This window comes from Bidens hawaiensis, unplaced genomic scaffold, assembly GCF_021521415.1.
Source record: "Bidens hawaiensis isolate Kalapana, Puna unplaced genomic scaffold, B.hawaiensis_p1.1 tig00039000_1, whole genome shotgun sequence".
NCBI lineage: Eukaryota > Viridiplantae > Streptophyta > Magnoliopsida > Asterales > Asteraceae > Bidens > Bidens hawaiensis.
Window position 1 is genome coordinate 88165 of NW_027496847.1, and position 60862 is coordinate 149026.

Consider the following 60862-nt stretch of genomic DNA (forward strand, 5'->3'; position numbering starts at 1 on the left):
CACTAAATCTATCTGGAATTCTATCTCTCGCTCTGGTGGTAACCCCGGAAGATCCTCAGGGAATACTTCTGGATAGTCGCACACGATAGGAACATCTTTCATTTCTTTCGTCTCGGCTGTAGCGTTGACAACATACGCCAGGTAGGCACCACACCCTCGTCTTAATAACCCTTCGGCTTTTATCATCGAAATGACGTTAAGCCCTGAACTTTCTTTATCACCATAAACCGTCACCGCGCTGCCATCCAATGTCTTTAGCTTTATTATCCTACTCTTACATACTATCTGAGCTTCGCATTCAGACAACCAATCCATCCCCAACACTACATCGAACCCTCCTAAGGTCATAACATACAATGTAACAGGGAACTCATGTCCCTCTAATTCTATCTTACAATTCTTAACCATTTTCATTATTTTAACCGAGGCGTCACTAGCGGTTTCCACTATAAAAGTCTCAGGTACTCGGCAACATTTCATTTTAGCTAGTTTACTAAATGTCGTAGCTACAAAACTTCTATTCGCACCCGAATCAAATAATACCGAAGCAGAAATACCATTTACTAAGAACGTACCGGTCACAACATCATGTATCTGTCTAGCTTGTTCCTGGGTCAGCATGTAGGCTCTAGTTCTCGGCCTCACTTGATCAGCATCTTTCTTCTCACTCCCTCCAGCTTCACCACTCGTACAAGCCCTCGCCAAGTGGCCTGTCTGTCCGCACTTATAACACGCGGGCTTCGCGTAGCACTCTTGAGCAAAGTGTCCCATCTTACCACATTTGTACCAGGCATTTGATCCTGATCTACACTCCCCACCATGGGACTTCCCACACTTGCGGCACACCTCAGACCCAGTGCCCCACTTGCACTCTCCAGCGTGCATCTTTCCGCACGTCCTACATGACCTTTTCTCCCACACTCTCGGTTGCTTGTTCTTGGGGTTCCACATCTGAGTACCAGGTCGTTTGGCATTGACCCAGTTCTTATCTTTCTTCTCTTCTTCCACCACAATATCATCCGCAGCCAGGTTTGCATAAACCATCTCTGCGAGCTCGACAGCAGAGTCAAAGGTAGCAGGTTTACTTGTCCTGACTAACATGCGGACTTTCTGTGGCAATCCCCTCACATAGCACTTAATTCTCTTAGCTTCAGTGTTGACCATATCGGGTACCAACCTAGACATTCGGTTGAACTCGGTGGTATACTCACGAAGTGTCATCGTCCCAGCTTTCAAGTTTAGGAACTTCATCTCCGCCCTCTCAATTTCGGCGTCAGCACAGAATTTCTTCATAACCATTTCCGTCAGATCCTCCCACTTCATGGCCTTAACCTCCTCCCGAGTCTTCCTCTTCTCCACACTTTCCCACCAATACATCGCCTCCTCTTCAAACGATTGTGTGGCATAACCGACAGCTTGATCGGGACGACACTCGCTAATCGGTTAATTTTATCCATGGCAGTTATCCATTGAAGGGTAGCGATTGCGTCTCCCAAACCGGTCAGCTTCGGCGGGTCACATCCTTTGAAGGACTTATAGTTGCACCCGCCTCGGCCTCTTTTTCTGTCACCAGCCTTCACAGACCTCACCACGCTCGATGCCTCCCTTTCTCCTTCATCTTCTCTCCTACCATCTTCTTCCGCCCTGTCAGCAGTTCTTTCACGGTCTCCAGCAGACCTCTCCGGATTCATGTTCTTTAAAGCAGTGGCTACTGCTTGGACAATAGCTGCTTGGATTAAGGGATCTAGCCGAACCCCTTCACTGTTGCTTGGGTTTCGTCCAGCTGCGCTTCCTTCACCTCCCGAGTTGGAGGCTGTTTCTACCGAAGGGCGTTGGACACGACAAGGTCTGCCACGACGTCCAGTGCGGTCTCCTTCTCCACAACTGCCCTTGATCCAGCCATCGTATTCTGAAAGGAAAACACAAACGTCATCACTCAAGGAACTGTTTAGTACAAGGATAGTAAGGCTAACAGGTAATAACAGTGGCCAATTGTGATTAGCTGATCACGTTACTTTCCGTGTCCTATACACTTCCCCTTATGAGTCTATTTGTGCTGGTTCTATCCTAAACAGTTAATCAATCAAATAATCCTATCCCTAAGATTCACATATCCTTTCTTTAGCAATCAAGCTAAATTTAACATACATATTTAACCATACACTTTACCGTTACTGCGCTTGCTTGAGTGACACATGGCTATCTTGAACTGGCATCTTCTTTCTTTTCTTACTTAAATCCCATTCTCTGTTCGAGTTAAAGCATGTAGGATGCTTAAATCTCTCGAACTTTGCTCTGATACCAACTTGTAAGGCCCCGTTACCGATGCCTCACATTTGGACGTTGGATTTACTCATAAACGCAGTTCTAAAATCAGAGTTAATTAAAACATTCGCGGAACATTTAACATTCATAAAACATTACATACGAATCCATAACTTTGTCATAATAAAACATATTGTCTTTCAATATAAATACTAAAACGTCTTTAAGTCTTCAGATGCTAGACTCTTATTCTTCTGCCATGTATCCTCATCAAGCTAGCTGCCTCATTCTACTCACCTGCGTGCATACTAAAAGTCAGCTACGCTGAGTGAGTTCTAGTTAATCAGGTAACATACATTCCATCCATATACATACACATGTATCCGAAGACACATACTTTCGTCTTCTCTTACATACTTACTTACATACTTACGTACATACTTTCATTCTTACATATACCTTTAAAGAGCATTCTGCCCTATAGCATTCGCCGATATTAGGGTCGGTTCCCTACATTCGCCGATATTAATAGGATCGGTTTCCTACATTCGCCGATATTATTAGGGTCGGTTCCCTACATTCGTACTACTATAACATACCTTTCCTTTACCTACGTTCCTTGACAATACGTGCAATCTTCGAAAAGCGTTCACGTACCATTAACATATCGTACATTCATTATCCATACTTCCTATGCATTCATACATACATCATTCATACATTATACATATCAATCATACCTTTTTCCACTTGACGGCGCATGCAATATCCGAAGATCGTTCACGCACCGTCAAGCAATCATCATACATAAATCATACAAGGCATACACTTACCACCTAAGGTAAGTGTATTAACTATCACATCGAGTATGCACACAACCCCGAAAACATAACAAGGAAGTGGGGCTAGAAACTCACCTGAAGTCGGTTCCTTTCTCCGTTTATCGTGATTCCTCTCTTTAACTGTGCTCTGCTAACTGTATATAGGTTACACGTATCAATACTCGTCTAATCTAATCTAACGGTCTAGTATTAGTTTCCTTTTACTTGGTCGTTAAGCGAACTTAAACAGTTAAGCGAACTTAAGCATTTAAGCGAACTTAACTTAAGCGAACATATTAAGCGAAGTTCACAGCTGGGCGAACTTATAACTAGCGAAGTTCACAGCTGGGCGAACTTATACTAGCGAAGTTCATAGCTTGGCGAACTTACACTAGCGAAGTTCATAGTTTGGCGAGCTTACATGCGTGCGAACTTATCCTCGGGCGAACATATAGATAGGCGAAGTTATCAACAGTGGCGGCGGGTTTTGATTTTAACTTCATTAACACCCATGTTCAACCCGTAACCCTTAATGATGATGTTAATCAGTCTCGCGAACATCCCCATGGCCGTTTTTGAACAAGATTCGGCCCGAAAACGCGTAAAGGTTGGACCTTTAAGTTAAAACGTTCAATACTAGTTTAAGGTTCTCTTTTAATCGAGCCGCACATGATTATGGTTCATTAGTTTCGTTTTGGTATCAAGTTTACAGCTTTACGTTCTATTTACACCCGATCTAATCTTGTTCTAAGTTTCAAGATTAAACGTTACTAAAAACATAAACTTTAAGGTAAAAGGCGTACCTTAAATGCTTGTTTGGATCTCTTTTAACTTGGTTATGAACTCTCAATCTTGTATATAGCTCGTGTAATAACGATCTAATCCCGACTAGCGTTCGTTGGACTCGGATCTCGCTCCCTCTCTCGGCGGCCGTATGTGTGTGTGTTTGGAGTGTGTAGAGATTAGGATGGAAGAAATGAGGATTTAGGGTTTAAGGGTGATTTAAGGAGGTATTTATACTCCTTAAGGCCCATGGACCTAAGGATCATTACCCTTAATCCATCTTAATTAAATCCAAGTCCATGATCATTTCTTGTTTAATATAAGCTAACATTATTAAATGCCCGACCATTCAACGAAATCTTTCTTTATTCAATATTATAAATTAGGATGTTACAAATCCTCTATTTGAGATAGAGGATTTCAAATGATGAATACAATTCATTCACGAGCGTAACAAGCATATATTCTTTGTGTGACAATCCTCTAATTGAGATAGAAGGTTGTGACACGTGTCCAGAGGTAAAAAAATGAAATTCCATATGGCAAGTCCACGGTGAACGATGGTAAAATGAGTGTACGTAATCCTCCATCTCAGATAGAGGATTCCACGTGTATTACCCTTAACATGGCATCCGACTTGGAGACACGGGTGGAAAACTTGCTTGCGTGTACCTGTAATCCGCAATTTCAGATGGAGGATTACCTAAAAGCAATTAAATTCAAATTCAATACCTAAAAACACTTTTTTTTTCTCCAAGCCACCTAAATCAGCAAAAAAATCTAGTAAGGAGTGAGCAGTTTACGTAAGTCGTTCTGGTTAAAGAGTGTTATGGTTAAAGCTGTGAAGACATTAGGTTTCTTAATGACATTGAACAGAATACATGAATCTGGAAAAAAAATTGTTAATATGATTAGAATCAAAACAGGTTCTGATCAAAATAGTTTTGGGTGATTCTGCATACACATAAAATGGTAAAATATTTTATAATTAACCTTTCATTAGCCATGATTAATTAGCAATTAAAATGAGATTTATAAGGCACCGAAATGACAACTTTATATCTATTGCGTGGGAAAGGTAAAATCTTAGAGTTGACGATGATGTTAATCATGAATCTGCATCCAAAAAATCACTATTTGTTGTTATAAAATCATAATGGTACAGGATTTATTGTAGGAAATAGATACCTAAAGGCACGCGTTTATTGTATGATTTGGTAAGAATTGTAGAAAATACAAGTGTAGTTATGTATTTTGAAACAGTCAAAACAGGGGATAATTGTGGTCTGATATGTTGGTTAAATTGGTAATATTGTCTGCTGGTAATGGTAAGATTTAGAATTGGTAATATAGCTTTGTTTGGTTCAAGGAGCTTGAAGCTTTTAGGTCAGGAGAAAAAGCTTAAAGCTTAAAGCTTCTACTAGTAGCATTTAGAAAGAGCTACAAGCTTTTAGTATGATAATTTACTTAAATAACCTTCCAAAATAAATACATTTACTATTATTGATTTTAGTTATGCCCATTTTAGTAATTTTATACGTTTTATTAAAAGCTCCAGCTACTCTGCCAAACATCTAAATATATCTAAAGAGCTACAGCTTCCAGCTACAGCTTCCAGCCACCAGCTTCCAGCTACAGCTTCCAGCCACCAGCTTCCAGCTAACAGCCAACAGCTTCCAGCTACAGCTACCAGCTAGTTTTGCCAAACATACCCTATATATAAACTCTCAAATGCATTCTGCTCACTTTGTCCAGCTGTTGACTTTGAGTACCAAACAGAATTGACTATCATATATTCATATTCCAAATCATTTGACTTTTGAGAATAGTTTTCAATTTCAGCATCCAATCTGTGATCCTTCTAATTTCAGCAACCTTCAATATATATAGCAATTCAGACCTGATATTTGAACCAGTTGTTGGTAGTGAGCTGTTAACTTTTTGCATCAAGATTTGCTGTCCATTTGTTGACTTAGACTTGCATTTGATTCATGCTATCATTTGACAGTTGACCTACCATTCTCTGCTCCCATTTACTTTTTTCAAAAATAAACAAGAATCTTTTTAGCTTATCATTTAGTTTAAAACTCCAACATTCAGCAGCATCTTTTGTTTTATTATTACGCTTAAGCATGGCAAAACGGGCGGGTACACTGGGTTTCGGTTAGACCGGGTTGGGTTGAAAAAAAGTTCGGGTCAGTCAGTACGGACCCCACTTTAAGAAATACTACTAGAAGGGTAATTTGGTAATTTGAAAATTTCTATTAATAAGTGTAGTACTTGCTACATGAGAAAATTTGATCATTTATAAGAGATACTAGCTTTTGAACCCGTGTATTTCACGGGATTTATCAAATGATAAAAATAAATAATGTTGTTATTTCAATTGTAATTCTTAAAATACTCATGAATTAATTTAATGTACAAAGTAAAACTTATGAAAATTTTTTTTTTCAGTTCATGACTTATGAAATGTATCTTTTTCATATTTCACCCTGTGTACTACACATGATGGAAAATATGAACTTAATGTAATGGGTAAAGTGCCATTTTCGTCCTCGTGGTTTGTCAAACAATGCGAATTTAGTCCAAAAAGTTTATTTTTTGCATATGGACCCTCTACGTTTCCCAGTTCTTGCCAATTACGTCCAAATCACTAACCCCGATAAATTTAATCGTTAAGTCAGGGTAGACATGTCTTTTCACCCTTTCTTTATTATAATAATTATTTTAGTGAACTGCGGTTTTCATCCTTATAGTTTGTCCAAATCTGCGGTTTTAGTCAAATAGTTTTAAGTTTGCAATTTTCAAACTTGTAGTTTCATTTGATCACTTGCAATTAAACCTGAGTTTATTAACCTCGTTAATTTTGGTCGTTAACCCATTTGCGTGCCCCTCACGTGGTGACCAGTTTTGTCGTTTCTCTCACTAAATAAACTTCAGTCTTAATTTGCAAGCCCCCTCACGTGAGGGGCTAGGGTGTATTTGGGGGAAAATGAAAAAAAAAAAGAAACAAAACTGCCCCTCACGTGAAGGGCACACTGATGGGTTTAACGACCAGACTTAACGATATTAGGGAATACGGGTTTAATTGCAAGTGAATTGAAACATAGAGAAGAAAATTGCAAATTTGAAACTACTGGACTAAAACCGCAGATTTTGACAAACTAGAGGGACGAAAACCGCAGTTCACTAAAATAAGTATTATAATAAAGAAAGGGTGAAAAGACATGTCTACCCTTAACTTAACGATTTAATTTAACGGGGTTAGTGATTTGGATGTAATTGGCAAGAACTAGGAAACGTGGAGGGTCCATATGCAAAAAATAAACTTTTTGGACTAAATTCGCATTATTTGCCAAACCACAAGGACGAAAATGTCACTTTACTCTAATGTAATTTATCGTGTAACAATATTTAAAATATAATAGTTAATGTGTATAGACAATACTCTAGATCATAATGTCAATAAACAATATAAATGCATACCTATATATATATTTTCTACAAAGCTGAAAAACAACCACCAACCCAATAATTGATTTTATTTAGCATCAACTATTTTTTAAAGATGATTATAAAGGTGACATTTATAAACCTTTAAATAATGAATAGTTAAGTGCCATTGTTCATTTATTTTTTTGTTTAAAAATATGGATTGGGTAGTTTATTTTTGCTAAAAAAGTGGTTCAGTTCTTTTTTTTTTGTTAAAAAAAGAGGTTCGGTTTGTTTGTTTTTCTTAAGTAGTTCGGTTCATTTATTTTTTTTATAAAAAGTAGTTCAGTACGTTTATTTTTTGTAAAAAAAGGTGGTTCGGTTAATTTTTTTGTTAAAAAAATAGTGGTTTGGTTTTTTTTTTCAAAGTAGTTTGACTCATTATTTTTGACCAAAATAGTGGTCAAAAATAAAAAAATAGTGGTTCGGTTGTTAAAAAAATAGTGGTTCGGTAAATGAGAGAAAAAAAATTATTTTATCCGTAATGGAAAAAAACAAAAAAGTTTATGAAAAATACTAAAATAGTATAATTTTGGAAACGTTAGGTGTTAATTTGCATGAAATTTAAAAAAGTTACTAAAGTTGCATAGTTTTTGAAACCACGGGTATGAAAAGGTACTTAACTCAATAATGAATAAAATCTACACTATGTTATAACCCAATTGACAAAATGATTTGGACTCATGACCAATGGATGTCTAGAATGAATGAGATGAGAGATTAGGTTTTAGAAGAAATATAGGCTTGACAACTAAGCTTCAACTTTTTCTTTTATTAGTATTGTAAGATACTGAGATTTGTGGAATGTATTGCCTTTGATGTCAATAATACGTTACAGGCACTTTGGATTAAAGAAAAAACTTCACAGTTAAGCATGTTTGACCGGAATCAATCCATTATGGTAATCTCTTGAAAAGGTCCCAATCTGACAATCAAAAAAGATGTTGATTTTGGTGGACAACGGATAATATTGATTCTGTTAGAGATCGGATATTACATATTGTGTTATTAACTTTGTAAAGTCATTTACTATTTGAAAAAAATAAGTTATTCGGTGAGTTATTATACATAGACATATAATATTGTATTGAAATTTCATTTAGGGAGACTAGAATAAAAAATCAATTAATAATACGAGAAGGAAATCACTAGGTTATGTGAGTCAAGCATAAAATGAAAGAAGTTACTTTTGGGTTGATATTTTAGGTTGTCACTGTTAGTATGTGAGTACCATTTTGTATAGATAGAGACATTGGTGACATAATAGTAATTGGTTCACATCTATATGCATTCTCTTAAAATTCCTTTAAACAAGTAAAAGAAATCAAACTCGACTACTCGAGCTTCAATCCTCTTATTTCTTTATAAGTTTGCTTTCGCTATCTTTGAAGGTCACAATAAGCCAATCAAAGCTAAAGAAATATATTGCTATTGGACCAGAAGGTCAAACTCGAGCTCCAATCCTCAAATAGAATCAATATTATCCAATAAGAATGTCCAAACCAACCTGCTTTAAAGTCTAAATGTCAAAGCCATATATCTTCTTTTCTTCTCATTTTTCCTTGGTTATTGTTGATCTTGTTATTCAAACACACAAAAGTTTACATGTGATATCATCAATTTTTTAGACATTGCAATCTATGAGAAATATACATGCCAAAACGATTGGATTGTCATGCCGGATTTGGATCAGAACAGAACAAAAATTTGAGAAAAAAAAGGGTTCAATTTGGTTAGAACCAAAATGAGTTATGATCAAAATAGTTTTTGGTAGGTTTTATAAAATAATGTTATGCGTACCAATAAAATAGTCTAATATTTTATAACTAACATCTACATTAGTCATGATTGATTAGCAATTGACAGTGAGAATCCTGTGGCATCGAAACGATAAGTTTTCATAATCTTTTGGATGGGAAAGGTAAAATCTTAAGAGTTGTCGATGGTGTTAAGGTCTTCCTAATATCTGTAATAAGGAATCTGCATCCAAAAAATCACTATTTGTTGTTATAAAATTATAATGGTATAGGGTTTATTGTAGAAAATAGATACCTAAAGGCAATGTTGTAAAAATAGGTTTTCAAGGCCGAGTACTCGCTAAAAGGTATGTCGCCGAGACAAGTTTTTTTAATCTCGCCTAGTTACTAAGAATTGATTAAAGGAGGTCAACATCAGTCATAATTGCATCTAATGGGTAAACTTGGGACGATTTGGCTTAGAAAAATAAAACATAACTAGTATTTAATTAATATTAAAGAATAAATATCATTTTTTTTTTCTTAATGGCTCACAATTTATAAAATATTTTATTTTTTAAAAATGTATTTCTCTTATTTATATCGATCTTTATCTATTTTTGTTATAAATATTAGTATATTTGTGATATTGGACATATATATAATATCTAAAAATTAATTTTATTTATATTTATCATGTCTGAGTACTCTCCGAGTACTCTGAGTACGCCTAACTCCCCAGTCGGCCGTCTAGGCTCCGCCTAGCCAGAGGTGGATTTAGAGCTTTACTACGGTGGGACGGTGCCCACCGTCCGTCGGCCGGAGTGCCGTGTTTGTAGGTACAAATTAGTATATGACGAGTCAATAATTGGTCAGTGCCCGCCGTCGGTATTATGCTTCTTTGGGCATCTAATTTTTAAAAAGAAGAAGAAACACATAAAATTTATGAGTTTTCCGGTCATCGGAGGCGACTCTCAGCCGTGAACTTCAAACTTCAAAGAACAGATTAAAAGAAGAAGAGAAGTAACTTTATTGGGATACGTGTTATTATGTTACATTCTAATAAATTGATTTAGAAATAAAATAAAATAGGCTAGTGGCTACAAATAGATTATCTATTACTTTTCTTAAATATATATTTCTTTAAGTAATTTTTATGTTTACTCCATGTTGAGTTAAAGTAAATATAAATTTTCTTTACAGGTTATCATCGAAACATTCAACAATTTAAACTTACAATCACTAAATTTGTTTTTATAATTTATTATTTTAAAAAATAATTTTTCAAACATATATATTACTTATTATTTTCATGTCTTGAAATAAAATACTAATACTAATAGAAACAGGGCTCTCCAAATATGAGAGTATTCTGACCTAACTTATAATAAAGTTATCGTTTTAAAATAAAAATAGAAAGTATAAAGAAGCTGTTTAATTCTTGAAAAGGAAATATTGATAATATGAACTAATTACTTAAATCAATTAATACACTATGTGATTAATATTTAATACTCAGCATGTAAGAAAACAATAATTAACTAACGGGTCTATTTACTTACGTCATATAATTGATGCATATTAACGAGAAAAACATTTGATTTTAAAAAGTAGTGCGTAAAAATATCAATTTACCATCTAATATGCCCCGGAAGTTTATTCCGTTTTGGACCTCCAAAATGGTTGGTCGGCACTGCTCTCTATGGCCCGAACCAATTTTTACCCTACCTATGTTGTGCCCACCCTAGAAAAAATTCCTGGATCCGCCACTGTGCCTAGCGACTTTTGCAACCTTGCCTAAAGGTACTTGTTTGTCGTATAAAATGTAGTTTTTGTAGACATTACAAGTGTAGTTGTGTATTTTAATACAGTGGTTGAATATGTTGGTTAAATTGGTAATACTGTCTGCTGGTAAGATTTTGAATTGAGTTTTGCATATTGTGTCCAACTATAAACTCAAAGTCTTAAGTGCATTACGTTTACTTATCCAGGTGTTGACTTTGACAACCCAACAGAATTGACCATCATATTCCAAATCATTTGACTTTTAAGAATAGTTTTCAATGTCAGCTACAATATTGGTCAGCATCCAATATGTGACTTTCCAAATTCAACTAGCAATTCAGACCTGAATACATGATATCGTTATACTGATAATGTTTCATAATTTTTTTTTAAAAAAAGAGTTTACACCGAATAAAGGAGATTAATGATTAATCAATCTCAGAGTATGGGTAATCATCCAACAACTATCTAGAGGGATTATAAACAAATTATATAAAATCCAAACCAACCTATCAACATGAAGAAAAATACAAGTAAACTCAAACAGCCATTATTCCTAGAAACACCAAGTAAAAATACTCAAATATACTCAAAAAATCGGCTTCGACTTTGGGTTTCGATTTACACTTTACCGGACATACCTTCCTGACCCAACAAATTAAGCCAACCCACTTCTTTATTTGGCTCATAAAGATATAGTCCAACCACAAAATAATCTCATTGACCTCTAGCTTGACCAGCTCCTGCGTGTAACTCTTCACGTTAGCCCACCAAAAGTTAGCCCAAATTTATGTTCCTTGCGTTTCAATCTGTTCAGCATGTGACAGGAACCGATTTGTACCTGGTAATACTCGAAAACCCGAACTGGTTCCATACCCATAACTGAGTTTTTCCAATACCTGAAACCGGCTATTTAAAATACCTGATGTATACCCTAATAAAACTTTAAAAATACCCGAAAAATGTCCCTAAAAAGTGCAAACTTTTAAAAAATCCAATCTGTACCGGAAAAAACCCGAAAACAGCGTATTCAAATATCCGGTTTTGGAATACCTGGTTCTATACCCGGCCCGAACCCGATGCATAGTGTATGGTTTTTAGAGACAATACATGGACCCGAACCCGACCCGGTTATTACCAGTACCGGATTTTTCAATACCCAGTCATACCCGAACCCGGATATTAAAAAAACCCGATTTATGCACCTCTAAGCAATTGTGCTATGAATCCATGCTAGTAGGATTGGCCCAACACCGGCCCATACTTATAAATTACGTAAAGTAAGTAACCATAGAAACCACCCATATATTTGATCGATCGTATTTTGTTTTTTACGTAAACCCTAGAAAGAACTCCATCATCGTCTATCATAATCAAAATCGAACATGTCATACATGAAATCCACCGGGAAATCATGAAGCGGCTTCCCGTCAAATCTTTGATTCGATTCCGATCGGTCTCCAAAACATGGAATTCTCACGTCAACAGCTCTGATTTTATTACTAAGCACTCCCGCACACAGTCGCATCATCATCATCTACTTGTAAGGTATCGAGAAAATGCACTTGAGCATCATTGTCATGTAATTCGTGACGACAAATATGTTTCAATTGTTGATGATGATACTTTTCCAAAACAGAAAATTTTATGGAGTGTTCCTATATTGGTTAATGAAGAAACGTGGATCGGCTCACTGGTAGACGATCAACTTTCCTCGGGTGTGATTATGCTATTTCACCGATGGTTCTCTGGAATCTGGATTCTTCCACCTACAAAATGAACAACACCGTAAACTTACCCCTCAGAAAGGGACAGAGGGGTCCTCTTTGGGGTAACCCTCCGGTGTGAGAATAAGAGTTTGTAGGAGAAAATAATAATCTGAGAGTAAGGAATTGGAGTGTATTGCTTAATATAGCGTAATACTGTGTAATAGGGCATACCTCTCCTTGTGGAGTTGATGTGGTATTTATAGTGCTAGGGTTTCCAATGATTGGGCTCAGACCCAATTAGGGCCTTTTTGGCCTCCTCCAATTGCTTTGCACCACGTGTCCTTGGGACACCTGGTGCTTTTTCATTGATTATTCTCTGACCCATGTGCAATCACGTGGTAGCACATGGGTTTTGCTGAGTTGTCCACCTTTCATTGGCAGCTGTCAACATCAGCATATTCTTATTCCTTAAAAAGATACCTTCTGGAAGGTTGTCTGACGTGCACAATCAAGGTTGTCCTTATCCTGATTTGGATAAGGACGAGGTTGATTATGTGCATGTGTGATATGCGCCTATACTGAGGATGCGCGAGGTCTTCTCTTTATTCTCACGCGCAGATGTTTCATGCGCAGATGTGATATGCACAAGCATGTGATATGCGCCACGCGCGGATGCGCCACGCGCAGATGTGATATGCGTGAGCATGTGATATGCGTCACGCGCGGATGCGTCACGCGCAGATGTGATATGCGTGAGCATATATGGTGCGTGAGCATGTGATACGCGTGAGCATATGTGATGCGTGAGCATATGTGATGCCTGAGCATATGTGATGCATGAGCATATGTGATGCCTGAGCATGTGATGCATGAGCATATGTGATATGCGTGAGCATATGTGATATGCGCCATGCGCATAGGTTTTGGCTTTGTGCCTTCATAATATCTTGATTTCAAGCCTCTTGTCTATATCTTGTGGGTTGACCCGCCTCGCTCGGTGTTGAGGCGGGTACATACCTCTTCAAGCCCCCCCAGTCTAATGTGTGTCTTGTCTCGCGCGAGCGAGGTAAGATAGATATTAGACTTAATAGTTTGTTCTTTTAGTAGGGTTTGTCTTTTTCTTCTTATTACTCATCGTTGCGCGAAATTCTATCCTTTTGGTTGAAACTAATCGTCCATGTACGTGGTTGGTTGTTGCTGACATGCGTCAGTGATAGAGACGTGTTAGACTTTTCGTGTGCTCGAGGTGCTACAGTTGCCTTTCATGTCCCCTCACAAAGTGTCAGGAACACGTGTCGCGCTCGCGTTGGTCCGTACCTGCGAGTGGTGGCGCGTGAACTCTGGCAGCACCTGTATCGTTTCTTTTCGTGTCCCCTCACACAGTGTCAGGGACACGTGTCGCGCTCGCGTTGGCTTACACCTGCGAGTGGGGGCGCGTGAAGTCCGATCAGTACCAATTTTTCTCTCTCCTGGGCCTATAAAAGCAAGTCCTTTGAGTTTTTTATCCTTCATCTTCTTTGTTGTTTATTCAGAGCTTTCCTTTCTTTCTATTCCGATTAAGTGCCTATCTTCCAGATTTCCGTTCTTCAGAAGCAACTTGTGCCTGACTCTGTTGTATGTCTGATAGCCCAGACAACACAATCTCCCCCAGCAATCGCCGCGTGAAATCTTTAGTAATGTCTATGTTGAAGAAGACCGGTAAGGGGAAGAGGGCTGCTGAGGCCTCATCGGAGGAGGTAGGGAAGACCAAGGCAGTGAAGAAGTGGGATGAGATCCCCTGTAAACTGAGGCAGTCCGATTTTGACAGCCTTATCGCCTCTCAGGGTTTTCTCCCTGAGTATGGCTGCATGCTGCCGGCGGCCGGGCAAACAGCGGCGGACCCGCCCACCGGCTATATATCCCTTTATTGCCATTTTTTCACCCACTGCAACCTTCGTCTCCCGATGACAAGGTTTGTGGGTGCGCTGCTTAGGTTTTATGGGATTCATATATCCCAAGTCCATCCGTTTGGACTCGTGCGCATGACTCACTTTGAGTTCATGTGCAAATCTCAGCGCGAGGAGCCCACCCCTCGGCGCTTTCAGTTTTTTTATAAGCCCAAGATCCAAGATTCTTGGTTCTCACTTATTCCTCGCAGTCAGAAGGTCAAGTGCTGCACTGTTTCATTCAAGAGCCTTCATGACTGGTCTGAGAGATTTTTTTACATTAAGGCTGGTGTGATCCCCATCCGCATGACCATGCACGCGATCTCTTCTGCGCCTGCGGATGTGGGTGTCTTCAAGAACCCAACTGACGCCTGGGTAAAAAAGTTGACTGCCGAACCATCCCCCGCCAAGAACATTTGCGAGGAGGCGCTGGTGGGGGTTGGTATGAGCAGGAGGTGGGCCGACAGCGCGACTGAGCCCGTTATCCAAGTTGACGGCTTGTGTAAGTTAACTCATTGCATTACTTCTGCGCGAATATAATTCGTTTTGCTGATATCATTTGACTTGTTTTGTGCAGTCAGCAAGGAGTATGTCCACGCCGCCTATGATGAGCATATGGAGGGTGGCTCCGTCTCGCTGGGCGCTGGGGAGGTTGGCTTCCCCGATCGCTTCGATGACATGTTCATCCCTGTTGATCTGGGATTTCGCTTTGACAGCGACGCGCTTGGTAAGCCTTTGTACTTATGCTTATGCCTTTATAATACCAGATTTGGCTAACCTTTCTGTTGTGTGTATTGTAGACGCGCTTGAGAACTACGAGCTGGAGCTCGCGGAAGAGGAGGAGGAGGAGGAGGCTGAGGTGCCCCAACTAAAGCGTAAGGCTAAAGGGAAAACTGGCGCAGGGGCCAGTAAGAAACAGAAGAAAGATGATGCCCCTGTTGTTCAGGATCCTCCTACTCAGGCGAAGGGACTTGAGAAAACCCAGGAGTTTACCTCCAAGTTTTCCTTGTCTTCCCTGCCTCAAAATGTGGGCAGACCTCCTGTCCACACGAGGTATGGTGCCGCTACCTCCTCCCTTCGCGCGGCGGAAAAGGGAAGCGGCGTTGCGCCTGCCGTTTCCTCTTCGACAGGTATACTTTATACTTTATGGTTTTATGAGCGCGATTCTGATAGAATTATTAATGAATCTTTGCTCACTCAAATGTTTGTAGAGCCGGCGACCTTGGTGGATCAACCTCAGGCGCAACAAGGTGCCGAGGCTGCGCCGGAGGTCGCTTCGAAGTCCCCTGTTTTACCCTAAAAAAAGGGGAGAATGGACTTCATGGCGATGTTTAACTCGCGAACGGCGTTGCGCCAAGGTATGTATTGCGCTTTTATTTTCTGACTTTTTTCTTTTAGATCAAGTCATGAACCATTTCTTTTTGTTGATTTTTTCATAGGAGTCATAGCTGGCGTACAAGCTGCTGGCGGCACTGCTGGCGCCGGTGCCAGCGCCGTTGGTTCTGCTCCTGCTCCTGCAAGCGCTGAATCTCCCCTCATCGGGATTACTAAGGAGCAGGAGGCTGTTTTACGCGCCGATCTGGCGGCGTCGAGACCTCCCTCACCTCCTCCTGCGCGCAGCCCTCCTCGCGAGACTGGTTTTGGTTCTTCCAGGTCGCAGGAGAAAAGGCCTGTTTCAGAGGAAGATGAGAAGGTTCAACTTGAAGACTCCGACGGCGGCCGCGCCAGCCCTGCAGCGCCACGAGATTTCGCGGCGCAGTCTTCTCGTGGGGCTGGCGCTGACTTTTCTGCTTGCTCCCCGCAGGTATAAGTTCGTTTTACTCCGCTGCGCGGACTTCCATATTAGTGTTTTGATGACTTAGATCATTACTTTGTGTTTGCAGGAAGCCGATCACATTTACCGCCCGAGATGGAATATTACTGAGGACAGCTCATTTCAGTCCATGGGTGTGTGTGAGGACTTCTGGGCTCATTCTGTGCCTCCAGCTGAAAGGAGGTTTCAGGAGGACCGCGCTCGCGTGGACTTGCTCAATGACCATCTGTTCGCTGGGTCGGCTTTCTTTGCTGCCTCCCAAGAGCTTCGCTATGATTACGTAAAGGTACGTGATGCTCTTGCGGAAGCCAAGCAAGAGGCTAAAGTATATGCTTGGAATCTTTCTGATGCTCGAGAGAGAGCTGAGAGACTCCAAGCAGAGCTCAGCGAAAACCGAGAAAGTGCCAACGCTGCCTTTGTGAAGCGCGGGCATGAGCTACAGGCTGCGCGGGAAAAGCTACAGGCGGCCGAGGCGGACGCGGCCAAGTACGCGCGGCGAGCGCGCGACTTGGAGCTGGACGCGAAGGCGCGTGACCAAGCTCTTGTGCAGTCTATAACTGACAAATCATCATTGGAGAGTGAGGTTGCGCGCCTGAAGAAGGAGCTTGCGGCCACGCGGGCAGAGAAAGATGAAGCCTTGGCGACGGCAGCGTCTAGCCAGGAAGCACTCGATGCTGCGCGAGCGGAAAGGGAAGAGGCCTTGGCGGCAGCAGCGTCCGACAAAGAGGAGCTGAAACAGACAAAGGAAACTGTTGAGTTGTTAAACTCTCAGATTCCTGCTCTTGAGACGTCTGTTTCTTCCCTTGCGCAGGATCACCAATGGCTAGTCTCACAGGGTATGACTCGTTGCGCTTATGCGATGAAATACTCAGACGAGTTTCAGGCCCTTGTGATGGATTGCAACGCTGCCTCGCGCTTGGTGGGTCGAGCTGAAGGGTTTAAAGATGGCTGTGAATATAGCATGCTGAAGAAGAACCCATCCGACTACCCTTATCAGCTCGACGTTGTCTGCGCGGACATGGCCGAGATGGGGGAGAAGTATTTGAATACTCCCATTCCCATCCTTGCGCAGGTATTTTAACCTTAATGAGTTTACCTTGACTTATTTTCCTAGTCTTTTGGTACTCATATTTTTCCTTATGATTTGCAGATATCCGCGCTCGCAGACCAGCCCGATCTCGGCGCGCTAAAGAAATTACTTGACGAGTGCGAAGGGGCTGGTGGCGGCGATGATGGCGCGGGGAATGCTGCCCCTACTAGCGGCTCTGGCGTGGCCAAAGAACCCGCTCCTGACACTATTGTGATAGAAGGCGACTCCATTCAGGACGAACATCTTGACTATGGTCAGTTTGGAGATGACGAGGAGCGGGCTGCGCCAGATGCTGAGGACGGTGATGAGGACGATGAAGAGGCTGACATCGACGTGGAGACTTGAGAAGCCCTTCATGTTTTTTTTTTTTTTTATTTGTAGTTTGTATCTCATCATCTTGTAAACTTGTAAATTTCAATGCTTTGGAATGAAATTTTGTTTTTCCCTTATTCGCATCTCTTTATGTTGCATGTTTGCTTGTTGAATATAAGATATGCTTGCACGTTGAAATAAGAACAAGGTTGTAAGGAAATTATTATACTTAATCCTTGTCATATTGTAAGTGATTTTGCAATATCCTGACTATGTTGACACGTGCTTTGGCGTTTCATTATTCCTCTTATGCGCGACGTTATCGCGCATTTATTATAGGGAATTATGAGTTTTTTAGCCTTTACGTGTCAGTATGTGTTACTCTGATATCCATTACAATTTCATGCGCGACCTCGACCTGAGACCTTAACAACTATGTTTTGGCATGTGCTTTGCCTTAGTTGTGCTTAGGTATTTTTATGGTCAGGCTGCGCAGCATGTAGGATGGATGTTATGAGTGATTTGAGCTAAGGCTCACATTATTGGGCTAAGGCCCTGAGCTAAGGCTCATATTATTGGGCTAAGGCCCTTACGTTTTAGAGTTAAGACTCGTTAACGCGTTTGAGCTTGAAGCTCGCGCATGTATGTTTTACTTCGTTTTATTTTTTGTTTTGATGTCAATACAATGTTGTCATATTGCTCAAAATTAATAAAGGGAAGTGTGAAACATGTATGCAAAAGGTAATAGAATCCACATTAAGAGAAGATAGCGCGTATCATTATTCATAATGGCTTAAAAAGCCTTGATTACAAACTTGACAATTTTTACATGAAACATTTTCTAAGCTGTGCCGCGTTCCATGCGCGCGGGATCTTCTTTCCATTCAAATCTTTTAAAGCGTATGCGCCTTTTCCCAATTCTTCCGAGACTTGATAAGGTCCCTCCCAATTGGGGGACATCTTTCCCGGGGGTATCGCGCGGCTAGCTTCATTGTTTCGAAAGACAAAATCATTCTTTTTGAAGTGGCATTCTTTCACGCGCTGATTGTAATATTTTTCCAGTTTTTTCTTGTATTTGGCTTCACTGATGATAGCCGCCTCTCTGCGCCCTTCAAGTAAGTTGAGATCCAACCTCCTTTCGCGCTCGTTATCAATCTTGCTCATCATGAGCACTCTATGGGATGGGCATCCAATTTCTGCTGGAATCATAGCCTCCGTTCCATAGGTTAGGCTGAACGGGGATTCGCCATTGCTGGTTTTGCTTAATGTCCTGTGCGCCCACAGGACATTAGGTAGCTCGTCGACCCAAGAATGGGATTCTCCCTCCAACCTTTTCTTCAGCCCATTTAGCAAGCTTTGGTTCGCGCGCTCCACTTGGCCATTCCCCTGAGGGTGGTATACTGAAGTGAAGATTTGGTTGATGCGCAATTCCTTAAGCCAGCTGGATATCTTCCTGTCAGTGAATTGTTTGCCATTATCGCTCACAATTTCCATGGGCAAGCCAAAACGGCATATGATGTGGCTCCAGATAAACTGCTTCATCGCTTCGGCTGTGATTTTTGCTAGTGGCTTGGCTTCAACCCATTTTGTGAAATAGTCTACTGCCACTACCAAAAATTTTACTCGCCCTTGCGCTTGCGGTAGGGGGCCCACAATATCTATGGCCCATTTGTGGAAAGTCCATGCGGAGGTCACCGGAATCAAGTTGTTCTTTGGCCGCATGGTGTTTGGCGCATAGCTCTGACACGCTTTGCATTTTTAGATCTCTTTTAAAGCGTCCAAGTACATGCCTGGCCAATAGTAACCTGCGCTCATTGACTTGGCAACCACCATGCGCGGGCCAGCATGTATTCCACAGATTCCTTCGTGTATCTCTCTGATCACATAGCTTGCTTCCTCAGCATCTAGGCATTTCATGAGCGGTCCAAGATAAGAGCGTCGATATAATGTACCATCAAGCAGTTCATAGTTCTGCGACTTGTGTCTTATCTTCCTCGCCTGTGCGCGATTGTCCGGTACCTTTCCTTCCTTCAAGAATTCCATTATTGGAGTTATCCATGATGAAGGGGTTGTATGAGTTACTAGGACAGACTTCGCTACCACCGACGGGTTGCTCAATACTTCTACCCTGACATCTTTGCCAAAGTGATCGAAGCTGGTTGATGCCATCTTACTCAGCGCGTCAGCAGACTTGTTTTCACTGCGCGGAATATGTATGATTCTGAAGCAGTCAAATTGCTCGATGAGCTTTTTCGCCTGCTCTAGATACAGAGGCATGGTGTTCTCCTTGGCATCATAAAGGCCATTGACCTGTGCTGCTACCAAGTATGAATCAACATGGGCCTCTAGCTTTTTGACTCCGAATTTGTGCGCGATGCGCAGGCCAGCCAGCAGGGCTTCATACTCAGCTTCATTGTTGGTGCTCTTGAAGTCCAACCTGATGGCGTAAGTATATACCTGATTCTCTGGATCCACCAGTTTGAGGCCTGCGCCGGATCCTTCGTTGTTTGAAGCTCCGTCAGTGAATAATCTCCAAACATTTTCTTCATCATTGGCTCGCGGAGGGTCTACCTCGCGCTGAGCCTCTTCAATTTTTCCCTCGGGGATTTCTGCGATGAAATCAGCTAAGACTTGTCCCTTTATTGCTGGACGGGGCTTATAGGCGATCGTGTGCTCTCCTAATTCCAGCGCCCATTTTGTCAGCCTTCCCGAGAGCGCGGGACGCCGCAAGACTTGCTGGATGTTGTAACCAGTTAGAACTTCAATAGGATGACCATTGAAATATCTATGAAGCTTGCGCGACGCGTGTGTTAGTGACAAAACTAACATTTCCATGATGGAGTAGCGCGTCTCAGGATCTGTCAGCACCCGACTCACATAGTATATTGGCGTTTGGATTCCCTTGCGATCCACCAACAATACTGCGCCGATGGCGCGCTCTCCTGCTGATAGGTACAATGTCAAGATTTCACCAGGAAGTGGAGCTGTGAGCGCGGGCAGATTTATCAAATATTCTTTTATCTCACTGAAAGCTTGCTCGGCCTCAGGAGTCCATTTGAATTGGCTTTTCTTTAAGCAATTTCTCAATGTGTTGACAAATGGGGTAGATTTGCTTGCATGGTTCGCTAGGAACCTGTTGATTGATACCAATCTCCCATTCAACTTTTGGACTTCTTTCATGGTGGATGGCGAGGACATGTCAAGGATGGCCTCCACCTTCTCTGGGTTCACCTTGAAACCATCCTTGGTGACCATTACACCTAGGAATTTTCCTTCTTGTACGCCGAAAGTGCATTTGCTCGGATTGAGCTTCATGTTAACTTCCTTTAGGCGCCCAAGGGTTTCTTCGATGTCTTTGAGCATTTGTTTTTCCTCCCTGCTTTTGATCACCAAATCATCCACGTAGACTTCTAGGTTTCTTCCAATTTGCTCGTTGAAAACAACATCCATAAGTCTATGGTAGGTGGCTCCCGCATTCTTCAAACCAAAGGGCATTTTTGTGTAACAAAAAACACCCTTGTCGGTTCTGAAGGCGGTCTTGTCCTCGTCTTGTGGTGCCATTTGAATCTGGTGATAGCCCTTGTAGGCATCCAGGAAACATTTGAGCTTGAATGGCGCCACGGAGTCCACCTTTGCGTCGATGTTTGGGAGGGGGTAACAATCTTTTGGGCATGCTTTGTTGAGGTCCTTGAAGTCAATGCACATCCTCCACGACCCATTACTTTTCTTTACCATCACAGGATTGGCTACCCATGTCTGGTATCGTATCGGGCGGATGATGTTTGCGCGCAGTAGATCCTCAACCTGCTCATTCATGGCCTTCGCCTTCTCATCCCCCATGACTCTCTTTTTTGAGCAATTGGCTCTACAGACTTGAACGTGTTGAGAGAATGTTGCGCCAGGTCTCGCGGAACCCCAGTCATATCAGAGAGTTGCCACGCGAAGACCGACATATATGCTGTGAGCAATCTTTTCATTCTCAACCTCGTGTCGTCTGATATCGTAGCGCCAATTGTGATTGTCTGCTCCGGGAATTTTGGGTTGAGAATCCATTCCTCTGGCGCGTTGTCTGCCATTGGAAGTTTCATTCTCCCTTCCCGCGGAGTACTTGTCACTGCACACAAATGATCTCGGTATACAAATGTTACACCTGTTGGTGTTGGGAACCCCAACGCGCCGTGCGCTGGCGACGGTATGGCGTTGAATTGGGCAATCGTTCCTCTACCCAAGATCATATTGTGGCATGAAGTGGTGGGCAAGACCAAGAAGTTGACAACTTCGGCTCGCTTGTGTTTCTCATCCCCCATAGTTAGTTCAAATTGTATTTGACCTAGGGGATGAATGATTTCATTTGAAACACCAGAGATTGGTGCATTCACAATTTCAAGCCTTGCTTGGTCTGCTGGATCCAGCTTCCTGAAACATTGCTCAAACATGATGTCTGATTCGCTGCCAGTGTCCACCAGGACTTTTGACACTTCATAATGAGCAATGTGTGTAGTGATGACAAGAGGACTGCTGATAGAAGGGCCTCCCCTGATTCTTGGGAAGATTACTTGTTGCTCGCGCCAATCTCCTTGGATTTGCGCGCTTCTCTTTCTTGATCTTTGCCCTTGCCTTCCTCCCTCGGCTACACAGATTCTTTTGAACTTTTTACTGGCAGAGGCTCCTTCTGGTTGTTCATTTTCTGGTCTTGAGTTTTTCACCAGGTGAGCCAGCTTGCCTGATTTCACATCTTTTTCAATTGCATCCTTCAAGTGGTGGCATGCATCAGTGTTGTGTCCTGTGGACTTGTGAAACTCACAATACTTGCCACTGTTTGATGGTCCCTTGTGGTGTAGTGGCTTGGGGCTTTTGAACTGGACATTCTCAGTGCTTAACACTTGTGAAGGCGTTTTAGTGAGGGGAGTCCATATTCTTGGCAGAGGTCTGTTAGGATCTCTGCCGCCTTCCCTCTTGTCACCCTCCCCGCGATTACGAACGTCTTTTTGGGGCTGGGGTGAGCTTGGTTGCGCCTGCTTTTCTGCGGAAGAAAAACTGGTTGGTTGAAACCTGGACCATACAGAGTTCTGTTTGCCCCTTCTTTCGTTGTTGCGCGGTGCCTCTGCTTGATGCCCTCTTTCTCTCGCTCTATCTTGGGCAATTTGTTTTTCATTTCTCGCGAAGACTCGCGATGCTTCCATTAGCTTGGCCCAAGTGGTTGGCATGCCATCTCTGCTCACGAGAGCTCGGCGGAGTTGATCACTGCGCGCGCCTTGTATAAAGGCCACGCGCAATAGTTGCTCAGTGATACCTCCGATTGCCAGAGACTCCTGATTGAAACGAGTTATGTAGTCTTCAATCGTTTCATCATTCCTGCGCACGCAGTGCATGATGTCATCAGGGTCGCGCGTGTGTCTGCGCTGCTGTACGAAGTGAGCTTGGAACTTTTCCAATAGTTCCTCGAACCCATCGATTTGCCCAGTCGGCAAGCTTTCGAACCAGACACGCGCCGCGCCCGTGAGGCAGCGAGCAAACATGTGACACCATGTTGGCATCGTCCAGCTTTCTAGGTTTCCAGTGTTGTAAAAACCTTGTAAGAAATCGTCTGGATCTGTTGTGCCGTCATATTTGCCCAAACCACTTGGCATCTTGGTTTTGTGCTGAATGGGGGCCTTCGCGATGCGCTCAGTGAATTTTGAATGTTTCACCAAGATGGCTGGCCTGTACGGTGTGGTTACGTCCACTTGCCCTCTCACTGGTGGGCTGTACGGTGTGTACAGATCCAGATCGGCTTTGGCTCCAGGCGCCATGTTCATGTGCGCGCGGAGCTGTGAGCCTCCTGCATGAGTATCTCGCGTCTTCCTCATGCTGTGCACTTCTTCATCACTAAACTCAGCGTGTTCAGTGTGAACAGAGTGACCATCTTCCGGCGCGCGCGCCCTTTTTGTTCTATGAACGGTTTGCTTATCAAACGCTTGCCTTTGTGTTAAGTCGGCTAACTTTTTGTGTTTGACCAGCTCATTGTACTTGTCCATTAGACGTCGTTGCTCGTTTATGAGCCATTCTTTAGGGTCATTGGTTTCATCTTCTGGACCCATTGGTCCTTTTTGTTTCGCGCCGGTAAGATTTTGGAACGTGAGATCGTCTGGAGGAGTTTCAGTCTGGCCATGAGGAGTTGTGATGAAGGGATGGTTACTGGTGGTGCGCGTAGAATCACACGGCACCCTCAGAAACTGATGTCCCTCATTAACATCCTCACGCTCAATATCCTCCAGAACTTGATCGCTGTTACGAACACCAGAAACCATGGTGAAATTTTTTTTAGAGAACTGATGAGATTTTGTTGCCGTTGTAACAGGTGATGGCGCCAATGAAGAAACGTGGATCGGCTCACTGGTAGACGATCAACTTTCCTCGGGTGTGATTATGCTATTTCACCGATGGTTCTCTGGAATCTGGATTCTTCCACCTACAAAATGAACAGCACCGTAAACTTACCCCTCAGAAAGGGACAGAGGGGTCCTCTTTGGGGTAACCCTCCGGTGTGAGAATAAGAGTTTGTAGGAGAAAATAATAATCTGAGAGTAAGGAATTGGAGTGTATTGCTTAATATAGCGTAATACTGTGTAATAGGGCATACCTCTCCTTGTGGAGTTGATGTGGTATTTATAGTGCTAGGGTTTCCAATGATTGGGCTCAGACCCAATTAGGGCCTTTTTGGCCTCCTCCAATTGCTTTGCGCCACGTGTCCTTGGGACACCTGGTGCTTTTTCATTGATTATTCTCTGACCCATGTGCAATCACGTGGTAGCACATGGGTTTTGCTGAGTTGTCCACCTTTCATTGGCAGCTGTCAACATCAGCATATTCTTATTCCTTAAAAAGATACCTTCTGGAAGGTTGTCTGACGTGCACAATCAAGGTTGTCCTTATCCTGATTTGGATAAGGACGAGGTTGATTATGTGCATGTGTGATATGCGCCTATCCTGAGGATGCTCGAGGTCTTTTCTTTATTCTCACGCGCAGATGTTTCATGCGCAGATGTGATATGCACAAGCATGTGATATGCGCCACGCGCGGATGCGCCACGCGCAGATGTGATATGCGTGAGCATGTGATATGCGTCACGCACGGATGCGTCACGCGCAGATGTGATATGCGTGAGCATATATGGTGCGTGAGCATGTGATACGCGTGAGCATATGTGATGCGTGAGCATATGTGATGCCTGAGCATATGTGATGCATGAGCATATGTGATGCCTGAGCATGTGATGCATGAGCATATGTGATATGCGTGAGCATATGTGATATGCGCCATGCGCATAGGTTTTGGCTTTGTGCCTTCATAATATCTTGATTTCAAGCCTCTTGTCTATATCTTGTGGGTTGACCCGCCTCGCTCGGTGTTGAGGCGGGTACATACCTCTTCAGTTAACATGCTTCAACACCCTACAGTAATCGGCACTTCCCACGGTTTAATGCGTTTGCATGACAATAAGAGGGACGTGGTTTTTCTTTGGAATCTTTCAATTAGAAAAGCCGTTGCTGTTGTTTTGCCGCCTAATAAAAATAAAGACATATATGGAAATGTTTTTGGTTTTGGGGCTTGTTGTGAGACTCATGAAACTAAGATTGTCAAGCTTACATTTGATAATGATGATGATGATGATGATGACATGCAGGAGGCTATTGATCCATATCAAATTGACATCATCCCTTCTAAGGTTGAGGTTTTCACATTAAGCACGGGGGCTTGGAGAAGTTCATATGGCAAACTCCCACGTGAATCAATTCAATTTTGTATTTATGGTGCTGGGGTAGTTATAGATGGAGTTTATTATTGGCTTGCTAGCGATAGGATTTCCATGGATGATAACAGCAGGATTATTATTTCATTTGATATGACAAGTGAAGAGTTTAGAGAAGTAACCCTTCCACTTGGTTTAAGCCCCGTGTCCATGTCTAAGCTAGGGGAGTCTCTTGTTGTAGTTGGTCCAAATAAACACGCTATTGATTCATGTTACGATGTATGGATGATGGGGGATAGAGTTCAACAATCATTTACAAGGCTATTCACTTTTACACCAAAAGAGGGCGCTTTAGTAAGAGGATTTCGGAAGAGCGGTGAGCCTATAATTAATGTTCCAGAAGGATATGAAGATGAACTTGTTGTTTACGATCCCTACTCAAAACACGTCAATGATCTTGGGATTGAGAGATCACATTGTTCATTTGGAGTGTATGACTACATGGAGACACTATTTCTGATTGATCAGCCAAATTTTATGGTTTATAATGACATTTGAAAGTGGGGAGTTAAGAACAAAAGGCTTTTAAAGCATACAGTCAAGGTATAGAGATTTGAGGTACAATTCAAGTTTCAAGATTATTTAGTTTCATAACGTACATCATTTTATATTTGGTATGCCCTTCATAAACCCATGTTTTTGGAACTGAATTTAAGTTATTTTGGATTAGTATTACATTTCATTTGAACCTCACTCTTTTGTTTATCATCCTTAGAACTTCGTGAATCTGATTTTAAATCTGTTTACTACTTTTACTATTTGGAAGTTTGATTAATCGTATATTATATCTAAGAAGTGGAGGCAAATATTAAATAGCCACTAAAGGTTTTGTAGGGTGTGTATTCTTTTAAATAGCTAAGATTAGAAGTTGCTAAATGGCTATTTGGCTCGAGTCATAATGGCAATCAAGTAAGATCATTATACGCATTATTTATTCAAAATAACATGAAAAGCACGGTATCTAGAATTATTAACAGAAGGACATAACTGAAGTTTAGAAATGTAGTTGCTATGTTCTTTGCTTAAGAAAATGTTTTTGATTTCACAGCTCAACTGATTGAACTGTATATCATACCTGTTTTTCGATTTCCCAATGAAGTATAATCGAAAGAAATGTATAAATGCTGTTTTTGCACAGAAGAAGTATTTTAACAGAAAAACTAATTAAACAGACAATAGAATATATAAATTGTCTGTTGCTTAGCTATTAGTTTTAATTAAAAGTCTACAAATTGTAATAACTGTTATAATGAATCTGCATCCAAAAAATCAGTATTTGTTATAATAAAATCATAATGGTATAGGATTTATTGTAGAAAATAGATTCCTAAAGGTATGCGTTTATTGTATGATTTGGTAGAGTTGTAGAAATACAAGTTGTAGTTCTGTATTTTAAAACAGTCAAAACCGGGGAATATTTTGATTAGAATTGGTCATGTAGCAATTCAGACCTGATATCTTTATATTTGATCCAGTTGTTGATAGTGAACTGTTGACTTTTTGCATCTGTTGACTTAGACCTGCATTTGATTCATGCTATCATTTGGTGTTGCTGGGCTGTTTTTGTCCTATTTTGGGTTTGGTAATTTTTCTTTTTTAATTTTGGGTTCCCACTATTTATTGAATTACTGGGAGAACCGAGTTTTGTGATATTTCAGCGTTTCTGGTCAAGATTTAACATTCAATCCCCAATTATGTTCAATATATAAATATCGACTAGGAGCCGATGGTTATTCCAATTATACAATGCATAATCAACCGATAAGTTATTACTTAAAAAGAAAAAAAACAATAGGCAATTATGACATACTCTACGGTTCAAACCAAATAACTTTCCTTAATCTTCTTCCATCTGTAGTCTTTTTATAGTATCGAGTGAGCCCGGATAACCTTAACAAGTGGTGTCCCACACAACGGGCATTTCCCTCCTGCACGAACCAATTTATTTGCTCATAATGAGCACGTGCATATGCGTCCACATCTGTATTATAAAAGGGTATTTTGGACATGTATCTGATTATAAAAATACTTATTAAATCTTCTTTACATGAAAGTAAAAACAAAGAAATACATGTACAACAAAGAATCAATATGGCTATCTCAACATATACCCGATTTGATCCATCTTTTGAAGTTATATAAAACCACCTGAAACTATATTGATCAGAACTTTTGATTCTAACCAAATTGAACTTTTTTTTTTCATTTTTTTTTTCTATTCTTACCCAAATCCGGCATGACAACCACTTTTTGGCATGTATACTTCCCATTGAAGAGGTATGTACCCGCCTCAACATCGAGCGGGGCGGGTCAACCCACAAAATATATACAAGACATTAGAAATCAAAGATATTATCAAGGCACAAAGCCAAAACTTATGCTCAAGCATCACATGCTTGCACATATCACATATGCTCAAGCATCACATATGCTCACGCATCACATGTGCTCATGCATCACATATGCTCGCGCGTATCACATGCTCACGCATCATATATGCTTAGGCATATCACATCGTGCGTGGCGCATCCGCGCGCGGCGCATATCACATGCTCGCGCATCATACATGCCCACCCATATCACAGTTGCGCATGGCGCAGCTGCGCGTGGGGCATCCGCGCGTGACGCGTATTACATGCTTGTGCGTATCGCATCTGCGCATGAAATATCTGCGCGTGAGAATAAAGAGAAGACCTCGCGCATCCTCAGGATGGGCGCATATCACACATGCACATAGTCAACCTCGTCCTTATCCAAATCAGGATTAGGGCAACCTTGATTGTGCACGTCAGTCAACCTTCCAGAAGGCATCTTTTTATGGAATAAGGATATGCTGATGTTGACAGCTGCTAAATGAAAGGTGGACAGCTCAGCATGACTCATGGGTTACCACGTGATCATAACCAATGAAAAAGCACCAGGTGTCTCCAGGGACACGTGGCGCAAATCGATTGGAGGAGGCCAACAAAACCCTAATTTGGTCTCAGCTCAATCAGTGGAAACCCTAGCACTATAAATACATCATAACGTACACAGTTACAGACACATTGATTCACATTGAAGCATATTCAATCACACAATCATACAGAGTAACATACAGTATTCAGCATTTTAAGCAATACTTTCCAAATTCCCTTACTCTCACATTATCATCTTCTCCTACATATACTTATTCTCACGCCGGAGGGTTACCCCAAAGAGGACCCCTCTGTCCCTTTCTGAGGGGTAAGTAACGGCGCTGTTCGTTTTGTAGGTGGAAGAACACAGATCCAGAAGAACCATCGGTGAAATAGTATAATCACACCCGAGGAAAGTAGATCTGCTACCAGTGAGTAGATCCACGTTTCTTCATTGGCGCCATCCGTGGGACGGATGGACATGAAAACGTTACGGACCTGCCACGGAGCAGAGACGCGCCCCCACTCGCAGGTGCTAACCAATGCGAGCGCGACACGTGTTCAAGACAGCTGTGCGAGGGGACATGAAAGGCAACCGTAGCACCTCGAGCACACGAAACGTCTGACACGTTTACGGCGCACGTCACCACCAACTAACCACGTGTTTGGACCCTTCGTTTCAACCAAATGGATAGAACTTCGCGCAACGATGGAAACAACCAAGAAAACGACAAAACCCCTTTAAAAGACCAAATCAGTAAGTCTAATATCTATCTTACCGCGCTCGCGCGAGATAAGACACACATTAGACTGGGGGGGCATGAAGAGGTATGTACCCGCCTCAACATCGAGCGGGGCGGGTCAACCCACAAAATATATACAAGACATTAGAAATCAAAGATATTATCAAGGCACAAAGCCAAAACTTATGCTCAAGCATCACATGCTTGCACATATCACATATGCTCAAGCATCACATATGCTCACGCATCACATGTGCTCATGCATCACATATGCTCGCGCGTATCACATGCTCACGCATCATATATGCTTAGGCATATCACATCGTGCGTGGCGCATCCGCGCGCGGCGCATATCACATGCTCGCGCATCATACATGCCCACCCATATCACAGTTGCGCATGGCGCAGCTGCGCGTGGGGCATCCGCGCGTGACGCGTATTACATGCTTGTGCGTATCGCATCTGCGCATGAAATATCTGCGCGTGAGAATAAAGAGAAGACCTCGCGCATCCTCAGGATGGGCGCATATCACACATGCACATAGTCAACCTCGTCCTTATCCAAATCAGGATTAGGGCAACCTTGATTGTGCACGTCAGTCAACCTTCCAGAAGGCATCTTTTTAAGGAATAAGGATATGCTGATGTTGACAGCTGCTAAATGAAAGGTGGACAGCTCAGCATGACTCATGGGTTACCACGTGATCATAACCAATGAAAAAGCACCAGGTGTCTCCAGGGACACGTGGCGCAAATCGATTGGAGGAGGCCAACAAAACCCTAATTTGGTCTCAGCTCAATCAGTGGAAACCCTAGCACTATAAATACATCATAACGTACACAGTTACAGACACATTGATTCACATTGAAGCATATTCAATCACACAATCATACAGAGTAACATACAGTATTCAGCATTTTAAGCAATACTTTCCAAATTCCCTTACTCTCACATTATCATCTTCTCCTACATATACTTATTCTCACGCCGGAGGGTTACCCCAAAGAGGACCCCTCTGTCCCTTTCTGAGGGGTAAGTAACGGCGCTGTTCGTTTTGTAGGTGGAAGAACACAGATCCAGAAGAACCATCGGTGAAATAGTATAATCACACCCGAGGAAAGTAGATCTGCTACCAGTGAGTAGATCCACGTTTCTTCATTGGCGCCATCCGTGGGACGGATGGACATGAAAACGTAACGGACCTGCCACGGAGCAGAGACGCGCCCCCACTCGCAGGTGCTAACCAATGCGAGCGCGACACGTGTTCAAGACAGCTGTGCGAGGGGACATGAAAGGCAACCGTAGCACCTCGAGCACACGAAACGTCTGACACGTTTACGGCGCACGTCACCACCAACTAACCACGTGTTTGGACCCTTCGTTTCAACCAAATGGATAGAACTTCGCGCAACGATGGAAACAACCAAGAAAACGACAAAACCCCTTTAAAAGACCAAATCAGTAAGTCTAATATCTATCTTACCGCGCTCGCGCGAGATAAGACACACATTAGACTGGGGGGGCTTGAAGAGGTATGTACCCGCCTCAACATCGAGCGGGGCGGGTCAACCCACAAAATATATACAAGACATTAGAAATCAAAGATATTATCAAGGCACAAAGCCAAAACTTATGCTCAAGCATCACATGCTTGCACATATCACATATGCTCAAGCATCACATATGCTCACGCATCACATGTGCTCATGCATCACATATGCTCGCGCGTATCACATGCTCACGCATCATATATGCTTAGGCATATCACATCGTGCGTGGCGCATCCGCGCGCGGCGCATATCACATGCTCGCGCATCATACATGCCCACCCATATCACAGTTGCGCATGGCGCAGCTGCGCGTGGGGCATCCGCGCGTGACGCGTATTACATGCTTGTGCGTATCGCATCTGCGCATGAAATATCTGCGCGTGAGAATAAAGAGAAGACCTCGCGCATCCTCAGGATGGGCGCATATCACACATGCACATAGTCAACCTCGTCCTTATCCAAATCAGGATTAGGGCAACCTTGATTGTGCACGTCAGTCAACCTTCCAGAAGGCATCTTTTTAAGGAATAAGGATATGCTGATGTTGACAGCTGCTAAATGAAAGGTGGACAGCTCAGCATGACTCATGGGTTACCACGTGATCATAACCAATGAAAAAGCACCAGGTGTCTCCAGGGACACGTGGCGCAAATCGATTGGAGGAGGCCAACAAAACCCTAATTTGGTCTCAGCTCAATCAGTGGAAACCCTAGCACTATAAATACATCATAACGTACACAGTTACAGACACATTGATTCACATTGAAGCATATTCAATCACACAATCATACAGAGTAACATACAGTATTCAGCATTTTAAGCAATACTTTCCAAATTCCCTTACTCTCACATTATCATCTTCTCCTACATATACTTATTCTCACGCCGGAGGGTTACCCCAAAGAGGACCCCTCTGTCCCTTTCTGAGGGGTAAGTAACGGCGCTGTTCGTTTTGTAGGTGGAAGAACACAGATCCAGAAGAACCATCGGTGAAATAGTATAATCACACCCGAGGAAAGTAGATCTGCTACCAGTGAGTAGATCCACGTTTCTTCATTGGCGCCATCCGTGGGACGGATGGACATGAAAACGTAACGGACCTGCCACGGAGCAGAGACGCGCCCCCACTCGCAGGTGCTAACCAATGCGAGCGCGACACGTGTTCAAGACAGCTGTGCGAGGGGACATGAAAGGCAACCGTAGCACCTCGAGCACACGAAACGTCTGACACGTTTACGGCGCACGTCACCACCAACTAACCACGTGTTTGGACCCTTCGTTTCAACCAAATGGATAGAACTTCGCGCAACGATGGAAACAACCAAGAAAACGACAAAACCCCTTTAAAAGACCAAATCAGTAAGTCTAATATCTATCTTACCGCGCTCGCGCGAGATAAGACACACATTAGACTGGGGGGGCTTGAAGAGGTATGTACCCGCCTCAACATCGAGCGGGGCGGGTCAACCCACAAAATATATACAAGACATTAGAAATCAAAGATATTATCAAGGCACAAAGCCAAAACTTATGCTCAAGCATCACATGCTTGCACATATCACATATGCTCAAGCATCACATATGCTCACGCATCACATGTGCTCATGCATCACATATGCTCGCGCGTATCACATGCTCACGCATCATATATGCTTAGGCATATCACATCGTGCGTGGCGCATCCGCGCGCGGCGCATATCACATGCTCGCGCATCATACATGCCCACCCATATCACAGTTGCGCATGGCGCAGCTGCGCGTGGGGCATCCGCGCGTGACGCGTATTACATGCTTGTGCGTATCGCATCTGCGCATGAAATATCTGCGCGTGAGAATAAAGAGAAGACCTCGCGCATCCTCAGGATGGGCGCATATCACACATGCACATAGTCAACCTCGTCCTTATCCAAATCAGGATTAGGGCAACCTTGATTGTGCACGTCAGTCAACCTTCCAGAAGGCATCTTTTTAAGGAATAAGGATATGCTGATGTTGACAGCTGCTAAATGAAAGGTGGACAGCTCAGCATGACTCATGGGTTACCACGTGATCATAACCAATGAAAAAGCACCAGGTGTCTCCAGGGACACGTGGCGCAAATCGATTGGAGGAGGCCAACAAAACCCTAATTTGGTCTCAGCTCAATCAGTGGAAACCCTAGCACTATAAATACATCATAACGTACACAGTTACAGACACATTGATTCACATTGAAGCATATTCAATCACACAATCATACAGAGTAACATACAGTATTCAGCATTTTAAGCAATACTTTCCAAATTCCCTTACTCTCACATTATCATCTTCTCCTACATATACTTATTCTCACGCCGGAGGGTTACCCCAAAGAGGACCCCTCTGTCCCTTTCTGAGGGGTAAGTAACGGCGCTGTTCGTTTTGTAGGTGGAAGAACACAGATCCAGAAGAACCATCGGTGAAATAGTATAATCACACCCGAGGAAAGTAGATCTGCTACCAGTGAGTAGATCCACGTTTCTTCACCCATAGATTGCAATGTCTTAATAGTTGATGAGGGTTGAGTTATAACAAGAAGATTAGTTTTTCTAAGAAGGATAGGAAATAATCTTGTCCATTCATTTTAAAATTGAATAATTGAGATTAGATTAGAGAGATCATCAAGTGTAAAACAAGGATAATGGCATAATAGGGATAACACATTTGTTGACTTTCATTCTCCACATGCAAGGCACATGTCAAATACCCCATCATTATAAAACGCCCATAACTTTTTTATACGACATTTTTTTTTCAAAACAATTTCACCATAATAACGAGTGTGTTTTTATCTTTTATATGAGTACCATATTGCTATATAAAAATAAAAAAAAATCGTGGGTTTTTTTCAAAGTGTGTTTTACCAAAATTGTGTTTTACAAAATTGTGTTATACAATTGTGTTTTATTGTTTCATTAGTGTTTTTTGCATTGTGGTTTTTACATTGTGCTATTTAATTGTGTTTTACATTGTGTTTTTGTCATTGTGTTTTTATTTTCATAGTGTTTTTCCATTTTGTTTTTTACATTGTCTTTTTCATAATGTTTTATTTTCCGGCGAAATTTTCGAAGACTTTTCCGGCAAGGTGGTGGCGGTGGGTGGTGGTTGTAGGAGATGAGTGAAAATTTAAGTGGATTTTAATTAAGTGGGTTTTAATTAAGTGGGTTTTTGAAATTAAATTAAGTGGGTTTCAATATTAAGGTAGTAGACTAAAATACTCTCCTTCCTAGCCTTCTTAGGAGAATCAAACTTCTTATTTGTTCTTTTCTCTAATTGATGATATCACATATTCACATATACTTGAATAATTTTATGTGTTTGAAACTTAAAAAAAAGGTTCAACAGAAACCAGGGAAAATGAGAAGAAAAGATGGTATTTGGTTTTTTACATTAATTAGGCTTCAAAACAGGTTGGTTTGGACATTCTTAAAGGCATAACCTGCTCATTGGTATGTTAACTAGTATCATGTGGATAACACTATAAGTTAAGGTTTTTACAATTTATAGACTTGTAATAGTCAGATAATTCTAGACGTTGTTCTTGGTTCACATTGGAAAACTCCATATATTTTCCATACTATTTTGAATAAGTAATGCGTATGATGATCTTATTTGAATTTCATTCTCATCTGATCTAGACAAAAAATTACTTTAGGGAAAAAAACCACTATGTCTATTCTTATGATATTGTAGCCATAAGCTCAATATAAAAGTAATTTTAGAGGGCGTATAAGTTAGCCGTTCTCAAAAAGATATAAAACACAACTAGTAGGATAAATTTGTTAAAATTATGTATGTTATCCTCCACATATTATTATAAATATAGATACGTACGAGGACTAGTAATTTATACCATGTTTAAAACTTATAATATAGTTTCTGTTTCAAATTTGAATAACCCAACAATTGTGTTATAAATCCATCCTAGTAGAATTTGCCCAACACCGGCCCATACTTAATACTTTTTGATATATACATAAATTACGTAATAAAGTAACCCTAGAAATCCATACTCATTTTTTTATATATATCACGTACGTAAACCCTAGAAAGAATTCCATAATTTAAATCAAAATGTCAGACATCATCGATGAAATCCACCTGGAAATCATGAAGCGGCTTCCTGTCAAATCGTTGATTCGATTTCGATCGGTCTCCAAAGCATGGAAGTCTCACATCAACAGCTCTGATTTTATTGTTAAGCACTCACGCACACAGTCGCAACATCATCTACTTGTAAAGTATCGAGATACTGTAGTTAAATATTATCATGAAATTCGTGACGACGCATATGTTTCAATTGTTGATGATGATACTTTTCCAAAACAGAAAGTTTTTTGGTGGGTTCCTCTATAAGTTAAGATGCTTGAATGTCCTAAGGTAATCGGCACTTCCCACGGTTTAATGTGTTTGTGTGACCGCGAAAGGGACTTGGTTTTCCTTTGGAATATTTCAATTTGAAAAGTTGTTGGTGTTGTTGTGCCGCCTAATAAAAATAAATACATATATGAAACCGTTTTAGGTTTTGGGGTTTGTCGTGAGACCAATGACCCTAAGATTGTCAAGATTACATTTCATGATGATAATTATGATGATGATGATGATGATCCCGACCAAATGAGAAAGGATAAGAAAAGTGTATATCACTTCCCTCCTAAGGTTGAGGTTTTCACATTAAGCACGGGGCTTGGAGAAGTTCGTATGGCAATCTCCCACGTGAATCAATTCGATTTTGTACTTATGGTGACGGGGTAGCTATAGATGGAGTTTATTATTGGCTTGCTACTGATAGGATTTCCGTGGATGATAACTGGATTATTATTTCATTTGATATGGCAAGTGAAGAGTTTAGAGAAGTAACCCTTCCAGATGGATTAAGACGCGTTTCCATGTCTAAGCTAGGGGAGTCTCTTGTTGTAGTTGGTCGAAATAAACACGCTATTAATTTATGTTACGATGTATGGATGATGGGGGATAGAGTTCAACAATCGTTTACAAGGCTATTCACTTTTACACCAAAAGAGGACGCTTTAGTAATAGGATTTCGGAAGAGCGGTGAGCCTATAATTAATGTTCCAGAAAGATTTAAAAATGAACTTGTTGTTTACGATCCCTACTCAAAATGCGTCAATGATCTTGGGATTGAGAGATCACCTTGTTCATTTGGAGTGTATGACTACATGGAGACACTATTTCTGCTTGATAAGCCACGTTTTTATGGTTTTTAGTGACATCTGAAAGTTGAGAGTTAAGAACAAAAGGCTTTTAAAGCATACATGCAAGGTATAGAGATTTGACGCGCAGCTCAAGTTTCAAGATGATTTGGTTTCATAACGAACATCATTTTATATTTGGTATGCCATTCAATTCGTCACCCCATGTTTCTGGAACTGAGTTTCAAATTTCATTTTAACCTCACTCTGTTGCTTATCATCCTTAGAACTCCGTAAATCTGATTTTCAATCTGTTTACTACTTTTACTATTTGGAAATTTGATTAATCTTATATTGTATTCAAGAATTAAATAGCCACTAAAGCTAGCTTTTGTAGATTGTGTATTCTGTAATGGCTCATATTAGAAGTTGCTAAATGGCTATTTGGCTCAGGTCATAATGAAAATCAAGCAAGATCATCATACGCGTTATTTATTCAAAATAATATTTAGAAGTATGGAGTTTCCCTATCTAGAATTATTCACAAACATTCCCTAAGAACATGGTTTTAACTTTTAATTATACAGCGCAACCGATTTCGGGTTCCACATGAAATATTAACCTGTGCTCTTTTTCATATTTTTTAGCAATACACCCATCTCCTTTTTTTTATGTTGTAATATTAATGGTTATTTGATTGAACAGCGTAACTTGTTTGTGGATTTCCCAATGAACCATAATCGAAAGAAATGTACGAATGCTGTTTTTGCAAAAAGAAAAGTATTTTTCAAATAACTATTATTTTGGTAATGCATAGTAAGGAGTGAGCGGTTTACATAAGTCGTTCTGGTTAAAGAGCGTTATGATTAAAGTTGTGAAGACATTAGGTTTCTTAATGACACAGAACAGAATACATAAATCTCAAATAAAAATGATTTAATATGATTAGAATCAAAACAGGTTCTGATCAAAATAGTTTTGGGTGATTATATATAAAATGGTCTGCATACACATAAAAATGGTAAAATATTTTTTATAATTAACCTTTCATTAGTCAATAGTCATGATTAATTACCAATTAAAAATGAGAATCCCGAGGCACCGAAGTGACAACTTTATTATCTTTTGCGTGGGAAAGGTAAAATCTTAGAGTTGTCGATGATGTTAATCATGAATCTGCATCCAAATCATAATGGTACAGGATTAATTGTAAAAAATAGGTACCTAAAGGCACGCATTTATTGAATGAATTGGTAAGAGTTGTAGAAAATATGTTTTTTGAAACAGTCAAAACAGGGGATCATTGTGGTTAAACTGGTAATATTTTCTGCTGGTAAGATTTAGAATTGAGTTTTGCATATTGTGTCCAACTATATATAAACTCTCAAACGCATTCTGCTCACTTTATCCAGCTGTTGACTTTGACTACCAAACAGAATTGACTCTCATATATTCATATTCCAAATCATTTGACTTTTGAGAATACTTTTCAATTTCAGCATCCAATTTGTGATCCTTAAAATGTCATCTAACCTTCAATATATATAGCAATTCAGACCTGATATTTGAACCAATTGTTGGTAGTGAGCTGTTGACTTTTTGCATCAAGATTTGCTGCCCATCTGTTGACTTAGACTTGCATTTGATTCATGCTATCATTTGACAGTTGACCTTCCATTCTCTGCTCCCATTTACTTTTTTCAAAAACAAACAAGAATCTTCTTAGCTTATCATTTAGTTTAAAACTCCAACATTCAGCAGCATATTTTGTTTTAATATTACGCTTAAGCATGGCAAAACGGGCGGGCACACTGGGTTTCGGTTAGACCGGGTTGGGTTGTAAAAAAGGTCGGGTCAGTCAGTACGGACCCCACTTTAAGAAATACTACTACATGGGTAATTTGGTAATTTGAAATTTTCAATTAATAAGTGTAGTTCTTGCGACAAGAGAAAAATTTTGTCATTTACTGGGATTTGTGGAATGTATTGCCTTAGATGTCAATAACATGTTATAGGCGTTTTGGATTAGAGAAAAAACTTCACAGTTAAGCATGTTTGACTGGAAGCAATCCATGATGGTAATCTCTTGAAAAGGTCCCAATCAGACAATTCGAAAAAAGATGTTGATTTCGGTGGACAACGGATAATATTGATTCTATTAGAGATCGGATATTACATATTGTGTTATTAACTTTGTAAAAAGTCATTTACTGTTTGAAAAAAATAAGCTATTCCAGTGAGTTATGATACATAGACATAATATTGCATTGAAATTACATTTAGGGAGACTAGAACATAAAATCAAAAAATACGAGAAGGAAATCACTAGGTTATTTGAGTCAAAACATAAAATGAAAGAGGTTACTTTTGGGTTGATATTTTAGGTTGTCACTGTTAGTATGTGATTTATGTGAAAGTTCCATTTTGTATAGATAGAGATATTAGTGACATAAATTAACAAAGTAATCGGTTCACATCTATATACATTCTATTAAAATTTCTTTAAACAAGTAAAAGAAATCAAACTCGAGCTTCAATCCTCTTATTTCTTTTTAAGTTTGCTTTCGTCATCCTTAAGGTCACAATAAGCCATCAGAGCAAAAGAAATACATTGCCATAGGACTAGAAGGTCAAACTCGAGCTTCAATCCTCTTATTAACAATATAAAAGTTTGAAATTTTGTTTGAATCTTTATTTAAAGCCCTAAATTAATTATTATGATATATGTTTTGATATACTGAATTTTCAATACATTCTCAATGGTTTATTTTACTTAGGATTGGATACAAAACGCCAATAACCCATCCATTCAATTTCGCCTTTTGGTTAAAAGGTGCACAAATCAGGTATTTACAGACCATAACCCAGACTAGAACCGGAACCGGGTAAAAACCGGCTCCTGCTTTAGTTGGATATTTGACCGGGTTTTCTGAGTTTCAGGTCAGGTCAGGTCGGGTTTTGACCGGGTATTTCCGATTTTGGTTCCGGTGGGTGGGGGACGGTTTCAGTTCCGGGTATGGCTCTGGGGAGAATTCCTATATCATGTCATACCCACAGGTCGAGTACGAGTAGAACTTGGTCCTCGTTTGCGTCCGGAATCGGGTATTTTGTGCACCTCTACAGTCGGTATACACATTTTGTAAATTTAGCTTCAAATATTACAAAATATTATTACAATGATTTGTAATAATCTTTCCAAAAACCCTCACATCAACAAATTAGAGCAGCATCAGCAGGTGCATTCAAAGAAGGAAATAAGTCTGAAGGAGGTCCAAAACAATAGTTGACCAAATGGCAAATTAGTTATAATTTGCATGACGACATAACATGTCATGCCTCACAGGTTTCTATTCAACTACTTGTTTGAAAAATAAAATATAAAATAAATTACTGCCGGTTAGTAAACAAATTATATAAGAAAAACAAGCCTGTCTCAAAAAAAAGTTATTGTTTCTCTCTTGTTTAGACTTGATGTTGCTTGTCCAAATCAATGTCTCCCATTCCTGTATCTTCTTCCTCTTCACTGTCGTTGTCTCCTTCGACTTCTTCGTTTGCTTGACTTAGCTTCGCCATTCGTTCAGCCAACAATATATCCTCACGTTCACTCACCTGAATCAACGAATAATGTCAATTATAATTATTTTTTTTATACATCACTTGTTTTAGAAACGTGTTTTAAATCAGATTTCATAAGGGCTTTTAAATTCTTTTTAGTTTTTGTTTTCTAGGTAAAATGTTTTGTAACGAGGGTTCATAAAACCTCAAACGGACTGACATCCACCCAATGGACACTTTAAAATACAGATTTTGAATAGTAATGCACAAAATTAGGCCTGTAAACGAACTGCACATTTAGTGAACTGTCTGTGACCCTTTAGGCAGAAAGTTCGTTTATTTGATAAATGAACGAACATGAACACATGTGTCATTCATTTATTCAAGCTTGTGAACATTCGTTCATTTATGTTCGTCAGTTTATGTTTGTTTTTAAGTTAAATTTTTTAGGTCTGTAACAACATACTCTAGTTTTATGACTGTCCATTACAATTTAGTCTAGTTTAATAAAATGTTAGGCTCAACGGATTTATGTAAAATTTACTTTTAGTTGATGTTCGCTCAGTTACATAAATGAACACAAACATGAACAAGAAAACCCCAATCATTTAATTGTCTGTGTTCCAACGTTTGTTCGATTGAAGATAAACAAACAAACACAAACATGCTATATACTTGATAATTCAGTTCCTTTACAGACCTACACAAAAAGTGATATCTGACCAACACTTTTTTCATATACCATTTTTTCCAACAATGACAGCATAACTTACTTAGTTGTTCTTGTGATTGGTAAGAAAACGAAAGTACATTACCAATAAAAGCAATGAATACATAAAAAAATACACCTAAAAGCACAAGTTACTTTGAAAACCACCCGAAAAAGAATGCATGCACAGTTTTTTATCGTATTGTAGTTGTGATTGGTGAAAAAATAATATATAATGCTATCATTGGTGATGCAAGTGTGAAAAAAGTGACGTGTGATCGCCCCGTGAAAAAATAATATTAGCAATGAAAAGTTAAAGCTGAGACTGACCGCTCTTGGTGGCTCCTTTACTGTAAGTTTACCCTTGTGAAGCTCTATTTCTTCTGTACAAGCAGCAATTGCTTTTGTAAGAACCGAAATCCCTTGCTCCTAAAAACAATACAATACCATCATTTAAGGCATATATAAATAATAGCCAGTTAGCTACACAACAAAGAATAAAATATAAAAAATAGAAACACTTTGGTTACCTTATCAAGAGTTTGAGTGATAAGAACATAAGATGGAGGAGCAACCAACTTAATCTTAACAGGACAATCTTGATTCCCAGCAGCTTCCGCCTTCCGCATTGCTGACTATAATAATAAATATATATACAATATCATTTGCTGACTGTGTGTAAATCATACAACCATAACTAACTGAAAGAAAAATGCTTAAATAAAACACCTGAATGTGAAGAACTCCATCAAACTGAAAGCATTTCATCTCAATATCCGCCCGAATCTTTAAAGGCTGTGGAGTCATCCTTCTTCTAATGTTCTTTACTAATGCATCTTTGACTTCCTCGGTCAAAGCAGGAACCACTTTTGTAACCTAATAATAATGAGAAGAACAAATGTGTTGATTATTGGTCCGTATAAATGATCAAAAGAATGATTTAGATCTCTAAAGAGCATGCAAAGCTACCTCAACTCCATCAGGGCCAGTTTCTTTAACTTCACGGGTAAGTGAACTAAGAATGGAATCAGGATCGTTCACAACCAACTTAAATGCCTGAAACCAATTAGCAGAAAAATGAGATGTATAGTGATTATTAAAAAGTACAAATAATTACTGCAGCAGTGTCGTTTCAACACACCTCAAATGCATGACCATACTTCCGGTACAAGGGCCAACCAACATGAATATATAGATCCTGTCAGTGTAAAGATCACAAAACAAAATCAAATTACATGAGTTAACATATATCAAAACATTTCAGTAAAATAATACACTCTTTAAAGGAAGATCCTGTACTTAATATACATGTGTGTAATCATGCATATAATTAAAGTGTTGACCCCTGCTTCTACATAACAAAAGAATAAAAAAGATGGTGCATTGACTCTATAGAGTGGTTTATCGATAAGCAGATTATGCAAGTAAAACAAAAATTCAATGTCACCCGAAATAAAAAGAATATTTCCCCTAATGGTTTCATCAACAAGGGTTTGATATAGTAATGGCAAATATTTCATACCATCTGCCCAACACCTAAATAAAACCTACAAGTTACTCGCGTCTTATTGTTTTAACAGGTTAGAGGCGACGCGATTAAGACAAGTATCAAGCATGAAAACGAACCGTTGAACACTTGGCATAAGTGGTTTGAGCGTGGCAGTTATATGTTTTACGTATCAAGAAGGAGAAATAATGAACCTTAGCCTCTTTAACTTTAATTATTTTAAAAAAAAGTATAAAATTGCATAGTGTACCTTTTTACTAAACGAATCTTATCGTGTCTAAACAAGTACCCAATTTGCCAGCCCTAAGTGCCCCTCAACTCAAAGTTTACACATATTCGGTCTCCATAAACAACAATCAACATCAAAATGTTTCTAACGAAGCAACGTATACGGTATATCATTACACATTAAAATATTTAGGTACTTACATTCAAAACTAAATACAAAATTTCACAAATTCAATAACATTTAATAATCGGTACATTCAATTTTAATGATTAAGCTTTGGTTATTACGGTTGTCTTGGTTTTTTTGTAACTTCGGTTCGAGATTTACTAAAGTTCAAAACTTTCTAACAAAGCAACATATATCAGTACACATTAAAACATTTAGGTACCTACATTCAAAATTAAATATAGAATTCACAAATTCAATAACATTTAGTCATCAGTATAATCAGTAGACTCAGTTTTAATGATTAAGCTTCGGTAATTAGGCCATGGGTAGTAGCGGTGCTACATTAGGAGGCGATTTTTGACACGTGGCACCACGTCAACATGGGGCGCTTTTCATTTAAGGGTATAGTGGTTTGTAGCCCAAAATCACCCAATAATAATATAATATTATTATCTTTTCAAATTGAACGGCGACAAATACATGCCCCCCCCAACACCAAAATCGCCCAAGGGGCGGTGTGGAGGACGACACTGGGCGATTTTCACCCTAAATTGCCCCACTACACATGAGCTTACGGTTTTCTTGGTTTTTGTCATATCGGTTCGGTTTTTCCGATTTTTCCTAAAGTTCAAAACCGAACCATCGGTTTCTAATTCGGTTTTGTTTTTCGGTTTCATACACACCCCTATGAAAACGCAACCCGATACACATTTAGTAACATTACCTCAAGATCAATGTGCATAGTCTCTGCGACATGTCGCATAATGGAGTGCACAAGCTTACTCTTATTAAACCTATCTTCACAAATCTGGATATCCTCTTCAGACACCCTCCTCTTACTAAGATTCACATACCCTTTCTCTTCATCCACATGCAGCACCATCACAGGCTCCGTACGCCCCACCTTAATCAAGCTGTTGATACTCCTGATACGACGTCGTGAGAGCTCAGACAGCAGAATCATACCCTCGATGTTGTTGTACTCCAGTAACGACACGTAGGCGCACATCTCGCCGATGCTTTTGACTTGAATCATGACGGCCATGTCCACGTCAGGAAACCGGGCTTCGTACATACGGCAGTCGAGATTTGGGGGGTTTGAAGCCATGGCTGAGATGGGTTTGGTTGGAAAACGTTAACTGGAGATGGGTTTGGTCGGAAACTGTGAATCGGAGATGGGTTTGATTGGAATTGAATTGAAAGGATTGATTGATTGTGTGAAGATAATTAGGGTTTTGTAAAGGGTTTGTTTGTTTGTTTGGGTTCGGGTGTTGGGCCGTCTGCTACGGATATAGGTTTGTTTGGATGGTATCGGATTCGGGTTAAGACTTAAAAATTTGAAGATTAGAGTAGTTTAAATTAATTTTTTTTTAGTGTTTTTGTATGTGAAAATCTCGATCGTCTCTTTTAAAATTAGTGTTAAGTCCCGAAGTCGCCCCACATAACAATAATTTCGGGGTTCGCCACTGAGCATAAATAGTTTTTTTGATCACGTTTTACACCTTTCAGTTATATGGATGTATAGTTTATAATATATGAACTTATAGCATATGTATACAAGTACATAGGGTATTTTGAAACGATAGAGTGTGGAATGATAGAAAGGAAAGGGGTGTGATTAGTGTCGAAGCCTTAATCAAAGACAGAGTTTTCTTACTTTTTCTACTTTGATTTTCAAGCGAGATTTTTCAAACAAAAAAAAAGGTAACTACCATCCTAAGGGTTATTGGTTTATGTTTACATATCAATGATTCTTGTACATGTTACAATTCAAGTACGTTCATTTACTTTTGGAAACGTATGAAAATTAGGAAAAGGAACAACTGAAAGTGAAACTAATGTTGACTTGAAGAGCCAAGAAGAAATTGTGTGTTTGATTTTAAATTGTTCTAGCATGGTCCTTGTGTGATTTAAATTGGCTTTTTACAAGTACACATGAGGCATTAAGAGGTAATGAGTTAAGACATGGGCTAAACAAGTGGATGTCCAAAAATGTTCAGGTCCTAACGTGCCTTACAAGTGTAGGCTACGCTAATTCGTCATGGCCTACGTCGGGTTTGTTTTTCCTAAAGTTTTGCTTAGTGTTTGAACTTCAAATTAACTTTGAATACTTGCATAGTTAATACTAAATAATGTGTTGTGTGAGTGCCTATGTATAGGTAAAAAAAAACCTATGTACATGTGTTTGTGAAGCTGAACAAAGATTCAAACCGTTACATGTGTTTGTAAAACTTGGTTTGTAAGAAACTTAATGTATGCGATGTGAATGATGGGTTAAATGTGGTGTTTTAATTAGAAATTATATACATAAGTGTTTTGACAATATTTTAATCTAAAATAACAGAAAGGACAAAGTGTTTGGGCCCAATTGCCGTTTTTTTAACTCAAAATGTGTTACAGAAATCAATATGCTACACTTCTCCTTCCAAAGTCGTCTTTTTTAGGCATTGTACATTTATACCCCACACCATAACTTTGGATATAGCAATGGTTTAAGATCCCATCTCGACGTTGTAGTATAACCAACATATTTAATATTTGGCACCACAAATATCCCGTTAACCATTTTATTCTAGTCTTCTCACTACTCCATCTCACCAGTATACACATCCGCGGGGATAAGTATACTCTTCATTAGGTTTCTTGATCAACGAATTAAATAACGCATCCTCAAAAACTCCTTCATAGATAAACTCACTTTAACATCATGTATAGTTCCCTTTAAAGTGGTGGTATGTGGTGGACTAGCGCCAAGGCTCTCACCAATGTTGTCATCCAATCAAAAATTTATGCCTTGCAGACTTCTTGACTTCTATGATACTTATATGCAAGGGCCGCTTCCTAACCCGAACTTTTAAAACATCCATAAAACCAAAATGTTGAAATTTTCAATCATCGCTATTTTTCACACGCAAGATGATATTTTATAAGTACATCTTTTTCATGTATAGTTTCTTTTCTTCTATATTTCACACACAATAAGATACTTTACTAGTACATCTTTTTAATGTGAAGTTTATTTTGTTCTAGGCTTTATAGAGTGCAGAGGGCTACATTCCTTAAAATGGTAATTGACATACTCTACATAAAACATAAGTTGCAATTAATCCTTAATAGGCAAACAAGTGACGATCTAAAACTTCATTTGACATGATGCATTAATACCCATCATTCCCACATGTAACATGTGTTAAAAAAAGAAGTAAAGAAAAAGAAAGAAAGAAAGAAAGAAAGAAATTGTTGCATGTAGCTAAGGTTATAGGGATGCCACAACGTCGCATGTGGGTCACTCATATGCCACATACCATGTTGGTGAGCTCTTCAACCCTGTGTTGGGGGGCAGTCTCAGCCATAATAAACAAGTGACTGTTACGTTTAACACAAGCGGATCAAAATCAAAGAACACCAACACATCGACACACGGTTTGCTCAACGAGCGTTTTCTGTTTATTATTTCAACTAACGAATGAAAGAAAACAAGAACTCAATACTTGAAAAATAAAAAACTAAAGGGTTTATATAACACCCCCTACAATCAGACTCCTAATCAAATACGTACTGAGAATTCAAAATTCAAACTAAACAAACTAATTAAAAAAACTAATAAGATAACTTAACTAAACTTATTCTCCAAGTTAACACAATTATCCCTTGGACTTTATGATCTCCTCCAAACCGCCCCTTCGAGATCAACCGAACCACCCTTTGATGTTGTAAACTTTATCAGTGACAACCCTAGAGAGTATATATCACCCATACACGAATGCCCACTATGGACGAGGCGCAATATGAGCATTTTGATTGTGCCATTTGCACTTTGGTAACCAGTCGTATTACATGATGGAGTGTGGCTGCTGCTAGAGGTGTTCAAAAAAACCGGTTACGGAACCGGTTTGGCCGGTTCAACCGGAAACCGGTTTTTTTAAAACCGGTTTTTTTAAAAACCGGTTTGACCGGTTTACGTAACCGGTTTACGTATCGGTTATACGTTTTGGAGCCAAAACCGGTTTTATAACCGGTTTTTTTTATAACCGGTTTTTTTTAATAACCGGTTATTAAAAAACCGGTTAACCGGTTTTTAAAATAACCGGTTTATTACCGTTATAAAAAAAAACCGGTTAACCGGTTTTTTAATAACCGGTTAACCGGTTAAACCGGTTTTCGAACGTTACCAAACGGCTTTATAGCCGTTTTTTTTTTTTTTTTGACCGTTTTTTAGCCGTTTTTTTTTTGTTTTTTTACCATTTTACCCCCACAAACATCTATATATAGTTTAGGTTGGGTATTGGTTAGATCACACTTGATTATACAACTCCAAACGCTCTAAACGTTTATTTCATACGCGATTATACAACTCCAAACGCTCTTCTTTCGTAGTCGTTTATTTCATACTCGAGTATACCACTCTTAATTCGTAGTCGATTATCATGGCCTCCCAAAGTGCTGCTTCATCGGTCAACATGGGTGCCTCGAACACGGGAGAAACCGTCGTTCGGGTCATCCCCACGAAACGAAACCAAGATATTTGGCAACATTTCGACCTATGCGAAATGTCTAACGGAACCCAAAAAGCTAGATGCAAACATTGTTTGAAGTTTTATAACAAAGAAGCAAACTCCAGTTTAAGAGCTCATGTAGAAAAGCCCTCTTGCAAGGTCTTGAAGGACGAATCCGGAAGTAGTTCGCAGCCGGAGATGACGAATCAAGGAACGGTGTTTACGTACGACCTTGAAGCGGTACGTCAACAGTTTGGCAACTTTGTGATTCAACAATCACTTCCTTTCAACCACTTCGACAACCCTCAATTCACGGAGATGATGCAAAAGTATGTTCAACCACGCTACCAACACGTAAGTCGTTCGACCCTTAGAAGAGATTGTCTTAAAGCATGGAAAAACGCTAAATCCGAACTAATTTCATACTTTTCAAACTTACAAACTGGTGTGAACTTAACAACGGATGTGTGGTCGGTACCTAATGGTTCGCCCGACTCATACATTTGTGTGACGGCTCATTGGGTTGACCCCCGGTCGTGGCAAATGATGAAACGAACCGTTGCGTTTCAATTGTTTGATTACCCGCACACGGGTAGAAATATTTTTAAACTCTTGGATAAAGTCATTCGACAATACAAGATTGAAGATAAAATCTTTTCAATATCGTTTGATAACGCGTCCAACAATACGGCCGCGGTTGGCCATTTAAAATTAAAGTATAAACCTATCTGTGATGGAGCGTTTTTTCATAGCCGATGCATTGCACATATTATCAACTTGGCCGTGCAAGATGGGTTAAACGTGATCGAAACGCAAAGAAACAATTTTAAAAGAATGTTACGAGATGTTTTTAGCAACAATTCAACATTTTCAAGATACAAAAAATTTTGTGAAGAAGCTAACTGTCAATGGTTGGGGCCTAATTGGGATTGTCCAACAAGATGGAACTCGACTTGTGAAATGTTTGAGAAAGCCATCCAACAAAAACAATCGTTAATTGCGTTTCATCAAATTTTGTCAAATAGGGGTAAATGTGCACCGTACGATCCTAGAAACTGGTTATTGATTGAGATCGTTACGGAGGTTCTTCAAATTTTTAAATCTTGCACAACTAGTTTATCCGGGGTTTACTATCCAACAAGCCCCATTGCTTTACCAAAAATTGCTGTCATGTGCACAAAGTTGACTGAAATTCATTGTAGGGGTGCACCTTATTTTGATATGGGTGCAAAAATGAAAGAAAAATTTAGAAAATATTTTCAACAACTACCCGCTGTTTTGACCTGTGCGGCTGCGTTAAACCCTTGCATCAATGTTGGTGGTGTTGAAGCTTTAATAGAAAAAATTTGTGATGAGCTAGAGTTAAACGACGATCAAAACCCCCATTATAACCAAACTTTAAAGAATGCTTTCAACACCACCTTGGCAAACATGTATGATGTTTACCTTACAAAACACGGGTCGTCTTCCCAAATTCATGACTCGTTAAGAGCTGTTGCCCAATCCCAATCCCAAACCGACCTTGAAATGGGGATGTACTACATGATTTGGGAAGACGCCGGTAAACGTCAAAGGGTAAACACCCCAAGCAGTGAACTTGGAAGGTATGGTGGTACCAACTTTGTGAAACACATGACTCCGGATGAATTTAGAAGTCTTGATATGCTGGCTTGGTGGAGAGGTAAGGAGGATGAGTTTCCGATCCTCGCCGCCATGGCCAAAGATTTACTAACGGTCCAAGCTTCCACGGTAGCTTCGGAGTCTGCTTTTTCTGTTTCTGGCAGGGTTATATCGATTAGGAGGACTCGACTCACTCCACCAGCTGTAGAGATGTCGATTTGCTACAAGGATTACTTGGACTCTTTAGATAGGGCACAATATCAACGCTCACTCGAGGGGGAAATGGAGTATGAGGCGGCCTTGTATGAAGACGAGGTCAATCAAGGACACACTCAACCAATGACCGATGAAGAAGCCGCGTACGACGATTACCTAAGGAATAGCTCGGGATCGGGTAGCGAAGAAAATGAGTAACAAACATCAACTTGTTAATGTAATCGTGTCTAAGCATTCTTTAATGTTTGTATTTTTGAGTTACGAATATGCGATAACGATTTAATGTTTGTATTTTTAATGTAAAAGCTATAAATGAAAGTTATGTGTTTTTAATCTTCCAAGCAAAGAATGCTAACAACGAAACCCTAAACCCTAAACCCTAAAGCAAAAAAAAAAAAAAAAAAAAAAAAAAAAAAAAAAAAAAAACCGGTTAACCGGTTAGACCGGTTATTAAAAACCGGTTGTAAAAAAACCGGTTTAATAACCGGTTCTAACCGGTTTCTAAACCGGTCCAAACCGGTTTGGCCGGTTTGAGTTTTCATTGACAAAAACCGGTTAATAACCGGTCCGGTTATTAACCGAACCGGTTTTTTTCTGGATAAAAAAAACCGGTCCGGTTAATAACCGAACCGGTTTTTTCAAAAAAACCGATTTGTGCACCTCTAGCTGCTGCTAGTCACTTGTTTCACTTGATCGTTGTTGTTGCTCGTGTGTTGTCGCCAGGGTCGTCTCAGACTAGGGGTGGCAAAACAAACCCAATGGATTGTTTTGGGTTAATATGGATAAAATTCAAAACTGAAATGAGCAGGATGGATCAAAAGAAATTTTGCAAGAAGATCAAGATGAGTTGGGAAAATTCTAGTGACTTTTGATCATAGGTTAAAATTAGTTTATTTATGGGGTTAAAATGGACCAAAAAAAGCTCCATCCAATTTTATTTCAAACAAAACCCACGAAACAAATAGAAACCGAGAAATCGAAACAAAAAACATTTAAACAGAACATATATCGAAGTCGGGAAAAAAAAAAGCAAAACCAAACCGGAAAAAACACTAACATGAACCAAGACAAAACCAGGTTGTTTTATTAATGAACGAGGACGACGTAGGAAACATTTTAGTTATTTTACTTTTTTGCGTTTTTTTTATATTTTGATTTATCATTATTTTATTCATTTTTTGAAGGGTTTTTAAACCCCTTTGTATTTTAATCTTTATTTGGGTCTAAGATGAGTTAACTTTGTTCATCTTGACTCATACCCATCATAACCCTCTAGTTTAAAAACGCATCCTAACCCAAACTCATTTTGACCCATCACCCAATTCGACCCATTCATATTGCCACCTCTATCGCAGACCCTATACTAGCTCGGTCGCCGTCTAGAGCACGATCTCAAGGACGACATGGAATTAATAAAAAGTTATATATATCTACTTGTTCTAATAAAAAAATGAGACACGTGTCACTTGAAGATTCATTCGTAGCCTAAATTTCTCGCTCAAACTATTATTGTAATTTTAATGAAATAAGTGAACTTGACTGATAAGAAACCAATAAAAGCCCCAAAAATCTAAACAAGTTCATTATACATTATACAATCTAATATATGTTTTATTGGGCCATTTTGAGATGAAATTTTTTTATATGAAAGCATTTAGTACTTGTCTTGTGCATTCAAAATTTCAGAGACGGTTGGTTAATGCTGCTCATTTAATGTCAAGTAGTACAAACTAATATCAAAATATGAGAGTTTAGATCGAAAACATGAATCTACGTACATAAAATTAACTTTGTTTATTACAAATTTAGATCTAGATACGGATTTCGGTTCTTTTAACCAAATAACCTAAAATTTGCATATGACAAATGTTTTAACAATAAAATCTAACTTTAAAAAGAATGAAACCAATAAGCAATTACCTTGAAACTTGGACCCCAAGTATATAATATCAATTTTGCTTTGTATGTAGCCGAAATTATTTTCTCACAAAACGCGTCATATATATCTCAAACACAACCATTCACATATCCATATCTTCCCATTCCTTAAATAAAACCACCCACCATAATAAAACAAATAATCTCTCATCACAAACACAAACACAAACACAAACACAAACACAAACACAAACACAAACACAAAACAAACCACAACAACAATGTTAAACGAAACAAGAGCAGATGCGCCCCACGGGATACTATTCGAAATAGTGGTGGCATTGTTATTCGCAATCCCAATGCTCCTAGGCGACAGCGGCAGCGGCAGCGAAGCATTAACCGAGTTCATATCCGAGCTTTTGAGTCCCATAGGCCTGTTACTCCTTCCCATTGTTCTCCTACTAGTCATCCAATTCCTCTCATCCAGTAATTTCGTCTCGGGCATGTTCTCCACCGAACCGAACTCGATTCATCGTGCAAGTGGATCTCCTGTTGGTGTTGCACTTGTTCTTGTTCTTGTTTTGGTTCTTTTGTATACTAAGGTTTCAATGTTCGGTGGTGGTGAAGATTCAGAGGAGTAGTTTGTGGACCCTACCGGTGGCTTAGTTCGTTATAGTGATGTTTCTTTTTTTGTGATTATTAGTTTTTGAATTTTTTTGAAATAATCGCTGTATGTCGGTGCATTATTAGGAGGTATTATATTTCACTTTTAACACCCTATTTCAACGTGTTAGGTTGATACTTGAATATGTGTATAGTTTTAATGATATAAATGAAGGTTTTTATGATTACCAATTACCAGAGAATCATAGGACTATACCATGTAATGAAAAAAAATGCAAAAATTACAAAATTAACGGTAACTTTTTTTTTTTCAAACTCTTTTCATATCTTATAGATAATTATAAATTTGATACGATTTGGTTGTTGATATTCTCTTATCTTAAGATGCGTCAAAAAGCAGAAAAGTAAAAGTAAACATAATAAGTTTACAAGGTTTTTGCACACTTTTGTTAATTCGTTGATAACAATCACCTTCCCTAATTTAGACACGAGTTATTTACGCGTTAATAAAAGTTTATTTGCTAATCTCCAAGGCCATGTATATTTAGATATATCTTGTGATCCTCTTGGTTTAGGTTCTAGGAGATTTCTATATATTTTGCTACTTTATGATCTGTAAACACATCAATCAATTTATGCTAGATAATTGCATAATGTTTGTAATGCAAAATCTTAGTTACACACATAAAATAAAACATAATGAAATAATTACCTATAGATTAAGACTAGAGGATACAGGTGCCGAATTGATATAACTCATCAAAACATAAAACACACAATTTTTGGAATGAACTCTCCAATGTTATTGATCCAGATGAATAACTCAAAAACTAAATCAAGCTCTCATAATCCTACCATAAATTCTTTCAATTACAACTAGAAACGAAACAAATTTATTAATAAAATTCTTTCTCTATCTAGTAAATAAAATAGATAAACATCTCTAAATCTCTAATTGCAATAATTAGGTAATTAATTAAATAGATCCAATAGCTCGATCACGCCCCACCTTCCCGACCCATAGCTCGGATTCGAGAATTAACTCCAACAAAGGATCGATGGCTTCACGGGGTTGTATTTTATAAATCTTAGGTAGTGTTTGGAATGAAGTAATGAGAGGTGGAATGAAATGACTCATTTCAAAGGAATGAAAGAAAACATGTTTGGTTACCATTCATTAATGGAATGAATCATTCCTAAGGAATGCAAACCCTTCCATATATACCATTTTTCATTCCTTAGCAAAAGGTGGTTTTTTCTTTCATTCCTTCTAGGAATGAAATGAAAAATGATCAATAATAATAATAATAATTAATAATAAAAATAATTATTATTTTTGTTATTATTATTACTCCTACTATTATTATTGCTATTTATCATCATCATTATTATTTTATTATAGTATAAATTTTATTAAATTATAGTTGTTATTATACTTTTATTACTATATCGCATTATCTTATAACCGTTTTATTAATTGATAAAAAATATTATGATTGAATAGTAGACTATTTAATTTAAAAAAATTAATAAAGTGATGATTCATTTCATTTCTATGTGGTAACCAAACAAGACAATAGAATAGTAATAATTCATTTCATTCCTTTGTTCATTCCATTCCTTTGTCCATTTCATTCCCTCGTTCATTCCATTACCTCATACCAAACAGACCCTTATAATTTTTATTTTATCAAACTCGGGCATACCATATATTATAAGTAATAAAAATACAAAGAATTGCAGAACCCACCATGGTGGCGTGACATTTTCCACGGTGACGAGGGTTTTGACTTTTGTGTTGGTCAAACATTGGCTATGCACCACTAAAGTCAACTAGTCGCACATGTCCATTTATTAATAGTAGAATCTCATGTTCAATTTTGTAGCGATTGAACACGTAGTTTAAAATTTAAATAGGAATTACTTTTCGCTAAGTTATTGTTTATAAACGGTATTAATAAGTTCACTTTTATTCTAGTTTAGATAATCAAAAAGCTGTTTTCAACAATCTACAAGTTTTTTAGTTTGTCAAGTAATTCAACTTTACTTGCTATCTACTTGAAAATGACCTCCCTATACAAGAAATCTTAAGCTTTACAAATGTTTATTTATTTGGTATGAAAAACAGATACTAGAACAAAACCATGGGCAACATTAAAAGAAGTCAGGCAGATTTTTTTTTTAATAACCAACTTTTGATTTTGTCAAATTGGGCATGCAAATGATGGAAGTCATTAGATGATATTAAACCAACAAGGTACAAAACCGAATGCAAAGCAAGCGCACTATGACAAGAAAAACATCACGGGAAATAAAAGAGTAATAATATATTTAGCCAAAACTTGAAAGACAAAAGATTAAGAATAACATGAAGATAAAAGAAATACATCTTTCACTGATCTCCTGGCAGGCTCTTGATGATATCAGAATCACCTACAACAGACAAAAACCAAAACAAATTAATAATTAAATGATAAAACATAATCTTTTAAGAAAAACACAACCTTAGATACAATACCTGCATCAATGATACTTAGGCATGACACACGGAAATATTTTCCACAAGCGGTTCCAAGATCAACATTATCTAATCATAAATTTAAGAAAACAGAATTAGCCCAAACAATAAAAGAAAAAAACAGATGAAAGAATAACACGTGTTTTGGGCTTTAATGACAATTTAGTATACCTATAATGAACCGAACAAACTAAACGAGAAAAGTTTTCTTGTTTTGTGTTCTTTTATTAAGGAAAATGAGCGTTGTCATGTTCGTTTGTCAACAATATTAATGAACGGGTCATAAACATAAAAGAATAGACATAACTAAACATAGATGAACAGACACTTCTGAGCTAAAACCAATAAAAAGCAAATGTGAACACTAATGTTTTGTGCCTAAAAAGTTACAAAGAGCTACACTGTGTGAGTCAAAAAAATTTAAATGAGTTTTATTCACAAATGCAAATCACCAAACCTTAACAAACGGAAAAATGAACAAAGTGATAAAGAACGTGTTCGTCCCTCCAAACAGTTCATTGAAGGTTCTAAAACAACTTGTCTTAAAGAAGCATAAACAAACTTCGCACAAAACGGTTCACAAACATTCCACATAAGCGCTTATAAGGGTTCAAAGCTTATACTGGGTTTTAGTTGCATCGCTAAACACCGACTATTCTATTAAGTTTTTTTATTATATTGGTGTTAGGTGAGACAACATAATAAAGTTTACGTGCCTGTATTATATTTTTTCTTATTTTCCCTAAAGTTACAGTCTTTGTGCCTATAGTCAAATATCAAAAGAAAAAAATGTAAAAACTAATAATTAAGAACTTACTTCCATTGTAATGGTGAACGCCGACCTTGGCAAGCATAGCATAGTACTCAATCTCAGATTTCCTTAAAGGCGGGCAGTTGTTGGAAATGATAATCAATTTACCTAAAATACCATAATTGATACAACAAATAAGTCAAATAATGCTACACAGCAATCTCAATGCGGCAACAATTCATTAGACTCAAAACTATTAATTTCAAAAAAAAATAATTAAGTAAATCTTAAATCTACCTTTGGAACTCCTTAGTGACTCGAGCACAGTCTTGTAACCAAGAGTGTACTTTCCACTCTTCATTACAAGAGCCAATCTGTTGTTGATACTCTCATGAGTCTTCTTCTGCAAGAGTTTAAATAATAAACACGATTTAACAAATCAATTATCAAAAACACAAAACAATGGAGTATAAAAGCACACATACCGTCTTCTTTCCGGCAACCATTGTAGCTCCTTAATAAGTCAACTACAAATTCAGCATAAATACAAAATTACAACAACAATAAGACCATTAGAAAACTATCATCAGTGCAATAATAACAATTTGCAAACATTCAAGGTATGTGTGTAAATAGTTTTCAGTAAGCAAGGGTATGAGCTAGCAATAACAGAAAATGTAGCAAACTAACTGTCAATGTAACAAACTATGTGTATAACAGTACTACAACTCATCCAAATAGAAAATTGCAAATTTCAACAAGAATTAAATAACAAACTAAATCAATATGTAATTAGGTCACGTTGGAAAACAGATGCAACTATTTAGAGAATAAGCAACACAATTGAGCTAAATCTAATGATAAGATGCTCGAATACACAGAAAATGGAGACAGATTAGATAAACCCTAGAGAATGAAAACATACCTACCTGCAACAGTTGGTCCGGCGCGATTCAGTCGAGGTGGCGGAGGAAGTAAAACCCTAATTCTGATTCATCAGTTTTATACTTGATAATACACAGGCTTGGGCAGACAAAAGAGGGCTGGGCTTATGCTCGATGAGTCTAATGGGCTTTCACTAAAAGTTTATAAAGCTACTTTTTTTTATATGGCAACCCGTAATGGGGCGATTAAACGGGCAAGAAGAAGGGGAACACCGCCCGCCCCCCCTCGTGATATGTGGGCGAAAAGGGGCAGGGGTGGGGTTTTCTTGTCGCCGTTCTTCCTTTTCTTTTTATTATTGTATTGTTTGTGTTTTATATATGTGTGTGTGTGTGTATTTGGCCACCACACCATTACACCCCCAAAAACAAATTCCTACCCTTTGTTGACTGGGCGCCACGTGTCGCAATTTGCCCCAATTTGTAGCCCCTTCACTACGCATAGCCTAACATAAAACACAGTCTAGTCGTAGGTGCACAAATCAGGTATTTTCATGAACAGGATAGAAACGACTGTCGGGTATGATCAACAAATGTTAAGAACCGGGTCAGGTAGGAACCGGTTCCGGGTATAGTCGATTTTTTATCATGTTTTGACAGGTCGGTCCGGGTAGAGATGGATCCAGTTATGGCAGGTCTAGGTCCAAGTATGATTTTTCTAAAGAATTGAAACCTTGTTCGAACCCCCGGTTCAGTTTCAGAATCGAGATTTTTCCCCACCTCTAACACACACGTCTCTTATCCATTTGGTATTTAGAGAAGTTATTGATTAATTTCCGGATGAAGCATACACATTTTATTAAGTGCATAATTGTTTGTGCAAAGAAGTTATCAAAAATAAATGACAGAATTACAAATTTTCTCTTTTAAAAAAAGTCAAATTACGCTTCGTGTCCTTTTTTAAGTTTCTTTGCAGGCGGTGTCTTTTAAACATTTTTTTCCTACATGTTATATCCTTTACGCTAACTTGGTTAGAAAAACTCAGTTAAATACCCTCACGTGAGGCGCGTGTGAGGGCATATTTGTCTTTTCATCTGTACCTGCAACTACAAATTTATAACATCTTTCCCTCCTTTCTCTCTTCTTTCTCTCTCTACGCCACCACCATTTTTTTCTTTCTCTCTCTCTCTCTCTTCATAATATCCGCTTCAACAATAAACACCCCCTTATATTGCGAGACCATTTCAGATTCCGGTCATAATAATCATTAAAGTTATTAATTCCAACAACACCGTCACCTCGTTTCTTCAACGCAAGCGCCACGTGTGACCCAACAAACCCGCTGGCGCCAGTGACCAAGACCGACAACCCATTTTTCCGACGAATCTCTGCCGAGGAGAGAATCTTTTTCTCCCAGTGGGCCCCACGGGACAAGTACTTGTAACCAGAGGCTAAAAAGCTTAAATACGACGCCGTTAAGGCGATTAAGAACAAAGCCCAAAAGAGCATGGTGCTCGTGAAGGCAAAACACCGGTGGAAAGTCCGGCGAGCGGACTTGATCTTGCCCGGAGTTGACGGCAGCAACTAATCTTCCATTGTTGGTGAAATTGAGAAGTGGGTTTTGCAATTGAGGTCTTGAATTGAAGGAAAGTGGGTTCAATTTTGGGAATTGGTAAGATCGAAATTAGGGTTTTGAAGCATACCTGAGGGAAGAAGAGGATGGGGTTGAGATTATATAGGGAGAGTATACGCGTGAACGGGTCGCCAGCTCGAATACAGAGGGAATCGGAGATGGAGCGGTGGCTGGTGGCGGAGCTGTGGTGGCGGTGGTGATGGTGTTTGAGGAAATCCATGGCCGGAGTGGTTGTGGTATGGTGATGGTGTGGTGATGGTGGTGGCGTAGAGAGAAATAAGGGGAAGGTGTTATAAATTTGCAGGTACAGTTGAAAAGACAAAAATGCCATCACATGCGCCTCACGTGAGGGTATTTAACTGAGTTTTTCTAACCAAGTTAGCGTAAAGGACATAACATGTAGGAAAAATATGTTTAAAGGACACCGCCTGTAAAGAAACTAAAAAAAGGACACGAACCGTAATTTGGCTTTTTTTAAAGGACAAAATTTGTAATTTTGTCAAAATAAATTAAATTTAAAAATATTATTTTTACTTTTTTTTTACAAATCTACACTTACTAATACTAAAAATATCATATATCACATATACGGGCTATAACTATCTCATTATTTGAAGCATGTATTACATGTTGAAATACAAGATATTATTGTCTGACACTCTAACTACACCTATAAGGCTGTCCTCTATGGTGGGGGGCTTCGAAACCCCTCCACCGTGCCACGTCAGTGCCACATAACCATTGAGGGCATCGAATCCCCATCCCCGCTATGGTAAAAACCCCTCTTTCGCGCCCATTATATATATATATATATATATACATATGTATGTATGTTTGTGTGAGAGATAGAGAGAGGGCCCACTAAAAACCCCTCTTCCGCGCCCAGCTTTGCAACTACTCTGAGCACCAGCGCCCCACCAACAAGGGCGCCCCTTGGTGGTGTTGAGCGCCCAATGGCGCCGGCCAACTCAGCCAACCCCGCCCCATAGCGGGTAGCCTAATATGATAGAATATTAGTAGACTATATGCACTTGGCGGTTTTTAGAGCCGCATACTCGATGTGTGAAAAAGAGAAGCATATAATAACTAAATCATCATTTGAAGCATCTATTACGCATCAAAATACAATATATTATTTGTCTGACTACAACTATAATCATATAGACTATTATTAGAATATATGCACTTGTCGGTTTTTAGAGCCACATACTCGATGTGTGGAAAAGAGAAGCATATAGTATGTGTATGTATGGGAAAGAAATGAGGAGAGATTGATCCTTGGTCACATACTAGTTGTGTTGTGTTACATGACGAATGTGGTGGAGGGGTCCATGACATCCTTCCATTGTTGATGCCCTTAGGTCATGTGTTATACATGTGATGGTTTTATGTGGCTCTTTCTCCACCCCCTTCCCTGGATCCCAGCTGAGTTGTCATGCTCACCATTCTCCTGAAACTCACATTGGCCTGGTAGAGGATGAAGATTAGAGTTGTAAAGATGTATAGGAAAGAAAGTAACCGACTTTATCACTTTATTTTATTTTTTTAAATAAAATAATGATAGCCAATATTATGCTAGCTCACTTAGGTGGTGTTTGTTTTTCACCAAAAGCACTTCTCCACCTCTTTTGTCTGCGCCGCGCAGACGTGTTTGTTTTTTAGAAGACATTTCATATAAAAACGTCTGCGCGTCCTCTTCTCCTAGAAGTGTTGCCCTTGTCACTTCTCACCACTTCTCCTCTTCTTCTTATTTTCATTATCAACAACACTACCAGACCTCCACCTCCTTCTCCACCCCAACCTTAGCTGACTCCACCCTCGCTGCCGCCGGCGGCCTTCCTCCTCCACCGTCGTCGGATATCTCCAAAGATCCGTCGTAGTCCGCCTCTCTCTCTCTCTCTCTCTCTCTCTCTCCAACACAGATCCGTTTCTCCGACCCATGAGCGGTGGTCGGAAGATACCAACATCTTCACCGCCGTCGATTTCCCGGTCAAGGGTTCACTGGAATACTATTCCCAATTAGCCCACCATGACAGAATATTCCGTGGTTGGAGACTCTCCGATTCGGCCGACGAACACCTCACTTTCTTTGACGGCAATTCCAGTTTCCGTATCAGCTCTTTAGGATTGTACGTACACTTTGCTTCTTGATTTAGGGTTCATGAAATTTGATGGGTTAATATAGATTTATTTGATCATAAGTCCAATTGGGATTTGTGGGTAATAATCAAAACATGCTAATTATGTGTTGTTATTATTATTTAGTTTGCATTACACGACGGTTTTCATTGGGGACTCCTGAACAGAAGTTTATGGTAGCACATGATACCGGAAGTGATCTTTCTGGATTCCCTGTGTTTCGCGCTACATAATTTTATTAGGAAACATGGTTTGGACAATGAGTTGTTTACACAATACGATCAACCCGATGTGTCGCTTGGAAATAGTCGTGGGCAAATTGATGCTGATGAAGACGAGGTTGAAGCACTTGGAACTGCATCAGATCGGGAATATATAACTCAGTTACGAGATGAAATTGCTGAGCAGTTAATGCAAAGTATGGAATAAATTATTTAAAATGTTTGTGGTATTATGAATATTATTTCAGTGTTGTTGACTATTATTTAAATTTGGATGTTGAAGACCTTTTTTATTTAAATTTCAGTTTATTTAAATTTCAGTTTATTTTAGCAGTCTGCAGATGTTAAAAAACAAACAGTCTTTTTTGTTGCAGACTGCAGAGGTTTGGTCCACCTCTTCTGCTACAGATGTCTGCAGATGTGGTCTGCAGACTGCAGACATTTTACCTCTCAAAAAACAAACATCACCTTAGGTGGTGTTTGTTTTTTCTGAAAAGCTCTTCCTGGCCTCTTACGTCTGCGCAGCGCAGACCACGCGCAAACATTGCCCTCTGCAGAGTGTTTGTGTTGGAACCCGGGAGTGTATCAATCTAATAACAATAACATATCTCAGATCTGTATATAACAGATTAATACCTTAATTACAGATCTAGCTCATAATTACCTTAGATTAAGTGTTATATATGTATATGTATTATCAGTATATATGTATTAGTGATTGTATAATATTAGGATGAAGATCGAGAGAGAATTTGGACAAGGTTTCGTTAATTAACTCTCAAAACTTAAATTAAACGCGAACATGGTTCACTATATATAGAAGATAGGTCTGGTTCGCTAACATTCCATAGCGAACCAGACACTACTTCGTTACATACATAAATCAGACGAATCACCCCCTGATTCGTTAACATCCCCTAACGAATCAGGAGAGAATATGCTTAAGTCTTAGTTCACTAACATCCCCTAGCGAACTAGACATTACATATAGCGAAATAAACAGATAAATACTTGTTTATTACATTAAACTAAGGACAAATACGTTAACGATAAATACAAATACTCGAGACGCAAAACCGTGCACTAACAGACACCCCCTCGTCTTGAGCTCTTTGTCTTTAAGTTACTTGAAGCCCTTGGATTGCCAGTCTCTGCAACTATGAATTCCATTTTCATGACAAACACGCACAACGCGTTGGAATTGCATAGCCAGGTCGTAGTCTTCATTGCGCTCGATCAGAATCTGTTTCCTGTATAGCACGTCATTGTCTGTTTCAGATAAATTAACTAACCACATCGGGTCGATTATCTTGATAAGCTCAGTCTTCAGTCCTTTACTAAGAACAATGACGGCCTCACCAGTACGATTGTCATAGTACCAACGGTTTGAACGAGAGATACATGTGTTGTGGCATCGTCTTCACCGGCACTTACTTCATCGTTTTCGGCGGTTTTACTTTAAGAACAAGTTTCCTCCAGCCATTCCTTCGGTCGATCTCGTCAATACGTTTACGTCTCGGGACCTGTGGCTTGAAGAACTTGAAGCCATGATTGACCTCAAACAGTAAGTGTTGATGAAACCACTCAGCTGTCCGGTCGCCACCACGATTGATAAATGGACGTCTCGCGAGGGTACGAACATCCCAACGCGGTAAAGTAAGAACACCCATTATCGTTTCGTAGTACTGGATTCCCTTCTCCCATTTGACTACACATACCTTAAGTTCAGAATCATAAAGCCATGAGACAATATCACCATGTACCTTGGAAACAGTCTTAAAGGAGGTCACTTGGTTTTCTTTGACCCAAGCTGCAGCTGTGTCTTTTC

At 39.4% G+C, this 60862-nt stretch overlaps 3 protein-coding genes and 1 pseudogene across 7 annotated transcripts; 2 read left to right on the forward strand and 2 right to left on the reverse strand.

Annotated features, from left to right (window-relative positions):
- Positions 1-25155: 25155 nt before the first annotated feature.
- On the forward strand, positions 25156-26025 carry LOC143590805 (F-box protein At3g07870-like). The gene has a single exon (XM_077071172.1). It carries the CDS (start codon positions 25156-25158, stop codon positions 26023-26025), a length of 870 nt encoding a protein of 289 aa, XP_076927287.1.
- Positions 26026-34810: 8785 nt separating this feature from the next.
- On the forward strand, positions 34811-36146 carry LOC143590799 (F-box protein CPR1-like; annotated as a pseudogene).
- Positions 36147-39149: 3003 nt separating this feature from the next.
- LOC143590795 (eukaryotic translation initiation factor 2 subunit alpha homolog) lies at positions 39150-43380 on the reverse strand. 3 transcript variants are annotated; one of them, XM_077071163.1, is made up of 7 exons: positions 42782-43376; positions 41295-41351; positions 41123-41209; positions 40883-41029; positions 40684-40788; positions 40484-40582; positions 39150-39498 (listed from the first exon to the last, which is right to left on the reverse strand). In XM_077071163.1, exons 1-7 carry the CDS (start codon positions 43163-43165, stop codon positions 39352-39354), a joined length of 1026 nt encoding a protein of 341 aa, XP_076927278.1. In that variant the 5' UTR covers positions 43166-43376; the 3' UTR covers positions 39150-39351. The 3 variants fall into 3 exon arrangements, with proteins under 3 accessions (XP_076927278.1, XP_076927277.1, XP_076927276.1); XM_077071162.1 differs by lacking the exon at positions 39150-39498 and having other exon boundaries at positions 40097-40582; positions 42782-43167; positions 43198-43380; XM_077071161.1 differs by lacking the exon at positions 39150-39498 and having other exon boundaries at positions 40241-40582; positions 42782-43378.
- Positions 43381-53072: 9692 nt separating this feature from the next.
- Positions 53073-55184, reverse strand: LOC143590800 (large ribosomal subunit protein eL30). Of its 3 annotated transcripts, none has more exons than XM_077071168.1 (6): positions 55090-55184; positions 54646-54674; positions 54458-54563; positions 54227-54328; positions 53410-53478; positions 53073-53324 (listed from the first exon to the last, which is right to left on the reverse strand). In XM_077071168.1, the coding sequence occupies exons 2-6, from the start codon at positions 54664-54666 to the stop codon at positions 53284-53286; spliced, it is 339 nt and encodes a 112-aa protein (XP_076927283.1). In that variant the 5' UTR covers positions 54667-54674; positions 55090-55184; the 3' UTR covers positions 53073-53283. The 3 variants fall into 3 exon arrangements, with proteins under 3 accessions (XP_076927283.1, XP_076927281.1, XP_076927282.1); XM_077071166.1 differs by having other exon boundaries at positions 53079-53324; positions 54646-54687; positions 55090-55151; XM_077071167.1 differs by having other exon boundaries at positions 53079-53324; positions 54646-54687; positions 55086-55126.
- Positions 55185-60862: the final 5678 nt, after the last annotated feature.

Excerpts from the sequence above, each read along its gene's own strand:
- LOC143590805 (XM_077071172.1), top strand. The coding sequence starts at position 25,156 with ATGCTTCAACACCCTACAGTAATCGGCACTTCCCACGGTTTAATGCGT.
- LOC143590795 (XM_077071162.1), bottom strand. The coding sequence starts at position 43,165 with ATGGCTTCAAACCCCCCAAATCTCGACTGCCGTATGTACGAAGCCCGG. Across the intron at positions 41,030-41,122 it reads CTGGCCCTGATGGAGTTGAG|GTTACAAAAGTGGTTCCTGC; the intron begins GTAGCTTTGCAT and ends CATTATTATTAG. Across the intron at positions 40,789-40,882 it reads ATGGAGTTCTTCACATTCAG|TCAGCAATGCGGAAGGCGGA; the intron begins GTGTTTTATTTA and ends TTATTATTATAG.
- LOC143590800 (XM_077071168.1), bottom strand. The coding sequence starts at position 54,666 with ATGGTTGCCGGAAAGAAGACG. Across the intron at positions 54,564-54,645 it reads TGGTTGCCGGAAAGAAGACG|AAGAAGACTCATGAGAGTAT; the intron begins GTATGTGTGCTT and ends AAACTCTTGCAG. Across the intron at positions 53,325-53,409 it reads CCTAAGTATCATTGATGCAG|GTGATTCTGATATCATCAAG; the intron begins GTATTGTATCTA and ends TGTCTGTTGTAG.